Source organism: Brachyhypopomus gauderio, unplaced genomic scaffold (assembly GCF_052324685.1).
Source record: "Brachyhypopomus gauderio isolate BG-103 unplaced genomic scaffold, BGAUD_0.2 sc66, whole genome shotgun sequence".
NCBI classification, from domain to species: domain Eukaryota; kingdom Metazoa; phylum Chordata; class Actinopteri; order Gymnotiformes; family Hypopomidae; genus Brachyhypopomus; species Brachyhypopomus gauderio.
Genome location: NW_027506887.1, coordinates 1,741,853 through 1,803,466, shown reverse-complemented (window position 1 = coordinate 1,803,466; position 61,614 = coordinate 1,741,853). Strand labels below are relative to the sequence as shown.

The following is a 61,614-nucleotide window of genomic DNA, read 5'->3' as shown; positions in this document are numbered from 1 at the left end:
AATGGTCTGACATGACTCTTGGGTGCCTCTCACCTCTCTTAAATGTGCCGGAAGTTGTGTTGCATTCATCATCCGGTTCGATAGAACAATGAAGTGTGGGATGTGGCCTAAGGGCATCCACTTCTATGCCTTTCTATGTTGCAACCTGCTGATGACACTCTAAGCTAAGTGGCCACTTTCGTCAGAGAACATCCTGTTTGAAGCCTCGCAATTGTGAGGTTTTGTTGATCAATTGTTAGGTGTTGTCTTGGTCTTATGATGCCAAAATGTGAACAGCATGATGATGATGACAAACCAGGACAGGAAATGTATTAGTCAGTTCATGGATCAAACACCTGTTGTGCATTCAGAAGTTTAGAGAAGGTCAAGTTAAGTTCACCTGTAAAGGTTAGAGTACATTTTGGGTTCATCCTGAAATTTCAACTGAAAGCCAATTATGCACATTTTGTGAGTAGTGTGTGTTTGGAAAAGTGTCGGTTTTTCAGTTTCAGTTTAACCAGATGTGTTTCTGTGTGACCAAAGATGTATTTGTGTGTGTGTGTGTGTGTGTGTGTGTGTGTGTGTGTGTGTGGAAACTAAAAAGAGAGAGAAGAGATAGTGAATGGGAGGAAACCCTATGGAATTCATTCTGAATTACGTGAAAATTATTAATTACACTGACAACAACGTCCGTCTTTCTTAACTGCTAAAAGACTGCAACACTCCTACATGTTGATTGTATGTTGTGAAATCTCTTACATTTAAGGAAAATAGGGTGATGACGGCTGCATGACATCACTGTGTTTTCCGTCCAGGTAAATAGATCTGAATTCTACAGTGAAATACCAGTCATTACTACGGAAGCTTTATTGTGTATCATTAATAACATCCACACAACACTTGGGTAAAGGGGCTTCCTCTGCGTGTTTCGGTGTGGTAGATTTTTAATGTACACAGTATACCGAGTAGGCTACCGAGCATGATTATATTTCATTACACAATTTGTTTCAATCGCCCATTTGAACATGATTTCATTAGCTGATTATCAGATTTCGTTTATACTGTTTCGGAAATACTGTTGTAGCCTACTGTTATTACCGTCAAATAGCACATATGTTCCTTAGTGCAAGTTTAAGTCAAATTAGCCTGTTCCTTAGTGCAAGTTTAAGTCAGCATCGCTCATCTGGTACAGCACACGGAGGACGCTTATGGTGATATTTCCATTCGCCGGTCTGTGCATTGGTTTTTTTATTTATTTATAACTGTCGGTGCAGCTTAATCTAATGCTATTACTTAAATTACTTAAATAACTTCATTTAAAATGCCAATCATTACTGTTCGCTATATTTGCAATAAGGAACAACAACATGACGCAAGAGGAATACCGGTAATTTCCGAGGTTTTTATTTAGAAGTGTAAACAAGAAGGAAGTAAGGGCCGACGACGTGGTGCTACGTCACATGTTGAGGTTAAAACACACACACACACACACACACACACACACACACACACACACACTACGTGCCTGAAATTTTTTTTACACCTCCACCAGATGGCAATGGTAAGTAGGAAGTATAAATATGTCTAGAGACGCAAATATTATATTGAAGTATAAATATTATAGTTTTTATATCACATCAATAACTACATTTATAAATGCTACATTTAATTGATTTATTATGTTTATTTCCCCCTGACATTACATTTCCTCTCTTCCCCCCACATTTTTGAAAGTCTATTAGTTAAAGATCAGGTGAGCCTTTACAGACAGCACTGTGATTAACAACGCAATTTATTTATACAGAAAAGATGCATACCAAGTGCAGGCAGTATTTTATGTTGCCTTACAGACACAGGAAGATTTCGGACATTTTAACTACATGGTAGTCACGTTATCCCCTCTTGTAGTTTTTCGGATTGTCTCCACCTTGTTTTATTAGTTGTAATGTTGTTAGTCTTTACCCTTATACCCAGCTGTTCCAGTACATTCATGTTTAAATGTTATCCTTTCTATATTCATAACTACACTGTAGATAGCAATGCGTCAGTTAATGAACCTTCAATTCATATATATATTTTTAATAGTAGTTAATATTGATGCGTCACAAGACAAAAGTGATATCTTTAAAGCAGAAATATCCATGCTTGTTGCAATTTTTTCATATTTAATGTTTAATAAATATGCGATTTATAGCTAAAAAAAAAACATTTCTGAAAGTATTAAAAAAACCCTTTGTGTTACCATTTCTTTGTGGTTCCCATAGTACTGTTTGATTCAATCAGTACTGTCAAGTGGACAGGAGCACTGTGCATACATTACGCATTAATGTGTTCAAGAACATTTAATTCCCAAAGATTTCAAACTTCTTCTATATCACAATAGAGTGGAGGTGCCTGAAGCACATGATGACATCCAGTGGGATAGGGGGACTCAAGTGATTTCCATCCAGCCTCAAGTACCTCAGGTTGGGGACATTGTTGGAGTCATGCATGTCCTCGGCCACGCTAAAGGGACAGATCTCTGTTCCATTTATGGCTAGAGAGATAAGACAATGGTTAACAGAGTTTAGCAAAAGTATTTGTATAAATATATAGTGACAGAGGGATTGGGAAATTGGATGAGAGAATGAAATGGTCAGATAGAGAGGGTGAGAGGAAGGTCCCTATAACTTACTCTCGATGTTGTTGTGGTTGAGGTGGAGGTGCTCCAGGTGGCCATTGAACAGTGGAACGGACGCGAGTTTGTTGTGAGCCAAGTGCAAATCCAACAGTGTGCTCACATTGAACACCATCTTCGGGAGGCCCTTATCAGTCAGCTGGTTATAGTTGAGTCTAATGAAGGCGAGGTTTGAGAAGTCCTTGAAATAGCCTTGAGGAATGTCCTCAATGTTATTCCTGTCCAAGAACAGCTGGAAGATACTGCTGGGTACATTTGGAGGCATCTTCCTGAGGATGTTGTGGGCCAAGTTGAGCTGCACGAGGTTTGTAAGGTCTTTGAAGACTTTTTTGCCTAGACTGCTGTCACTGATCTGATTATGATGCAAGTCCAGCAGAACCAGGTGTTGCATCTTGCCAAAAGCGCTTGGAGCGATCTTGGAGATCTGGTTACGGCTTAGTCTTAGCTGCTCCAGGCCACGTGGAAGATCATTGGGCACTTCCTTCAGATGGTTCCTTTCCATATAGAGATACAACAGATTTGGCAGCTTCTCAAACACCTTTTTGTCTATGGTGCGAATACGGTTGTTCCCTAGGTTTATCCACTTGAGATCCGTGGCATTGTTGAAAGATTCGGCAGTCACTTGGTCGATGAAATTGTTCTGTAGGTAGAGATAATGGGTACGGGGTGGGATGACTGGGACCTTTCGGAGGTTGCGGTTTTCGCAGTACAGGGCATTTGGGTAGGATGGGGGGCAGAAGCATTCCCGTGGGCAGTCCGGGAAGGATGAAGGTGGGCCAAGGATAGGTGGAGGAAAATCGGTGGGCTCCTGGGGTTCAAGCTCAGTTTTGGGAGGTGCAGGAGAAGGTTTTCTCTGGCCTGATGGCATGGGTTTCTTGGTGGTGGGGGGCTTCCGTCGTGTCCTTGACTTCTGCCCCAAAACATCTGTGACCAGAAGAAGCACCAGCAAAGAGCAGAATCCTATCCCAGCCTTCATTGTCCTGAATCAAATGAAAGATAATTGCATCCTATGAGCATCACCATTTTCATGCTGTCATGCTATTTTAATTCGTTATTTTCAAACGATAAATGAAGAAGATCCCACCTGCAAAGAATTTGCTAAAACAAGGTTTTATTACAAATATGGGTTTCACCACAGAAGGTCAGATTTAAAGTCTTGCATACAATATCAATCAACATAAGTATCTCACACCCTTGGGAATAATTTGAGCTTTCGACATTCATGTGCATTTCTATACCATGGTTTTTAAACTGATATTAGACATTACTTGCTGGTCATAGAAAAAAAAACAAAACTCATAGTGTCATGCAGACAGTATTTGAAAGAGACATGTGCAAGTGGTCCCAAGTGGTCTCACAGTGAAAATGTGCAGCCCACATATCACGACCTCTTGAGTTGTGCTTGTACAGATTTCACAGAATGTTAAATAAACCACCAAGCACTAAATTTTCCAGGTTCTCTTCCAGCCTCAAGGCACAGAGCCCCAGATAAAGGCCCCTTTGTGCAAAGAACCTATGAGACGGAGAGTCCTAGCGGCTCAGTAGAGCTCAGAGGAAACCGGTGACCAGTGGTCACTGGATTGCTATGCTTTCTGCTTCTCCACTCACCACACATCTGATACACAGTTGGCCAGAGGGAGCCCAGCTTCAAAGGCCCAAAGCTTCCTTAAACAACATATGGGACTGAATTACTTTAATTACAATGCGATATCAGCTGTCACTAGACTATCTTTTAAAATAAAAAATGGAGTGGCTTATCTGTCAACAGTTTCACGGGAAACTATTAACTCATGGCATATGACTTAATGTGATTTATTTGATCACTTATTGAAACTGTTAAGAACATGACAAAGGCGTGTGTCTGTTTTACAGCCCACTGAGAGAGAGAGACACACACAGGAGTTATTGCCAGATCTGTAAGATATTTTGAACATCTTTCACTAGTGAGGGATGTCAACTTTGGAACATAAATGATACATTGAATGAGACATAAATGTCATGAATCATGGCAATATGTGATTGAAGCAATGATTCAGCCCCAATAACACCGTTAGTCCACTGGCCACTGATGTCCATAGGCATAGATACTGATGCTAAACATGAGGAAACAATAGTTGATTATATCTATCAAACTTCTCAGAGTATAAGCTAAGAGTTTGTCTTTCACAGATTTATGAGCATGGTTTTTTGGACACGCGAGAACTAACCCATAATATCGGCACTCTGAGATGCTTGTGGAATACTGTATGACTCCTGGCAGTCCACTGCAAATGATCACAATCAGATGTTTGGCTCAAGTCCTCTGGATGAGTGACAGCAGCTTCATCATGGCATGCAGGCCATGGGGCGGAGCCTGGGGAACATGGAAGCCTGGGAAAATGTGGATCTGTTTATTAATTCAGCTGAATGCATGCAGTGGGTAGGGCTGAGTGGAGCTTAGCTGACACCAGAAAATTAGTCATTTGGTAAAACCATGTTTAAGTTTCAAGGTCTGAGAAAGAGCATAGCTTTGGCTTATGGTAACACATTAGGGCCTGGCATCATAAAGTAACAGAGCCAAATATGCACTGATTGGCTCGATGGCATTTTAAGTATTTATAATGTGACTGCCAAATGATTTGGAAAAATCAAACATAATGATGAAATGGTTGAAAAATATGAGAATTATGTAATTTTAGCTTAACTTGAGTAAATATATTTCTGAACAACAAAAGGGTTTTCTGTTAATCAGGGCTTGATATACAAAGATTACAAGTAAACATTTAGTTGCACTCAAATAAGGACAAATGACGTTTGCTTAGCCAGAATAAATAAACCTGCACTTGTGTTCCCAGCAAGCTTTTCCTTTCCAGTTATGAGTGTTCCTTCTTACCCCATTACCCTGAACAAAATGTGTTCAGTAACATTGTTGTCTGAAATGAGGGACTTACAAAGAGGGTTTATCTCTACAGATTTGATTGCTTAGATGTTAGTGTGGAATTTTGGGTCAAAATCATCTGTTTCATATTAATTAGTAATTTTATTTCTGTTCAAATATGTTACATTATAAGGAAATACAATCCGTGACAGCTTGATTCAAAGTAACAAAGCTTGATTCAAAGTTTTTTTTCACAAATTAATAAATAGTTCCTCTGGTATGTAACAATGGAGTGAATGTTGTCAAACATGTATAGAAACTTACAGATAATCTGTCTTTATCAATCTCGAGAATCTATTTAATGAGAAGTATTCCCATCAAACATGTGAACACCAGAAATTATTATGCAGTGGGCACTTTTGGATATGCTGATGCTTTTTAGCAGAATCCCATTTGAAAACCAAAAACCAACAAAATGCACTTTAAACAGAAGGGAATCTTGTAGGAAACCAGTGAAGCAATAATATATAATGCAAATGCTGGCTGGACCTCAGAAATCAGGAAATAAAAACCTAAGACCAGAGTAATGCAAGCTGCTGATTTCAACGAGAGGAATAACTGGGTGTGTGAACCAGTGTCTCTGTCAAGCTAACCATTACCATTGTTTTCATAAGCCTCCACCACAACATGCAAGTCGTGGTTACATCAACATCAGAAACATGAGAATCTGTTTACTTGCCTTTATTTTGATACATGGTACTGGTACAGCAGTGGTGTCCAGAAAGGTCCAACTGAATACTCATTCAACAAAATGCTAAGTGCTGGGAGGAGAGTACCAGTCTGAGGGTACAGGGTTTCTATAGAAACAGAGAGACACTGTGCACCCTCCAGTGCCTGCCAAGATCTACACGTACCCTAGGCTACATATTAATCTGTAGTTTTATGGTCTGCAAAACTAGGTGTCTCTCTGGGCTAGCCCACCTTCTGGAAAGGACACAGCAACAAAATGTTTCTTACCTGTTTTGGGTATCTGCCCTCTTTAAGGTTCTTCTGAAGGTTTCTCCTAAACACTTAGTTTCTCTCTCTCCTCTCTTTCTCCCTCTCCTCTTTCTCTCTCTCTCCTCTCAGCTGTCCCTTCTTTCCTCTGCTGAGCAGGCTGCCTATTGGATCGCTGTTTTACTGCTTTTCACTTGGAAGGTCAACAATGATGACTCTCTCTCCCCCTCCCTCAAGAAAAAGGCCAGAGATAAAGTCTAAATGCCTCACAAGAATATATGCTCTCCTCACCTTCTCACTCCCATTCTCTTTCTCTCTCCATCATTCTGTTTGTGGGTGAGGAGAGAGCTTTCACGATTGGATGCTTTTCAGCAACCCATCAACACTTCACTTTGTCCAATCACAAAGAGACTCGGCCAGCTGCTCAACAAGTTACATATGCCTTTTATTCAATGATACTACAGAGTCCTGGGAGTGTCTTTCATTCTGGGTTTGACGTGCTGTAGACTACAAGCTTGCATGATTTCACCTCATCTTAATGCATAAACAAATAAATGCACTGCAAAAGCCTCTTTTTGTGTGGGCAGCTTCTTTCTTTCCCGCCCTGCAGCTGAAGGCTTTGTGTGTACAGTGCGTAGCAGAACACTCATGTACAGCATTGACTGCGGGCTTCCAAAACCTGATGAAAAAAACACACGTACCCCCGCAGAGAGCAGAAATCAAGCACCCCCCCTATCACAGGTGAATGTGTGTTAGCATAGTGGTGAAGGGGAGGTCGTTTCAACAGACTTTGCTCTCACAAAACGCCACCAATGACCTAGAAGGGCAGAGCTTATAAAACCCTCTTTATTAAACCACCCCCACACAACAATGTCAAGGGTCTCATCATTCTTGGAGGAGAACACTAAACCCTCAAATATAGAGAGATATAAAGCCACAGTGAGGGGGCCAACACTGCTGTTCTCTCCCAGTCCAGCAGCCACATACATCCTCAGGGTTTTATGGCCACACACAGCACATACCACAGCTGAGGTTTGAATCCCAGCAGTCTGATGTATCTCATTGCCCTTACTGGGTGCTCCCTCAGGTGAATTATAAATGTATTATATTATGTATTTATAAATCTCTTCTCCAAGGAAATGTATAATATGTCATTTTTGTGGATGTCCTTTATTGTGGTTTTCATAGTAATTGTTGTAGTCAAGATTTCAGTTTGGCTTAAGACTCCAAAACTTTCTGAATCAGTTTCAAACATCTCTAAGCTGATGTTACCACTAATTACTTCAAATCTTTGAAGATATGTATTTGGTGCTCATTTACCCATTTATTACAGCTGTTTAGGACCAGACAGCAGTTGCTACATGTAACTGAACTGGTCAAGATAAAGGAGATGCTTTCTCATGTGGTGAAGATCTCAGTCAACCGCCATGATCAACATTCATCAGGGACCTAACTGACCACTGCAGAGAAATAGTTCAGCCTCTTAAAGGAACAGACACTTCAGTCTCTTGTTAGAATTTTGCCACTGCCCAGGATCTCTCTCTCTCTCTCTCTCTCTCTCTCTCTCTCGTTATGTGTGCATATACAGATGTAGGGTGTACAGATATACAGATATACAGATTAGGGTGTGTTTATTTGTCCATGTGGTAAAATTTCCAGGGAGTGCTGTTTATAACTCACAATCAATTAAATTGAAATATGTTAATGAATAAATACAAATAAAGTAGGGGTGGGACGCGATTAAAAAAATTGAATTAATTAGAAGCTTTGTAATTAATTAATCGAAATTAATCGCATTTCAGTATTTAACATGAGAAATATTAATTTAAGTTTGAATGATGAATGAATCAATGAACATAATCATAAACTTCAACATGTGACGGGCAGGTGTGAGCAACAAAAAGGAAGCGATCACGCCAAGTCTCAGGGAAAAAGGGTGGTTTAATATAAAGTGTGCAAACCTAAAACCCGTGCAATAGATCCAAATTAAGGATATAATGACCAGCGGTCAACTGGTACAAAGACAAGACATATATAGACAGACAAACGACCATCAGGTGGGAACGGATCACGGGCTCCGCCCACCTGAGGGGCGTACACGACGTCACAAAACAACAACAACACAGCCGCTGTGGACAGAGGCGGCCGGTAGGGGGCCGCCTCACCGTGACAGACCCCCCCACCAAGCCGCACTCCCCTCCACTGGGTGTGTGGCACACAGCGGCTGCACAACAACACGAAGGGGCAGGAAGGCAAGGACAGGCAGGGACACACCTCCTGCAGTCCACGAGCTGAAACACAAAACACAACATTAGTCAGCTCACCTCCCTGGGCGGGACCCTGGACCGACTGGGCCGTCAACAAGACAAAACCACGCCCCGATCGGTCACAGGGCCCTCACGCCCTAACCGGCCTTAAGCCGCATAGCCCCACAGGTGCGAGGACGGCGGGCCCTCGGCTCCTTGTCCGTCCGGGGTGTATGTGTGTGCAGGTTACCTCCCTGGGGCGTGGCTACGTCACCTCCAGGACCCCGTGGAAGGGTCTCCGTCCTGTGCAGGAGCTCTTCAGACCGGAGCCCCATGGTCCCCAAACATCCGGGGGCCCCAGCCCTCTAGGGAGGGGCTCTTTCCGACCGGGCTCCGGTCACCCCACAACATAAGGGGGCTCCTGCCAGCTGGAGACCCCCACAAGGTCCAGGAATGCCACGATTCAACGCCAGGGAGAAGCACCTGCACATAAAACACAAATGCACACACACCCACACACACCAACACAGAACACAAACGCGCACTACCCTGATCCCCCCTCCAGGGGGGAGGGGTCTCCATCCTAACTCAGGAGAACCCCCCACTTACCTGGTCAGGGCCTCCCTCGGGAGCGACGCCCTCCGTGCCACACCCCATGGCACGGGACCACAGCCGGTCCCCCCCCAAACACACATTCAGGGGGAGGAGCATGCGTGGAATTACACGCAAACATTAGACAACACGTTAGGACACAACACACACGCAAAGACTAGACAAGCAAACAAAAAACGGCGTACACACAAACAGACGGGACCCACAAACGCGCGCTCTACATAAACAGACACAGTGACGCGCCGCTCACGTTCGCAGTCGCTCCCCACATGAAACACAAAACAACACGGGGAGCGAGGCGACGGTGAGGAGCGGCACCAGCGTCACACACAGAACATGCAACATAACACAACGAGCGCGCATACCGATCGACACGTCCGTTCACGCATACACACATTCACAACAACACGAAGAGTTATCGCCAGGAAGACATTCCTGGTCTTCGCCGTGCCACGGACACAACTCGAAAACACGGCGGAACTCTTCACACACACTGACAACAGACCCGAAGAGCTTTCTCAGGGCAGACTGCCCTGGTCCTCGCCATGCTACACACACACACAAAACACAAAAGCACGGCGGAGCTCTTCAAACAAAACACTACGCAGACAAACACTTACCACAAGACATGACCACGAACAAAGGAGAAAGTAAAAGAGACTCGGCGGCTTCCGAAGGGTGGCTGGTCATTCTGTGACGGGCAGGTGTGAGCAACAAAAAGGAAGCGATCACGCCAAGTCTTAGGGAAAAAGGGTGGTTTAATATAAAGTGTGCAAACCTAAAACCCGTGCAATAGATCCAAATTAAGGATATAATGACCAGCGGTCAACTGGTACAAAGACAAGACATATATAGACAGACAAACGACCATCAGGTGGGAACGGATCACGGGCTCCGCCCACCTGAGGGGCGTACACGACGTCACAAAACAACAACAACACAGCCGCTGTGGACAGAGGCGGCCGGTAGGGGGCCGCCTCACCGTGACACAACATCTTGTTTATTTTTCCACCAGTCTACTACACAGACCAATAGATGATTGCAGAAAACAGAGCAAACACTGGAAATTCTGACAAAAATGTTGTTTAATTTTGGAAGTTTTGTTCAGGATATTGGAAGAATAAGAAGAACTGAAGTAAATCAGAAGATGTTTTTTAATACCATTATAGATGGTATACTTTTTCTTTAATTTCCCAGGCCTCTGCCACAGGCATCTCCATAGTGCCTAGAAGTGGTCTTCTGCATGCTCAAAGCAAATGACTGGATCTTCCATTCATCATCTATAATATGAGCTGTCACACCAAGATCATTCTTGTTGCTAACAGAGGTCCAGTGATCCCCAGTCAGAGCCACATGCAGAGTTGCCAGATTCGCGGTTTTCACGCCAAATTGGGCTTGTTTGAAAATACTGCCGCGGGTAAAAATTCTGGGGTGCGGCTTTTTGGGCTACTTTTGAGTTGGGCTACCGCGGGAGTTACAAGTCAACACTAAGAATCGATCGCGATATAATACTTAATTTGTCTCCATTTTACATTGCTCCATTTTACATTTGTTCACCCTATCGTACTAGGAATACATTTAGCAGCTCCGGTTCACACTACACGATTTTAGGCTGGTTTTTCAGTCGCCGACTGATCGGCGACAGAAACTGTGGTCGGAGGCAAATCGGCGATCACTCGTCGCTCGCTCAGTCGTGTAGTGTGAACTGCTGAAAGACGCTCGCTGAGCAGTCGCCGACTGGTCGCCGACTCATCGCAGACGACCGGCAGATATCTAGCATGTTTAATATCTAGCCCAGGCGACTGAGAGTCGGCAGCAGCGTCTAGCTACAGCCAATGGGAACGCGGAGCGAGAACCGCGGCACCGCTGAAGATATCTCTGAAGAATGTAAGAAACTTTCAAGAATACTTTCAAAACAGTAACCCAGCAAACACACAAAATCCTCACCTTTCATACAACTTTACTACAACACTGGAGAAATAGTGCGATTGATTATTTTTATGTTCACTTGGGACTATGGAGTGTTTAAACGGTAAAAAAAATAATAATAACGAAAATGTGGAGTACATGTACATTGTTTTTTTTCTTCTACGTGGTGTTGCTGGTTCTCACGAGAGTTTCGTTTCGTGTTCTCGCGTTTTTGGACGGCAGCCAGATGAGTCGGCGATTCCCCAGTCGTGTATATTCGTGAGCCCGCGTCGCCGATCAGTCATGTAGTGTGAAAGCCACAACAACTGAAAGACTCGCGATTACAGCACAATCAGTCGTGTAGTGCGAACGGCACAAAAACCTGACGACTGAAAAGTCGTGTAGTGTGAACCAGGCTTAAGTTATCATTACTGACCTGCGAGTTAGCACCAACATGTTTTGCGTTGAGGTGGTAAGGAAGGGTGGAAGTGCTCCTGTGATAAGTGAACTCCTTCCTGCATAAAGTGCAAATAAAACTATTTGTGTTTGTACTTCCATCTGGAAGTTTCTTATATTTAAATTTCCCATCCACCAGCGTAGCCTCTTCAGTCATCTCCATCATGCCCATCTTATTGTGCGTCCATATAATCTATATGTCTGGAACTCGTGCACTGAGTAACATTCCATGGTGCAAAAGTGTCTCATGCGTTAAAATGCGCTAATGTTTTTAGTTAGTTAATTTTCCTGTAATTAATTAATCTAAATTAACACGTTAAAGTCCCACCACTAGAATAAAGTCAACCAAAACTACCAACATGGAAAGTATACTTGGCCAAGTGCTGAGTTAGTGCTTCAAAGGTTCTCTGAAAATGGCTCTAGCAACTGTAAATTCAGGGAACGAATAAAAGGTTTATCACCAGAGCACTTTGGAGCACTTTCTTGGGAGTAGTGGCGGAAACATTTTGTCTGTGTGTTGCAGCTCAAGACACTCTAGAAGACATTTGATAATAGCACCCAAATTGTAAATCTGGCCTGACAGTCCTGAAAACAGTAGGCTATTGCTCAGTGAAAGTTGTTAAACAATAGTGGCAATTTTATGGCATATTAAACTTGACTATTGTCTGTTCTCATACACTAATGTAGTGCTGTTCTCAAAAGAGCTATGTCTAACCAGACATACATCAGGCTATGGATTCTAATACTGTACCTGCTTGACAGTGGTTAAACCCACTTTTCCTTTCCTAATTTTACTGGATTTAAATAGATTCCGAATGTGTTTGACATGGCAGTAATTTTTCACAGGCTTTCAATACACACACACACACACACACACACACACACACACACACACACACACACACACACACACACACATTATTGTGCAATATTCTGGATTGGGAGAGGCTTGCCTAAGCAAAATCTACTTCAAACTACACAGCATGTTTTAAAGGACACGTGCACGTCTGGGCAGACACTCAGACACACAGGTATGCACCGTAAGCATGTAACTCCACACACATGTACATCCTCACGTGCTGCTACTGTCTGCCCTACAGATGTTTGCTGATGTGGACGTCTTCCAGACGCAGGAAACGTATGGGGCGTTAACCGAAATTTTGCTTGTAAATGGATTTCATCAAGCACCAGCAGCTGAGACAGCTTTCTCCCAAGCCCTGTGTACCACTGCTGCTCAAGACACACTGAAGTTTACTGGATTCCAGTGATGTTTCTCTCTGAAACAATCAAAAATTTCTGGCTTACCTCAGTCAAAATGTCTGTCCTTTAATAATAATTATATTACTTAATAATCTGAACCTCTAGCAAACCCATGTACATGTTCCATGCTTGTTGTCACATGGCAAGCTTTTTTATTAAGTGTTTATTCTAAGGAGTGAGGGAAACCACTTGCAACATCTATGGAATAAGTGAGTGTAGATGCACAGTGAGGGCTCATAACACTGACAACACTACATTTGTCAGCATTTTTTGCATGATGTGTTATTTACCTTTGTCCTCTGGGAGAACTGTTATTTCAAAGTGCCCTCTTCCTCACAACATTTAAGCCTTTGCACACTGTCATTTACCAGTGCAGTTGCTCTTCAAAGGCCTTTCAACTCGCACATTCATGCTTAACCAGACACCTAATCTCATCTAATCTCACCCCCAATGGAGGAGCATCATTAATTGTTCTTTTAGCTTGCTTCACGAGAGCTGATGTCAGCGCTGCTCAGTGACGTGCCTGTAAACCTGTGTTTAACGCTCTGCATTGGCATTCACTAGACAGGCTCTGTAACGTAACTGCGTTTAAGCACCTTGTTTATGGCTATTGAAGTCTGCTGCATGTGTTCAAGTGGAGATTCATTGCATTCTGGTAACCCCAGCTTGTTGGCCTACAAGACATGATGCGATTAACCTTAGAAACTTTACGATCTCCGCAGAGTTCTTATGTGTCTAAATCAGAAACAAAGAAAAACCAAAAACAAAGAAGCAAGCACAATTTTTTTGGCTTTTAAAAAATATATATTTTTTGGCTTTTTTGGGGGAGGGGGGATGGAAGTCAGCCTGATCTCTTTAGCAGACTTGGGCAGCAGTATAGTCATATCTACATGATCTCATGTTGTGCTTTTGCGAGATCAGAATCAGACTGTTGCCTTTAAATAGTGATGAAATTCCAGGAATATGAGGTGTGAAGTGAGAGTGTTGGCTCATTACAGGATGACAGACAGATCTGTTGTATCTGTGTTTTATTGTATACAGTGTAATGGCCCCTTTGGAGAATACTGTGGTCTCCTGTCAGAAACTCTTTCCAAGGTCTGATTACATTTGGGATGGCCTTTTCCTTGTGAGACGATATGAATCTGTCTCATGCTTTACTAATGAGTCTACCACCACAGGGCTATATATCATTAGATTTCCCATGATTCTCTGGTCTGAAGCAAGCTGACTATCTTCAGGCCAGCTGACTCTCCCTGGTCTAGTCTGAAAAATCTTTTTCTGCAAAAATTAAAAATGGCCTCAAATAACTTGAAATGTATTATCTTCGGGGGAGAAAAACTGAAAGTTTAAATTATATTTTAAATAGTTCATGCATTGCTGAGAGGTTTCAGAAGCATCTCAGTAATAGTTAACAGATAGCAGTGGTCAGTTTAGAGTGTGGTGGGCTGTGAAGACACTTCATGCATCCAAATCGTAATCACAGATATTTCTAAACAGCTGGACATGGTTTCTGTGCCTTTGATCTCCCAGGACACATGAGTATTTGATAGGCTACGGCTCGGAGGCGCTCCCTGTTGTCATGACTTCAGTGATGTAGAAGGCTGGGACCAAGCCAAGATTAGGTCCATGAGGAGCATGAGCTACACATCTGCAAAAACCTCCCTAAGAGCTCCAACAGGAAATGACCAAACTCCTACAAATGCACCATGAAGCATAGGATCTTCGAGATATGGGGCGTTTTTTCTGGAGAAGCTTCCTATGCAAACATGGAGTGACTGACACTCAATTTTAAGATGTTATATGGCTTAGTTAGCACACTGTCAAGACAGCAATCTCAACAGGACAAACACAGCTTCTGGACTGAGGCTTCATAACTCTGGCTGAAGGATGGCAAGTGTTTCCACAGCCATGCCCTTGCTTGGTTTACCGTCACCAATTCTGGTCTGCAGTGCCTAATGCCAGGTTCACACTACACGACTTTTCAGTCGTCAGGTTTTTGTGCCGTTCGCACTACACGACTGGTTGTGCTGTAATCGCGAGTCTTTCAGTTGTTGTGGCTTTCACACTACATGACTGATCGGCGACGCGGGCTCACGAATTAAGCCTGGTTCACACTACACGATTTTAGGCTGGTTTTTCAGTCGCCGACTGATCGCCGACAAAAACTGTGGTCGGAGACAAATCGGCAATCACTCGTCGCTCGCTCAGTCGTGTAGTGTGAACTGCTGAAAGACGCTCGCCGAGCCGTCGCCGACTGGTCGCCGACTGGTCGCAGACGACTGGCAGATATCTAGCATGTTTAATATCTAGCAGTCGGCGACTGAGAGTCGGCAGCAGCGTCTAGCTACAGCCAATGGGAACGCGGAGAGAAAACTTTCAAGAATGCTTTCAAAACAGTAACCACACAAAATCCTCACCTTTCTTACAACTTTACTACAACACTGTATAAGTTATTGTAACAGCACTGGAGAAATAGTGCGATTGATTATATCTATCACTGCAACGGAGACTATGGAGTGTTTAAACGGTAAAAAATAATAATAACGAAAATGTGGAGTACATGTACATTGTTTTTTTCTTCTACGTGGTGTTGCTGGTTCTCGCGAGAGTTTCATTTTTGTGTTCTCGTGTTTTTGGACGGCAGCCAGATGAGTCGGCGATTCCCCAGTCGTGTAATTCGTGAGCCCGCGTCGCCGATCAGTCATGTAGTGTGAAATCCACAACAACTGAAAGACTCGCGATTACAGCACGACCAGTCATGTAGTGCGGACGGCACAAAAACCTGACGACTGAAAAGTCGTGACTGGGGAATCGACTCATCTGGCTGCCGTCCAAAAACACGAGAACACGAAAACGAAACTCTCGCGAGAACCAGCAACACCACGTAGAAGAAAAAAAAAACAATGTACATGTACTCCACATTTTCGTTATTATTATTTTTTTTACCGTTTAAACACTCCATAGTCCCAAGTGAACATAAATATAATCAATCGCACTATTTCTCCAGTGCTGTCACAATAACTTAAACACAGTGTTGTAGTAAAGTTGTAAGAAAGGTGAGGATTTTGTGTGTTTGCTGGGTTACTGTTTTGAAAGTATTCTTGAAAGTTTTTTACATTCTTCAGAGATATCTTCAGCGGTGCCGCGGTTCTCTCTCCGCGTTCCCATTGACTGTAGCTAGACGCTGTTCCCATTGGCTGTAGCTAGACGCTGTTCCCATTGGCTGTAGCTAGACGCTGTTCCCATTGGCTGTAGCTAGACGCTGCTGCCGACTCTCAGTCGCCGACTGGGCTAGATATTAAACATGCTAGATATCGTCTGCGACGAGTCGGCGACCAGTCGGCGACTGCTCAGCGAGCGTCTTTCAGCAGTTCACACTACACGACTGAGCGAGCGACGAGTGATCGCCGATTTGCCTCCGACCACAGTTTCTGTCGCCGATCAGTCGGCGACTGAAAAACCAGCCTAAAATCGTGTAGTGTGAACCGGGCATAAGACACGGGCCGGAAAGAATGAGTTTCCTTCTAGAAGTTTTTGAGCTTGTTCATCTCGCCAGATGACTCTGTGCTCTCTGACCTGCTGGGTGCTCTTGGATTCAGTTTGGGTGAGGTTGGGGGAGTCAAAATAATTCTGTACTCAGAAATTAAATTCAAACCATCCATGGACTTCTTTCTGCTCCGGGCATTTATAAACTGGCAGGAAGAGGAAGTCAGTGATCTCAGGAAAATGTGTGATCCTTTCCGTTTCTCACATGCAAGAGGCACCTACTGTGTTGTCATGTCTGCACTGCTGTGGCCTGGGGACAGATTATCCCTTACTGTCAGGGTAATTCTAGTAGCAGGTTTCATAGATCCAAAAGAATTTCATGATCATTTTACTCTACAACATAAGGAACACCGTGAGCTAATAAAATCTATTCAAATTCAACAGAAGACTGCAACTTTAAATAAAACCTAATTAAACAGAGCTGGTAGTCCATAGGTATCAGTCTGCCTCAAATCACCTACCAACGATAACTTTTCATGTTCGTTCACTGTTGGGGGCTGGTGGAGAGAGCAATGATTCCTGCTGCTTTTGGGATTTTTTTGTGGTGGTGAATTTAAATCGAAGGACCTGCACTTTCTCTTGTGGTTCTGGAAATGTAATTCAGAGATGACAACAGTGTTTCCATGGTGTTAACCAAGAGCCAATCAGTTAAAAGGTTTGTGTCATTGCGATGGAATGTTATAGCATGTATAATCTATCAGAGGTTTTCTTAGGGGATGAGGAGAAGATTACTTTTTACTAATAAAGACATTGGACTGGAATGGCAACCAGTTCCCTAAGTTCCTTCATACTTATACATCCAGGCCTGTTGCTTATTACATTTTTAATCCTCCAGCCATACCATTTTAGAACTTTTTTGTGGTTTTTTATGTTGTTTTTGGGTTTTATTTATGCATTTATTTCTAAACAGCCCACCCTAAGAAAGAAACTGTAAAGTAATTTCTTTTTTTTGAGAGCTGGATTTGTGAGTGTAATTTCAGATCTATTTTAGAAATTATTCGTCAGATCTTTCTCAGAGGAACAAACTGTGGTATCACTCCTCCTTTTATAAGCAAAACATTTTACATTTACATTTATGGCATTTAGCAGACGCTCTTATCCAGAGCAACTTACAAAAGTGCCTTTGTTTACATGCCTTTTTTTGCATGAGATTTATTCTGCTTAAATACATAGGACCGTCTTTCTTTCTACTGAGTAAACATTCTAAAACTTAATGATTAAGAACTCTAACATAGTTGTGTGTGGAATCTGACTACATTTACAGATTTAAAGCTGCTACAGAGAAACGGTCACAGAAAGCACAATGCCTACCATCGTATTTCACTCGATAAGTAAAAGCAAAACAATATAGCTTACAAACCATATTCAATAGCTTCCCCCACTTAATCATTTAAAGCACCTTTGAATGATATCTTTCAAGCATTTTTGAATATGTGACCTGAGGATTCTGTCCATATTCCCGGCAGGTTCAGCCAGGCCATCTCTCTGCCCCGCAGGTAACACTGGTCTGCTCTCTCACCATCCTCATTTCACACTGATTAAAGTATCCAGTACATGTTGTGCATCTGGAATTTTAGGGACCTTTAAGTAGCTGAAGAACGTTGTATTGCTGCTGATAAAATTGTCGCTGTTAGCTGCATTTATTTCAAAATTTCTGTCATCATGTTCAAGGCTCTTAACAATATCTCTCCCTCTAATCTCTCTGCCCCCCCCCCCCCCCCACCATCAAGATTAAACCAATCCCTTCCTGCATGTAAAACAACCTCATAACTCATAATTTTGCTCTTTTTCATACAACCAGCTCCCTGCCTAATCTGTTCCCTTCTCTTTAGTTCATCTACTCTAGTTACTCTAGTTGCTCTGTCTCTGTTCTTTCCTCATTGTCTGTAAGCGTGTTTGGGTTACTGAAGAGGCTAAATGAATTTAACATGAGGTAAAGGTGGGGCTTGTTGGAGAAGGTCAGATGTAAAGATTGTGAATAACCCTGAGGCAGTACACCCAATCAGGAGGCAGCTGATGATATTCCATCTTATTTCCCTCCAGGCGTAGTATCTTCATACGAGAATATGTCAATGGACCAATCGTCCTGCAGAGGCTGCTCACGTTAAATTCTGCAAGAAACAATAACAATGATAAAACAAATGATAAAACAAACCTCGACACAATGTGGAACCTTTTCTATCATGTCTGCTGCAGCGTCTCACTGAAAATCCTGGCGTCATGTGCTTTAACAGTGTACATATGGTACCAACCGAATCAGCTCGTGAAAATAACAGAAAATGCACGGTGATTTGTTTCATGTGTAGCATGCATGGCTATGCATTGCACTGGGTCTCCAATACTGGAATTCAAAGTTATATGATATGTATGAAAATGGTTTGTGCTGTTATTGTGACATTAACAGTGTTATTAACCACGGCTCAGGCACCAGGCATTTTCTTAGATGCATTTAGAACTGGGCAGAAGTTGGTTCTCCATACAGGAAGTCTGAGTGAAATCGCTTGCATGTGTACAGGCCGTACCGCTCATGCTGTTATGCCACTGGGAGAGGAAAGAGCCATGTTCCAGCCAAGCTGGACTCTCTGTGCTCTGTGTCAGCCTGGAACTGTTGAGCCCGAGCGGTTTTGGACTCTGCAAGAGGACGCGTGCTAACTGAGAGTCAGACGCAGAATGGGTGTGTGTGACGGCCCTGTCTGTCCATGTTTGGACTTACTGTTGACGCACGTATTTGGTGTCATGTCTGTTGCAGAGCTCAGAAAATAGGAAAATAGGCACACATTCTTTCCTCCTGCCAGCAGAGATATGTGGATCAAAACATTCTTCCTTTTGAAGTGGCAGGCCAGAATGTTCTCTATTCATGTCTCCTTCTTTCGTCTGTCTGATTTTAGGAGGCCAGCCTCTGAGCTTCTACCAAACAGCGTCTTACAAAAAAATGCTGTTCATTCCAACCTGAGGTAAATGTTGGCTCATGATGGCTTTTTTTCATAACAAGTCTGTTTTGTCAGAAATACTGATGATTTGAGTAAACCTGTAAACCGCAATTAAAACAGAAAGGATCTGTTTGACCATTCAAGACTGGAGGAATTAGAATCGCCGTCGGCCGAGGAATTCTCCTGCAGAAGGTCTGTGCTGCTCATGAGTGCGGGCAGAATGCTCCCATGAAGAACGGGAGGGGGGCGGGAACAGAGAGTGCTTTTGGACTGCTGGAATCCTCCTGGAGTGTTCACAGATGTTTCCAGATGCACTCCCCCCTCCCCCTCTCCCCCTCTCCCCCTCTCCAATCCCTCCCACTTCATCAGCTAATGCACTTTCCCTCCCTGTCCGCCTCATGTCTCTCTCAGGATTGCTTGTCTCTTGTAGTCGCGACAAACACTTTTCTTTTCCGTCCAATCGTGTCACATTTTCCATGATTTTTCTCATTGACCATTCGTGTCCGAGTGTTTATGCTCCTGAGCCAAGGATGAGTTCATGGGTCTGACGGCATGGTTTTCCTCTCGAATGCAGCCGTCCAACAGGCAAACATCATGATAGATCTCAGTCGTCAGACAGCACAAAGCCTCTAGGATGCATGAATTTCGGCTAGTTTACAGCTATGACCTCAGAGGTGATTCTGCAGAAGAATGATGGCCTTGTAAAGTGTACGTTTAAATTAATCCTTAAGCAGCTAATTTGCTGTTGGACTGCCACACCAACTTCATAGACCTCTAGACTGTGTCACTGCAGAATCCTTTCAAACCACTGTGCTAAGAGATTGTTTTTCCACTTTATTTCTGGTCATTTCAGAAATTTGCACAAGAGGGGGCAGTTGAGCCAGTAAGATGAACCCAGATGTGGTATCTGCCGCTCATAGCAGGTGGTCACTGATTGGTTGTGGCCAACTCCCTGATCCTCACAAGTCCTCTACGCTCTGCTACTGTGTGTGCCAGATTTGAGTGTCTATACCCCATTTATTCCATGAATCATCTGGAAGCTTTACAAGTGCTCTAAATGTATTATGAAACTGTGCTGCCATGCACCGGCTTAGAGCTGCCAACACACAACGTGATGTCAGTCCAAGACGACACAGGCAACCTCTGTTATGAAATAAGCCCTAATATTTTAGATATAGACAGTATTTTACTCTCTCACCTCTGATGTTGTTGACCTCCAGGTAAAGGTACTGCAGAGTAATGGGAACAACTGGAATTTGAGTGAGCTGGTTGTAGGAGAGGTCCACCTCCACTAAAGAGCTGACGTTGAAGGTGCCGGGGCTCAGATCCTCGCTCTTCAGACGATTGCGGCTGAGACGTAAATAACGGAGCCCGGTGAAGCCCTGCAGGCTGTCCGATGACATGCCTGTCAGGACGTTGCTGGAGAGGTACAGCTGCTGGACAGATGGAGGAAGATGCTTTGGGAAAGTGTCCAGGCGGTTGTGGCTGAGGTCCATCAGGTTAAGCATGGAAAGGCCTGGTGATAAACACAAGAGACAGATGCATCAGAAAAATGCTTCTGTCTTTACAATTATAAGTGCTGTGGTTGTGGTCACTATTTCACTCTTTTCTCATGTTTTTTGTGTTGGAGGAAATGTCTGAAGTCCACATGGATTTTGAAAAAGAATAATGTTTTTTTACAGCAAAAAATTCAATTATTTAAAGAGATGTATTTAATCTGTTACAGAGGAAGTTTTTTGTTTTTGTTTGACCTCAGTCATAAGAAGGAAGAAGTAAGTACATCAACACTGTTTGTGCAGAAACACCACTGTGATAAATGTCACATACCTTTGAAATCATCCTGTCCAAGAGTCTTCAGCTGATTGCCTTGCAACAGAAGCAATTCCAGATTCGTTAGATTCTGCAATGTTCCATGGGAAATTTCCTCGATGTGATTGTATGCCAGTCTCAGCTGCCTGAGCGTACCAGGCAGTCCCGCCGGCACCTTCGTCAGGTTGTTGTGGTTAATGAAAAGGTTCACTAATCGTGTCAAACCAGACAGCGGGGCCCCTTCGAGCTTCTCACTGAGAAGCTGGTTGTGGTCCAGGAACAGCCAGCGTAAGCTGGTAGCATTGCTGAAGGCTCCAGAACTGAAGCCACTGACCATGTTACCTTGGAGGAAGAGGTACTCAGTCCTGGGTGGAAGGTGTTCAGGAAGCCTGCCCAGACCCCTGTGGTCACAGTACAATGCAGTGGGCCACTGGATCGGACAATCACACTCTAGAGGGCAGCTCTGAGGGTTCACCGCCCTGAACCAACCTGTGTCCATGCGCCCTCTCAGAGTGAACACACTGGGCTCCCCCAGGAAGCGGTCGATCCACAGTGGCACGCCTCCATAATCCAAGTCTGAGGTTGTGGTCCACGTCGGCCCACACACACACAGTATTAGAAGTAACGTCCTCGTGTCCATTGGTTAGCTCGTCTACATTAAACAGAAACAGGCAGAAATTACATGCTGTGCTTCTCATGCAATTTAATATTAGAGGACGTGCAGGATGAATCACAGGAACATATAAATCACAGGAACTTTAGTTGTGATAAATGACAGCTTCCAAACGTGTCATCTGACCGCCAGTAGTGAGGTCGTCACGTGGATCTCTCAGAAGATTGGCATTTGTTCAGGTATGATAGAAATCATTTTCCTTTGTTCTTACTTGACCAAGAATTATTAAACAATGCTATTTATTCTATTTATTCTTTCTTTTCAATATGTCAATTTATACTTCATAGGTAGATTCTTCTATGCTGTCCCTAAACATCTGGAAAAGGAAAACCGTCTCCGATTTTCTGCTAACATTGTTTCATCTTTTCCACCTCCTATCAGAAACAGCCTGATCACAAAATGCAGATGACAATTTCATTCACACGTATCGAGCGCATACCTCTCTTTTCTCGGCTGGCCGGCGCTGTGTGTTTTGCAGAGGGCCTCCCAACGCAGTAGGTCTGCCTGAATGCTTATTTCCACAGCGAGCTGATGCACGCCGTATGTGCGGGCAACCTGCGGATGTACACCAGCCAATGCAGCATTCCGCACTCTTTCATGGCCGAGGCCCCGTGGTCCCGCATGACTCTCGTCCCGCAACTTTTCTGTCTTTTTCCTTTTTTCCACCTCCCGGCCTGTCTGGGCAGTCTGTGTAATGCGACGGCTCAGTGGCGGAACAATCTGACTGAAACATCTGAAATGAACATTATGTGGATCTTAGACCAAAGCATCAGAACAAAATGAAAGTCTGTTGTGTAGAGTGAGCATACAGTGATACATAGAGCACAGCATGGAGATGCTATTGAAAGATTTATACAGTGTGTGTGATGTTTATCTTTGAACTACACTTAGTTCGTACGACTATAAAGTATGACTTCCTCAGTACAACCACTCGCGTACCCTCACCACTCGCGCACCCTCACGTGGCAGGCTTGCTCAGGACCATGCTGTGCTGCAGTGCAACAGCTGGTGGGGTCCTGGGGAGCCAAAGAGACCCTGCACACGTGTGCGTGCGGGAGTGCGGGCGTGCACTTCAGCTGTGCAAACCCTCTTTGAAAGGCGTGAGGATGACGACGTGTTTCAGGGCTGTGAAAGTGCAGAGCAGTCATAGCGCCCCCTACTAGACAAGTGAAACAAAACAATAACAGAGTTGGTTTATTTGTCTGGATCTCCTGATATAAATAGATTCACATTTGAATGCAGATCTATGCACAAGATTTGGATTTATCCAGAACTGCAGAAAGTTTAAGTGGCCAGTTCAGTTAGATTAAATGGGACTAAAGCTTACATAAACCTTTTCAGTGTTAGGTCATCATTGTAGAGTAAGATATGTACATTTCTTAGACTACATGCTTATATCAAATGTACAAATATTATGTTCAAAGTATAAAAATATTTGACAGAGCTGCTTCACCTGCTAAATGGCACTGCTTTCTTAAACCGAAAATATTGTGCCAAATTCCTGACTGAGTACTAAATGCAGGATACGGTTTCAAAGTCCACAGCTTCAATTCAGACCCCTTCTCTTATTTTGACATTGTTTAAGTAAGAACACAGAACTCTTGAGTGAGACTGCTAAACAGGTTGTCTAATGCCACAGATGAATAATAAATCATTATAAATCATCCAGAAATCAATAGCCTTGAAATCATTATGCAGTATAAAAATAGGAACTTATCAACATGGTGTTTTGGTCCATAAGTGTGAGAATGAGGACTCGGTCATCTATTGCTCAGCTAAATAATGTACTGCACTGTTTCCTGCAACCACATCTGTCTAATACATAGTGTACTTTGCTTGGACTGAATACTTTGCTTGGACTGAACGTCTTAATAACACATTCTAATGCATTACAAGATAAAGGTGACACTGATTTTAACCAGATCACAATATTGAACCTTAATATCGATTCATGATAATTATATTATAATAAAGCAGGCTGGGTGTTTCACCTCTACACCCAGGTGCATTTTATGAAATTAGAACCCTTTAACCAGAATTTCTAGAAAATATTGACTTAAATCTGAAAATGTGTTTTTCTCCAAAGCAGCTTGGTGTAAAGGTAACACATACCACTGCCGCCATAAACACAGTAGTCTTTCACTGGGAGCCTGATTTCTTTTCCATGAAAGCTGAAGGAAATGAGGGAACCATGCAGTGCTTTAAACCCAGATGCCTACAGAGTACACCTAGAATACAGAGTACACCTATAGTACACCTAGAGTACAGAGTACACCTAGAGTACAGAGTATAGAGTACACCTAGAGTACAGAGTACACCTAGAGTACAGAGTATAGAATACACCTAGAGTACAGAGTACACCTAGAGTATAGAGTACACCTAGATTACAGAGTACACCTAGAGTACAGAGTATAGAGTACACCTAGAGTACAGAGTACACCTAGAGTACAGAGTATAGAATACACCTAGAGTACAGAGTACACCTAGAGTACAGAGTATAGATTACACCTAGAGTACAGAGTATAGAGTACACCTAGAGTACAGAGTACACCTAGAGTACAGAGTATAGAATACACCTAGAGTACAGAGTACACCTAGAGTACAGAGTATAGAGTACACCTAGAGTACAGAGTATAGAGTACACTTAGAGTACAGAGTACACCTAGAGTACAGAGTATAGAATACACCTAGAGTACAGAGTATAGAGTACACCTAGAGTACAGAGTACACCTAGGAGGCAAAACCTCATCCATGAAAACATAGTCTTTTGTCATACATGTATGTTTAACCATCAGTATTCATATCTATTTAAAATAATAAATGATCATTATCTCTGTGTGTGTTTGTGTGTGGAAATTTTGAATTTCCAGTGAGGTCCAAGAAAAAAAACAAAACATTTTCCTCTTTTAAAATTTAAATGTGCTAAATTTTTGTGAATTGTGATTTTTCACTGCAATTGAAATTTGTCCTCTGCTTTTTACCCATCAATGCAGTTAGAACACACACACTAGTGATTACTAGGGGGCTGTGGTGCACACATGCCCAGAGCTGTGGGCAGCCCTAGCCCGGCGCCCGGGGAGCAGTTGAGGTTAGGTGCCTTGCTCAAGGGCACCTCAGTCATGGCCTCAGGTCTGGGAATCGAACCCACGACCCTCCGGTCACAAGACCAGTTCCCTACCACAGGACCATGACATTTATTTTTTGGTTCCTTGCATTCCTGTATCTTAAGGGGAAAGTCTGTACATAACATGAGCAATAAGATTATCTTTGACAGCTGCTCCTGAACGGTGCAGCCTGGCAGACACATTCCTCTCCCTGTTGCCGTGTTGCTGACTCTCTCTGCTCCTCCCCCAACGCCCCATTACTTCACCTCTGTAGCAGTGGAATCTCCTGCATGTAACCATTACCATTGCCGTGTGAATTTTTTTAATGTACACACATATGCAAGCAACAAACATCCACTGCACTGTGTGTGTGTGCGCACGTGCGTGCGTGCGTGCGCACGTGGTTTGCATCATGCATAAGTGCAGCAATGCAGGTTTTCCTGTTTGTTGGGTGCCTACTAGCTGGTTGGGTGTTTCGTTTTCCTCTTGTCTGGCCTGTGACAGAGATCCGTGGAAGGCTGGGGAGGGGGTTGCGGTCGCACCTCTGCTGTGGGTGAGCATGGCAAAGCCGCAGTGGCAGAGCAGACAGGTGCGGTAGGTGTTACCCGGCGCTCTGTAGACGTGGGAGCTGAGTCATCTCTTGCTCTCTTTCTCTAGTTCACCTACTCAACACAGCACTGATAAGTCATACAAGGACAAATGTGGCAACAGTTACTAACAAGTAGGATGGATTGTGAATATGTGGTGGACGTTTTGACAGAAAAACACTCATTAAGATCTCACATCTACAATAAATGTCAGTTTGAAACTGCACTCAAACCGCAAAACATTATGTTTTAAAGCTTTATTACCTCTATGTATCTCCATAAGTGAAGAAAGGCACGGGGCCTTCATGGGGGCTTGTCACTTATTTTTTTTAGTTCAGTTGACCCTTCCAGTGCAGTGCAGACAGTTCATAGAGAAACAATGAGTCAGGGGCTGGTTGCAGATTTGATCAATTCTGTGTCATCACTAGAGGGCGCCACAGGGTTCACACTTCTTATTAAAGTTTATGTATTTTGTGCATATATTTGATCATCAACTGTATTACAAAGGAGTTTCCCCATTTTGTGACTCATGTGCTTGTAATCTTTTATTTGCTTTTCTTTATGTTTTGGGGAAAGGAGGCGATGCCTTTGAAGAGACTATAATTGTTCCCATCCATGTAGGAAATGTATACCCAGCCTGGGAGTAACTGCATATGTTTGATTGCATAGTCAAGGGGAACTTGGCTTTGGTTAAATACAGCTCTGAGGAGCTTCAAATCTCTAGCCTACCCAAGCCCTTTCCATCACTTCATAAGTCATACACAACTTCTGAAGATGTGTAAGAAGAATGAACAATGGAGTGTCAACATTTGGTTAAGCATAATAAGCATAATAATTACTATGTACAGTTTTTAGCCAATCAAACTCTTAATTAAAGTGGGAGAGATGTTTTTCTTTTTGCTGTTTATGATCTTTCTAGGGCATTTTGTGATGACACATTGCTATTCTCTCTCTCTCTCTCTCTCTCTCTCTCTCTCTCTCTCTCTCTCTCTCTCTCTCTCTCTCTCTGTGTATGTGTGTGTGTGTATACTGTCTGTTTACTTGATCCCTTTGTGGAATCAAATCCAAATGTCTCTACAATGTAACAAAAACAGCGAAAAATATTAGAGCTTTGGGACATGCTTTGTAATAATAAAAAAATAATTAGAAAAACACAGCAGGAACTTTTAAGCATTACAACAGCAGATAGCAGATGTCCAAAAGTGGGTCAGAAATATTAAGAACTAGGCAGGCACTGGTCTGACATGATCCATACCTGCTGGCTAAAGAAACTAATAGCTGACTAACATGACTGACTAACTGAACAAATTAGACAGCTGCTAAATATAAACTCCAATCTGGACAAACAAGGCAGGACAATACTGGCCACTGAAGGACCAACAAGGGACAAACCCCATCCAACCACAGACCAATAACCTGCCTGTTCACAACATGGAAACTCCTGTCAGGAAGTCTAGCCACCAGTCAGAATAAGCATGTGTGCAGATACTTGACAACTGCTCAGAAAGGGACTGATAACGACATATACACTAACAATACGCCGTATGAGAGAAGAACTGGAAACTTCTCATTGCACATTGGGCACTTCATCCAAGACCCAACAACCAAAGGTTGCCAGGAGGAGGTGAACAGAGCCTGGAATATAATAACATCCACTATACACTGTGAGACACGAAATATCAATGAATACAAAGATCGCCCCCAGTGGCCCCCAGATGAACTGGCTGGCACATGAAAATCCTCCCAATGTCAAGGGCAAAGGCAGGAGTGAAGACAGAGTAACACTAACCATGTCAGCACAAGATGAAGCACTAGGTGCTAGGTCAGATGGTTGTGTCACGCCAAAGAAGATCCAAGACACAGGCTTTAGAAAGGAGCCAGTGATGCAAGATGCTGGTAGGGAAAGTAAATATCAAGACCCAAATAGCAGTGATCAGGAATATGTTCAGAGAGCATATACACGAATATGTGCAGAAAGGTGAAGAATAACATTAAGATCCTTTTGGGAGCTGCAGGTCCACACAAGTCCAGACATTGCAATAGTGGACATGACGCAGGACACAGCAGTCATAACAGACACGGTAGTCCCGAGAGATGTTAACATCCGAAGGGAGGAATTTGAGAAGTTGAAAAAATACCAGGGACTAAGAAAATGTAGAAAGTTAACACGAAGGTCTTCCCAGTGGTGACGGGGCTGTGAGCCCTAAGCTGGAGGAGTGGCTAAAGATCATAGTCATGATGTCATCCATCTCAGTCTAGAAGATCCTTGGAACAGAAAAACTCCCAGATTTCTGGAAGAAGGAAATGACCTATGCCCAACCATTAGAGTCTACACGTAGATCCCAGCCCACTCATTAATACTAGGGTCAGTGTTCATATCTCCCCTCAGACCTGGGTTCAAGCCCCAGGTATGGTGACAGCCTTCATCACAGTGTGTTTAAGCTTCCTACCAACCTCACAAAGCACAAATACCACCAACAACAGACAACAACAGCCTCGGCTTCCCTCAGTCCCCTGTGAATTTATGACAATTAAACGACTATATTGTCAAACAAGGAAACTATTCGTTCCAAATGAGACACTCCTGTCTGACGTTAGCATGGGAAAACGTGAGATAGGCACAGAAACATCCCACGTGTCACAAAGGAAGAAAAAGCAGTGTGTCTCTTATGACTTGTGATGAACGTGTCAACAAAGCATGTTTCCGAAGATTTGGGTCAGTGCTTTTGAGTGATGAGTGATGCATCACTCTCGCCGGGCCGGTCGGAGCAGTGGCAGACGCGTACAGCTTTGCGCAAGATCATTGGTCAGCCTGAAAATTTCCAGTTAATTACACTGGCACGTTCACGTTTTGCTTTCCATTTTAGTAGGACAAAAGCGATATTATTTCCACCCTTGCGGCACTGCTGGGATTTTCAGTTACGTAAATTGTGTAAATTGCATTTTCTCATTTCCTTCATAGTTTATCCCTGTCTGAGTCTATTGTTAATGCAACAAAATTACTACTTCTGATAATTTTATGGGAAACCAGACTTTTGCAAATGATAAAGCAGAAAATTGTTGAAAAAATGCATACTAACCAAAGAATTTGCCCTGGCCAATAGCATACAATAGTATACAAACCCTAACCTTAACTCTAACCCTAGAGTCATAATCATAATATATTTCAGTATGTTAAACCTATTGTTTGTTTGTTTGTCTTGGTGACCTTATTCAAAAGGGTTGTTGTGTATACTGAATGAGCTCCTTGAATTAAACTACAAACGTAAGTTTGCCAGTCTAAAGTCATGTGCTGCGATTTTAACCTTCTTGTCTGAAAGCAGCCTCGAGCAATCAGTGAACATACTGCACACATTTTAGCTGGCTTGTAGTTACGTGTTCAGCACGTGTTCAGTCATAGAACTAGCTTGAGTGTATATGAGTGAATGACGACTTTAAATGTGCAGATGACAGTGTTGACTTATTTATTGCTTGCTTTCAACATTTTTATGCAATAGTGCTACACATGCCACATCCCCAACCTAGTTCCCGTTCAAAGGGTTCCAGCTCATTAACACATGAGGGCAGGGACACCAGGAATGTGAATCGCTTCCTGATGTTGGTCTTAGCTCACACCATATGGGACAGGACTGAGTTCACTGTCTGCCCCACCACAAGGGAGTTAGGTGACGTGTAGTCGGTATAGGACTTATCAGGAAACAAAAACACTGCTGTGATACAGTAATATCGCCTTCAGTGTCACTTCTACCTTGGTGACCTCAGCAGCAGACCAAGGACTGAGCTAGAGTGTGGCTAATGCTTTTTATACACCTATAATTTTATACACCTGTAAATTTGGTGTACCAAATAAAATGATCCATGAAGATAAGCCCAAGGTTGTGTCTCTAATAAGGGGAGTTGTAATTGTAGCCTGCCAAACCAGTGAAAACAGGGTTCACTGGATAATGTGTTTTAGAGTACAAAGAGATTGAGGGTACGCACTCCTGCTACACTCCTGGAGAAAGCTCCAGAAACCCAGCGCCACCAGAGCCCGGGCCCCAGGCCTCTGTCTGGAAGTAATCTATAGCCCAGGTCCCTTGTCTCCAGTGCTAACTCCAAGCGTTTGCTTATCTAAAAACATCTGTCTGCTCCGGGCAGGCATTAGTGAGGCCTCTCTGGGAAGGGAGGGTCCAGGCATTCCATGAGGAGACAGGACATGCACATCAAGGAGCCCCAGGCTCGGAGTCTCATGGAAAGACTGTGGAATGAACAGCTTCAGTGATGTTTTCATGCTCACTTGAACACTCTACCGATGGTGGGTTGAAGGAGAACACGAGAGTGTTTCACCGTACGCAGTGACCCCCGCCCTCTAGTCAAACACGGCGGCTGCTGCATCCTGGTTCCATTCATGGAGTGGAAAGTCAATTTACAGCAGACGCTGTTCTGTGGAATTGCACTTAAGCTCTGCCCTCAGGGCTGGTCAGTCTCCTTGGCTTTGGACTTTAACTGGGACATGAAGGTTTTTGCACGATATTATGGAAGGTTTTGCAGCTGTCCTTTAACTGTCCTTCTGTAGCCGTTGCTCTACAGAAGTGATGTTTTTTCTGCATATCGCATTGAGGCAGTAAGGTAGCATATTTACCATATACAACATTCATTAAAGTTCAGCTGAACTCCAAAGAACCTCAATAAACACTATAAGCAGCACTAGAAATTCTGGGATTTTAAAGTTCATGGGCGCTTCTTTTCAAGTCCAGGCCAGCTGTTGGGTTCCCCCTGTTTTCAATAGTCCAAAGCCCTCACCCCAGAGGAGACAAAAAAGAGGCCGACACAGGGAAACGACCTTTGATGGGTAGTTAACGAGAGCAGGTCAGTCACACGGCGAGGTCAAATCTTGCCGTAACAAGAACAACGTGAAGCGTAAAGGAGCAGATGTGTTGAACGCGGTTCCTCGGCGGTGAACAAGTATCCACAGCTACAGCCCTAGTGAAGAGGGCAGTGAGGATGGAGAGAGAGAAAAGAGCAGTTATTGGATGGGGTTGGGGGGGGTGGGGTGGAGCGGAGGGGGTGGGTGGTTTGGAGGGGGGGGGGGGTGACTTAGAAAGTGTTTGGCAAAGTCAATCTTCACAGTGCTAGCGAGGCTCACAGTGAAACAGGACAAAAAGGAGGGAGTGCCTCTTAACCTAATCAGGTAGGTGTGTTGCTTCAATCTGCACTCTTTCTTTTTTCTGCTTTAATCCTCTTTTTTCTGCATCAGTATATACATACTGAACATTTCCTTCCACAAACATAGTGCTTTTCAGGAGTGTATTCACTCTGCTCAACGTAGTATGCAGTGTACATGTTTTTCCCATATAGCTCAACTTGAATTTAAAGTGGTAAGTTAGATATTTTGCAGTGATGGCCATGTTCCTTTAATCAAGAGAATATTTTTTCATCTGGATTTTTATGAAAATAACAGCAGGGTTGATAGTACTGTCTTTTTTTATTAGTATGCATGTCAACAAACAAGCTGAATTTAACAGTACTGAATTTTACTATCAATACATATACTGCATTATGTATTAACTTTACAAAATGTAAATATTCCAATACGCATTTCATTCACATTTTTCTACATTTGCCTCCTTTTTTCACATTTTGTCTGTACAATTTTTGTTTGTTTGTTTGCCTGCATTCTTATGGCACAAGTCGAGTTGATGAGCATGAATGCGATTTTTCTACTGCAGCTCCAGAACCTCCTGCTCTGACGACCATGCGCCTCACGGCTGTCCTGCTGACCGCGGGCCTTGTGCACCTCACGCTGGCCCAGGACCGAGACCCTTTCTTCTGGATCTACACCCTGCATCCCATGGCAGCCTTGCGTGCTGACACCGCCGGCGGAGACTGTCCAGCAGAATGTGACTGCCCGCCCACCTTCCCTATTGCCATGTACTGCGACAACCGGGGCATGAAGCAGATGCCATATGTCCCGTCTCGCATGAAGTACGTCTACCTGCAGCACAACCAGATCACCACGGTGCCAGACGATGCCTTCGGCAATGCCACCAACATCGTTTGGGTCATGCTGCAGGAGAATAACATCAGCACAGTGGGCAAGAAGGCCTTCGGCAGCCTGGCACACCTGGACCGCCTCTACCTGAGTGGGAACAACCTGAGGAGCGTGCCTGCCAGCCTGCCCCGCAGCCTGCGGGACCTCCGCCTCAACCGCAATAACATCAGCACGGTGGCGGCCAATGCCTTCGAGGGCATGGAGAACCTGACCGTCCTGCTGCTCAATAACAACGACATCCAGGATCTAGGCGGTGCATTTAAGGGCCTCAGGTCCCTCACGCTGCTCGATGTCAGCAACAACCGACTGAAGAAGGTCCCGGACAGCCTGCCTGATATGCTGCACCAGCTGTACCTGGGCTTCAATGCAATCGATGCCGTGCCGGGAACCTTCCTCCACCACTTCACCAACCTGCAGTACGTGCGTTTGTCCCACAACGAGCTCACGAATAAGGGCATCCCACCCAGCACCTTCAACGTGAGTGGACTGGTAGAGCTGGATCTCTCGTTCAACAAGCTGGAACGAATCCCGCAGGTCGGCTCCAGTCTGGAGCACCTCTACCTACAGGCCAATCAAATCAAAGGTACAGCTGCAGTCAACTTGCTTCTATAGAGTAAGCGTAGGCTTTTTTTATGAAGAGCAGCTGGGTTCTTCAGATCAGCCCTCTAATTCTCTTGAGCATAGTTAGTGTTAAAAGATTCTGTTGTCTCGGGGCCCTTGCACTGTTTCATAAATAAATGCCTGTGCAGGATATTTGGGAGCAAAGATCTCCACTGAGCTCTGGACTGCCCTACTTTTCCAGACTCCACTGGAAGAGCTCTGTAACATTGACAAGCTCCGCCATTGTTTTTATTTTCGTGTCCCAGATGTATTTGGTCAGAAAGAAGAATGCTTGCACTGCCCTCTCTGTTGTTTTACACTGAAGCTCATTTCAGTTAAGGGAGTTCAAGTCTTTTTTTGCCAGCTTGCTTTAACATTCTGTAATTATAATAATCAAAATTATATTCTTGTGTATAAATTATATATTCCACTCTGGAATGGAATATATAATATATTCCACTCTGGAATGGAATATATAATTCCAGATCTTGAATGATCTTGCCTGTGGGCTAAGTACCACCATTCCTGCTGGTGAATTATAACATATGTAATTATTTTAGTAAAGTAATATGAATTGGTCTGGTGACATGACAGGTTTCTTTGATTTGTTACAGAGTTTACCCTGGGCAGTTTTTGCAGTGTGGTGGATGTGATGAACTTCTCCAGGCTGAAGGTTTTGCGTTTGGAAGGCAACGAGATCACTCATAGGGACATACCTTCTGATTCTTCTCTCTGCCTGCGCCTTGCCTCAAGCATCGACCTGTAATGTCTTAAATCGGCCAGCAGAGGGCAGCCCTGTCCAGTACTCTTCTGTTTGTCTATGCAGTCCTTTCTGATTTGTTGTTTATGAGTAATATTTTTTGAATATGAAACTGCTTGACTTGATGTATAGTTCTATTCTAAGGGGTGTAATTTGTGTTTTGTTCATGTGTTTCATGTGTGCAAGTGATTGGAAAAGAGAAACAATAGAGAGAAGTGAAAGGTCAGGAACACTAGACTGAAAGAAATAACACTAGACTAGTGGGAACTGAACGTGTTAGACCAAGGTATATTTATCTGTTTCTTCTCTTAAATACTTAATTGTACATTTTGTTTATTATTGCAAGTGTGTGTGTGTGTGTGTGTGTGTGTGTGTGTGTGTGTGTGTGTGTGTGTGTGCGACTACGTCCCCTTGTCTTTATATGTTTTTGTCCAACTGAACTCCACCTAATGCTGTTTTCAACACTGTGGTTAGTTGGTCACAGTTAATGTTTGATTGTCAGTTGATCTTGGCTTCCTATAAGTGTACTTTGCCTGAACGTGCGTGAGTTCAGGAATAGTGGTTGAACAAAAATGCTGTGAGTATTTATTGTGCTTGTGGGCCAGGGACAATCTAACCTACAGTCACACCTGGGAAAAATGTACTCTATGGCATTTCATAAACTATGAACATACTGTTTCTTGTCTATGAGTAACTTGAAAGATTCATTGAGTTTTCTAAGAGGAAATGTATTGCATGCAATATATTAAGGAAGACTACGGTCCTGATGTTTGACCTGTTTGGAGACCTTTAACCTTTAACCTGATTTAATAAATGTAATACATAGTAACCAAAAATGTCTTGTTTAGTCACTTCTTCTCTGAAACGACTCTTTGGAAGGTCAAAGGCCGTGAGCAAACACATGGCATCTTTGCAGTGGAAGATAACGAACAAAAATGATGAAATATTTAATCAGTTTGACTACCACCTGTTAGCACCTACACACCGTAGATATTTATGGCCTCTGTAAAAGGAGAAGCAAGCAAGCACAAGCAAAGTGATGGACAGACCTAAAAACACAGGTACGAAAGCCCTATCTGTGTTTTCTCAAGTTTTACATAAGCTTTACCAAAAGTAGACTATATTGACATGATTACAGATATAAAAAAAAACTAATCAAAGCTAATCAAGGCAAGGATAAGTTATTTTGGCTTGAAGTCCATGAATGTTTTCACCATTGACAAGCCTAAGCTTTTGAATCTATGGTTTCATTTTTGTCTTGATAGAAAACATAACCTGCCATTGCTGTGAATTCAGAATTATTTTCAAAATTCTCATTGGTAGGTTTGTGCATAGATTGCTATATGATTCTGTAAGATAGCAACACTTTAATCAAGCTCTACTACACTACCTCCAAAAAATCAAACTGTAACTAGATGGGATGGAAGCCACTCTGACATAACAGGGAAGTGAGCTACAGGAATATAAAGATAAGTACATATTCACTGATTGTATGCAGAATGTGAAATTGGGAAATGTCTTATCAGCTGTGGGAGAGAACCGTGAACTTGGAGACTGAGCCGTTGTTCACTTTTGCCCTGAGTGTTTTCCTACACTTGCGTTACTCCTAGAGATGGAGCTAAATATCTGCGGTCAGCCGTGGTCATCTGTTATTTCTGACTTCATGTTGGCATTTGTGGTTTGAGGCCATAAGTCGCATTCAGAAGGAGCTGTTTAATTACACATCGTCATGTGCATAATTTGACATGCATCATCCCACAATGTTATAGAGGCTTAAAATTCTTTTGCCAGCCACAATAACTAAATGTGTTTTGTAAGAGGTTCGATGCATTGACTCTTTTTATATTTTTTCGACAGGGTCCTGGTGCATAATGGATTCACTGCTATTAACCTGGGCATAATAGTAAGATCAGTCAGGTAGATCAACAACACAGGTAGCAGGCAGGGGCGCAGATGGCACTGGGGACGGGGGGGACATGTCCCCTCCAGATTTATATTGACCCCATCCGAAAACTAGCATCTACAAGCATATATATATATATATATATATATATATATATATATATGGAATATCGATATTCATAGTCCAAATGAATGACATTGGTCAGAGGGGTGTTCCTGTTGGTAGATCTTAAAGCTCTTGAGCAAACATACCTAATTATCCCTAATTATCTCACACTGAGGGTGTGAGAGTGTCAGAATTCTCACGGCAGCATTTTGAGGAGAAAGGAGAGCAGTAGTGTGGATGAGTGGGCACAAAACTTGACACGTGGTGTTAATAAATGGGGTGTTTAAAGAGAGGTGAATATATAAATGTGATTGTAATGAACAGCAGTCAAACTCGGAGAAGCTAAACCCAGATTGTAGTCTCTTTTGCTAAAGTCTCCCTAACATCTATTCCCAGTCCATGGACTCAGCGTGGCACACAAGATCACGGAGTCTTGCAGAAGAGAATATTATTTTTCTCTGAACCACTTGTCACCCTCAAATTGTTTTAATCATAACTTTACTAACCCAGTATCACGTCACATATGACTCATGACTAATTATGTCAGTCTCACATTATCTGGTCACCAGGCAGTTTGTGTTCATGTGTGTACACTATGAGTAGGGTAACAACATCAAATTTCAATGGTCACACCCATAACTATTATATATTTTTTTCAATACAGGTATTAATAATTGAAGTAATTAAATAACGGAAACATTGTAGATTGTGAATGGTGTATTTGAGAAGTATGGTGAATATCATATGATAAGTAATAAGAAACCATACTGATTTGTCTCTCTTTATGTACTAAAAAACAAAAATTTAGAGGAGAAAACTGGAGTGTCCAAAAAATTCCCTTTAAATTAGGGCAGCCATGATAAGATGAAAATTTGAACTCTGGATATTTACTATATTTGCACTGTAAAGTGCAAACAGTATAATAAAAAATCCCCTGTTTATTTTAGCTTAAAAGTTGTTCTAATATCTTTATCTTCAAAACAGCTGCATCTTCCTGTTAGATTGCTGTGAATAGTTTTGTCGATACAGGATGACTCTCTGAGGTGGGTGGGTGGGGGGGGGGGGGGGGGGTATTATAAAATAGCACAGGTTTCTCTCACATTCGTGTGCCCAAGGACACAAAGCACAAGTCATGAGGCACCTTGGGCTGAACGACATCACAGATTTAGTGCTCAGAAACCCCAGTGCAGCTGATGAGGTAAGAGTTGTTTTGTGTAAGAGCTGCTTTGTGTTCTTCATTGTTCATTTGCAAATTAAAGCTTTTTAAATCCAGTCAACTTTTCTTAGTGTTCAGGTGCTTTTTATGTGTTTATATATTGAATAATATTTAACTGCTTTAGGAAAATAGTGCTGGTAAGAACTCCGACTCCCACCCTGGGGGTGGAGATGAGAATGCAGACCGGGGGAACTGGAGTAATAAGAGAGAGTACCTGCTGTCTATGATTGGATACGCGGTTGGCCTAGGAAATGTCTGGAGATTTCCTTATTTAACATACCAGCATGGTGGAGGTGAATAATTACTCTTTCACTGTGGCATTCATTACTCAGTGTGTCCATATATGTATTATATTCTATATCATACGGATTGTCATCTGAAAGTTGTAAAATAATCATCAAGCTCTACTGCACTTTCTAACTGTAACTGTCTGGTCTAAGGAGCCTTCCTGATTCCCTACGTGATCATGCTGGCGGTGGCGGGTCTCCCGCTATTCTTCCTGGAGAGCTCCTTCGGCCAGTTCTGCAGCCAAGGACCCATTAACGTGTGGAAGGCCGTGCCAGTACTGCAAGGTTTGAATCTGCAGACCTCAGAATCTGCAGACAATCAGTATGTTTCTGGACAGAGCTACAAGTTCTACAAGTGCTACAGAGCTACAAGTGACACGAAAACACTTCTGAGGATTAATCTAGGACTAATTGCGTTGAACCTTAAAAATTGCATGAAGTATTTTAATGATTTTGATATACATATTGGCGGCATGGTGGTGTGGTGGTTAGCACTGTTGCCGCACAGCGAGGGGGTCTGGGTTCAATTCTCGGTCTGGGCTGCTCTGTGTGGAGTTTGCATGTTCTGCCTGTGTGGGTTTCCTCCGGGTACTCCAGTTTCCTCCCACGGTCCAAAGACATGTGTGTTAGGTCGATTGGTCGCTCTAAGTTGCCCGTAGGTGTGAGTGTGTGTTGGCCATGCGGTGGACTGGCGTTCTGCCCTTGGTGTACCCTGCCTTCGCCTGGAGTTGCTGGGATTGGCTCCAGCCCCTCCGTGACCCTGGCTAGCGGGATTCAGCGGTTCGGATAATGGATGGATATACATATTACATAATTAAGATAGCCCTCGCTATTTTAAGTAATACAAAGGTAGGTTTGTATAATCCAGTGCAGGTTAAAGTGCATCCCAACATTAACAGGTCTGGTTGCTTTTTCGGTTGTTATGGGTATCTGTTGCAGGTGTGGGCATTACCATGATGCTGGTTAGTACTTTCGTGTCCGTCTACTACAACGTCATCATCGCGTACAGCATCTACTACCTGTTTGCATCCTTCCAGTTCCCGTTGCCATGGACTGAATACACCAGCACAGACTGCAACACCACTGCCAGAGGTTGGAGATCTTCTTCTTACTGAAATTCCATATAAAACAAGTTTACAAAACTATCTGAGATGCCAGATCTATAAACAATGAGCATTGTAGCCTGTCCTCGGTCATAGCAATGCCAATATGCATTTAATATTTCGGTTTTGAGGTTTGACGAGTTCGTCTTCAGCCGATGACTAAAATGCTATACACATCAGACTATCCGAGGCGTCTGACATTTTTAATCTGTTTTGTGTGCACACCTAAATTTAATTTGTGCCCTTTTTAATCTAGCATGAGCAAATCTAGAATGTAGAGAAATTCTGAAAACATGTTTGGAATCAGCACGCAAAAATATATAATGAACAGAAGCAGAAACATGATGATCAGAGTCATTTGTGACATTTCTAATCTAATTTGAGCAAACTACATTCCTGGAGAAATTCCTGGAATATTCTGATTGATAAGAACACCTGGAAAAACATGACCATCTACATAATGGATTATCAAGTTCTATTGTTTCATTGGACAAATATAAAATGATACGGTCTGTTTAATACATTATGAATTGTTTGTCTCGGCAGAAAACTGCAACACGACCAATTACAATGAATGTTTTACAGCTGTGAACAGAAGTGTCATGGCTGGTGTAAATCAGATCTGTTCAGAAGAGTTCCTAAATTCACCATTAAAGAGCCCCAGTGAGCTGTACTGGGAGTAAGTTCTGGACATGTGTATGTGTGTGTGTGTGTGTGTGTGTGTGTGTGTGTGTGTGTGTGTTTACTAAATAGATATCTGGGCAAAAGAATTCTCAGTTAACCACTATTTAATAGAGTTTTGAGTTAGCCACTACCACATCCTTACTATCCTTCCTTTATGTTTTAAGAGCTTTAAAACAAATATCATGATGTTGTCCCCTGTTTCCCTGTTTTGTTTGTTTTGTTGTGCCCATTAAAGTGACTATGAGTGCTTTGTGCTTTAGCCAAGAGGCCCTTCAGCGCTCCAGCAGTATAGGAGAGACGGGGCCCGTGGTGTGGCACCTGGCCCTCTCCCTGTTTCTCGGGTGGATCCTGATCGCTGCAGCTCTCTTCAGAGGCATTAAGTCCTCTGGTAAAGTGAGTGTTTCCCCATCAAAGAGTCTTCAGCAGTCAAGTTCGAGCTTGTTCCTCGGCCTTCACAGCTGGATGTGAAGACAGTGAGAGTTCAAACTCTTAAAACAAATCACTGTTACTGTGCAAAGATTTTAATGGAATAGTTGGAAGGTGATCATTACCAAGCATCTACACGTGTGCGTACATCTGTGTGTGTGTGTGTGTGTGTGTGTGTGTGTGTGTGTGTGTGTGTGTGTGTGTGTGCGCGCGTTCAGGTGGTGTATTTCACGGCCACGTTTCCATACGCTGTCCTGATAATCCTGCTGATTCGTGGAGTGACACTAGAGGGCGCCAGAGATGGCATCGATTACTACATTGGCTCACAGTCGAACCTTACCAAACTTGCTGAGGCTGAGGTGAGACTCGGAGCTCAGACTTCAGCTCTACATTACTGTGCAGCTTCACCACAGGCCACTTTTACCCTGATTTGCTTTGACTCATTTGACTCTTCATTTCTTTGCGTAGGTTTGGAAGGACGCAGCCACTCAGATATTCTTCTCACTGTCGATTTCATGGGGAGGTTTAACAGCACTGGCTTCCTATAACAAATTTCACAACAACTGCTATAAAGACTCCATCATAGTGTGCATCACAAACTGCAGTACCAGCATCTTTGCTGGCTTTGCAATATTCTCCATCCTTGGACACATGGCACACGTTTATGGGAGACCAGTTTCAGAGGTTGCCCAGGCTGGTAAGATCTTTCCCTATAGTATGTATTTCTAGTGGAACAGTCACAATGATCTATGGGGAAAAGGGGTCACTTACACCAATTTGTGGATGTCTATCTTCTCATATAAAGCACAAACAGGGGAAATGAGATATGTAATGCATATTGACAAATCGACAAAATCAGTGAAACAAAAGGTGATCATGATCCAGTCTAATTACATCTATTATTTAAGATTTGTATGTTGGATACATCTGAGAGTGCTGAATTTTTCTTTTAATCCAGGTGTGAAGTTCAGGTCCAGGTAATACAAATCCTCCCAAGGATTTAGTACCAAATGCCTAATTCTGCTCATTAGCTCCACCCTGCAGGCAAAATTAGTTTTTTAACCAGCTGGAGGCACAAATTCTACTTTTGGGACCTGAACATTACAGCAATTGCTATTTATTGGAAAAAGTCACTGAACATTTCAATGTTTAAAGAATCCATCATTTGAATGGACTGCACATAAAACCATAAAATAATCATTTGTTTATGAAAACCTGCAATGGAAAACCAATCACTGTTGTGAAGATCATTCTAGAGTATTTTTAAAGGTTCATAGAGAGTGATGATGTGCTGACTCTGTTCCTCTGTCTTTAAGGCTTTGGTCTGGCTTTCATTGCTTACCCTGATGCCGTCTCAAAGCTCCCCATCTCACCCTTTTGGTCCATCCTGTTCTTCTTCATGCTCATAACTCTTGGCCTGGACTCCCAGTTTGCAGGAATAGGTGAGCTCAACTGAATATCTGTACAATAAACATTTCCTTCATGAGAAATCATTAATGCAAAAGAGTATGATGACTATACTGCATATGTGCATGATTGTGCTAGAGTCACAGCATATACCTCATGCAGTTGTCAACATTCCACATATTTCAGTGCATTAATGCATCTAATAAATACAGAGATTTGGGAAGCACGTGTAGACTATTACAAGCCTATTATGTCCTGTCTAGATCAACCTGCAGCTTTGTATCCCCAAAGGAAAGCGCTTTCTTCAGAATATCAGTAGTGTCTTTTCAAATCTTTCACTTGTGCGTTGTCTGTCTGGCAGAGGTTATCACGACATGTCTCCAGGATGCCTATCCAATAATCCTAAAGACCAGACGGGGCCAGATCACTGTGGTCATCTGCATACTGCTCTTCCTGCTCGGCTTGCCTTGTGTCACCGGGGTACGCCCTCGGTCGTTTGACCCACTGCCTGTAGAATAAGCCCATCAACATTTACTCTGTTGGTTTTAAAGTAATCTGAAGAAAAATTGTGTTGGGTGTGTTCTCCGTTGCAATAGATACAAGCGGAATTTAAGCAAACTGGGTAAAATCATTCATTCATTAGTAAACGTTCTCTTTAAAGGCAGGTATATATTGGGTGAATCTTATAGACACCTTCTGTGCTGGATGGATTCTGCTGGTGGCTGGTCTACTGGAGGTTTTCGGCCTCTCCTGGATTTATGGTACGAGTTCTTTAGCTTCTCTACTGTATATGATCAGAATGAGTGTGGTTTGATTATTTCATTGATCTTTTCATTCTAGCCTGAAAAATTTCTGAACTTAATTTTTACTTTACAGGTGGGAACCAGTTTATCAAGGACATTGAGATGATGATTGGTACCAAGAGTGCCCCCTTCTGGTTGTGGTGGAGGGCTTGTTGGTTTTTCATTACCCCCGTTGTTCTCCTAGTGCGTGCACCATAATCTCAATACGTCAAATGAAATATGGAAATAATTACCCATATGTCCAGTGCATGTCCAGGAGCAGAGTGTTGTGTCTGCAGGTCATTCTCGGATGGTCACTGTACACTTTCACCGCTCCGACGTATGGCTCTGTGGAATACCCACAGTGGGCCGTCGCCCTGGGCTGGTGCATGACGGCCTTCTGCCTGTTATGGATCCCAGTGGTGGCCGTCCTGAAGCTGGCGCAAGCCAGCGGGAGCCTATGGCAGGTGGGTGGTGGGGGCAACTTGCTGAATAGGAAATAGGGTACATATTCAAACATCTAATATTTGTTAGAATGTCTTGGGTACCTCTGCTCTGATGTTGTGCCTTTCTCCCTGCAGCGCCTCAGGTCTGTATGCACACCCGCTGAAGACTGGGGCCCTTACCTGGAGTCCCACAGGGGCGATCGTTATGGCCAGAGTGGAACAAATAAAATCGATGTCTATGTTATTTCAAACAAAACCGATAACAGACTGTAAGATATTGTTATTAGTTAATGGAGATGTTTTAAAGATGTAAATTGCATCACTGTAAACTGCACAGTCCTGCAGTTATGAACATTTGCTGGAAACAAAATGTAATAATTAGCATACCATACATTATTTGAATCTGGAATCTGGAATTTCTACAGTTTAAAGCAAAGGTTAAGTGTCAGGAACTGCTCAGTACTCTGTTAAGCTTCTAGTAAGAGGTTCTGTACTGTGTTAATGAGAGCCAACAGTAAGGTATTTGTTTTTGTAGTGCTCAGGGTAGTGTCCTCATGGCTGTTTTCTTTTTGTCCTCTTATATAATTGTCAGTAGTCATTTGCTGAGAAACAATCTAAATTTTTTCTTTCAGTTTTTGATTTGTTTGTAAATTTCTTAAATGCCATTTTTGGTAAATGTGAGTTTTGAATAATCAGCACAAAGGTGCATAGATTATTAGATCATTGGTGTTTTTAGTTTTGCTATGCTTAGTTTAAATGAAGTTTAGTTTATAACACCATAGACAACACCACATCAGAGGTACTTTCCTGATTTTTTTTATTCTGGAACAGAGATTAACATGATTGAAGAGCTTCTGGACCAATCAAATCCTAGAGCAACGAGCAAGCATTGGGTAGGAGATTAAGACCAGTTACAGCACGAGCAGCTGCTGTCAAACACCAGGCCGGCGGGACAGTGCTCTGTGTAGGTCTTGCCCTGGTCACAGTTGTAGAACTGGTTCTTGTTGGTGGGGTCGGGATACAGTCCGTTAGCCTTTCCAGCACAGAAACTGCTGCCTGCACTCGGGCTGCTGCCACCACTGCTGTTACTGCCACCACTGGGTGGTGGGGGAGGGGGTGGAGACTTGGTGAGTGTGACCGGTGCAATGGGTTGGCTCTGGGATGTGCAGCCTGCAAACAGAAGGGTAGGAGAGATCCCACTTTGGGTTTGTTGGGTGGGGTATTACATTTATGGCTAGATGGTGTGTACATGTGTCTGTGTGACTCACTCTGGCTAATTCCCAGACCCCTCTTCAGGGTGTTGATCAGAGGGTATTTGCCCTGCTTGCAGAAGGTACCAGAGAAGTCGTCCAGGTCTAGAGACCACACCATGGCACCACCAAATTTGTTTTTCTTCAGCCAGTCAATCTGCAGAAAAATACAGGAACTACCTTGATGTCTAGTCACTCTACATGCCTACCTGTGCAATTAGAAAATATCTGTGGACCAAAACATATTTCACCTAATCTTCAAGAATATCATAGTTATAGTTAAAAATATTCTTGAAAGCCACTTCAGTGGAAATAATTTGTATGTAACAGTCAAAAATTATAACAGACTTCCAAAATCTACCTGTAAGTAATTAGATTAATATTACTAGCACATCAATCCTTAAAGAGAGTCATTACCTTGATCTGGAAGCTTTTGATGTTGTCGTAGCCCACCCAGATGTTCTGGCTGTTGTAGGCATAAGGTACCTGCTGAGGGGCATCCCATGCCTGAGTAGCTCCCTGAGCCAGGAAAGTACAGATCTAGGAAGAGAAGCGTGCATTAAGCAGCAATCTGAACCTGCGTCTTCATCTTCCTTTATACCATGCAGGGCAGATATTTAGTGCTTTAGGGCTTGATCAGACACACAGGGATTATCTTTGTGAGAGCCTCACCTCGTAGTAGGCCCAGAATCCAGACTGTCTGGAGTAAGGACCAGCGGGACCAGGTCCATTCGCAGGAGCTCCGACGCCAGTGTTGGAAGCGCTGGCCAGCCTGAAGGTGTGTCCATAGGTTGGGAAGCCGACGAGCAGTTTCTCAGCGGGAGCGCCGTTGCTCTTCCAGTAGTTCATGGCATAGTCCTGAATTATCCAAGACAGGCATTAAAAACAGCAGAGATTGTTGTTGCCTGGGCTTGGAGGTAAACATACCATGTTGAAGTAGATGTATGCTCCCTGGTCAGCTGTTCCTTTGTACAGAGGGCTGTTCGCCCCTGTATGCTGTTCCCAAGAGCCATGGAAGTCATAGGTCATGACATGGAGGTAGTCAAGAACCCTGTATGGAGAGTAAAGTGACTTTGTGAGGAATGTGTAGTGGAAGGTATTGCTTGTGTGTCAGAATCACTGAACTGTATACGAACGCTCCAATCTTTGCGATCTGGTATCCAGAGTCGATGGTACTTTTGCCAGCAGAGACGGCAGCAGTCAGCATGAGACGAGGGCGGTTGGTCTTTTTGCCCTCAGCCACAAAAGCAGCCATCGTTTCCTATGATAAAAAAGACCCATTCGGCAGTGTCAGAAGAAGTGTGTCTGTGTGAACATCATCAGTATCTCACCATAACATCCAACAAATCAGAACGCCAAGGTCATTAAACAGGGCTTCAGATGTATGAGTGAGTTCAGTTAAAGCTCTAAGCCTTATTTTGTACACTGTATCATCACTGCAGTGTCTACCTGCACTAGCGTGGTGAAAAGCTGCTTGTCTTGAGGAGGGCTGCCACGGGAACCAGGGTACTCCCAATCAATGTCCAGACCGTCAAACTTGTACTGCCTCAAGAACTTGATCACAGAGTTGATGAAGATCTGGCGGGTAGCTGAGCTGGATACCATAGCAGAGAATCTGTGAGATACAAAGAGACAGTCAGTGAAGTAATGAGGGATGAGCTGCTTTATACATTAGGTGTATCAGATCATAATAAAGGTTTAACATACTTGGCAGTTCCAAAATTCCAGCCACCAATGGCCAGAAGGGTCTTCAAGTTTTTGTTCCTATTAAAAATACAAAAGGTGTTTAATCACTTGATGGTGAACACAAAAATAAGGTTGGAATTTTCTTTTAAATGACCTTTAGATTTGGTCAGAGAAACAATTTCATCTTAAATGTTGGATATGAAATATGAGAAACGTCAAAATGTCAAAACACTAGGTAATGACATTGACTCCTGTAGTTTAGTAGTAGTCTGACTCAAGGGTATGTTGAATTCTGACCTATCCATACAATTACCTAGGATGAATTCTGTGATCAGATGCAAAGCACTTTGCAAGTCACTCTGAATAAGAGTGTCTGCTAAATGCTGTAAATGTAAATGTAAATGAAATTGAGATGTAAATGTGAGTACTGAATCTTCAGGGCCTGGAACTGTCCGTAAAGCTTCTCATCATCCCACTCGTAAGTTGCAATCTGGTTGTTGTTCATTCCAGCAAAGGCATAGATTAAATGGTCACACAGGCAAGGGTCAACATTGGCGGGGAAGTATTTTCCCACTCCAGGTCTGTACTGCCCCCAGTTGGTGAAGTAGCATGACATCAGGTAGGAGGATCCTAGTGCAGCATAAGGAAAACTGGGAATTCATGTAAACTCACAGCAGGAATGAACTATAACAGGAACAGAAGTACAACTGAACAATCTTATAGTGGTTTCAATGAAATATCAGCTTACACACCAAGGACCAGGCAGGGAATCAATACCATGCAATCTATGGTCAATACTCTCATTCCTAACTCCTACAGTATCTTTCATATTAGCTTAAAAAATAATTGAATAGATAATTACAGATATACCTGATAATCTACTGAATAGTATGCTGTAGGATTTATGATGCTAAGTTGCAACAAAGGCAGCAAGAAGAGATGAGTGATATTTGACGGGTATTTTTAAGAGCGATCTTACCTAGCTGTGCATGCAGCAGGAGAGCTAGTCCTGCAGATAAACAGATAATTTACAACACAATCATCATTACATCATAATCACAATTTACATTTACAGCATCAGTTATATTTACGTTTACAACATCATCTTCGGAGCCACACCATGCTAAAAATGGATGCAGAAATGAACTCTAGCTCATATAACTAAAATATGCTGTATCATATATTAACATTTTGTATTGCATACAGCCAGTGTTGGGACCACCACGAAAAACACTGTATGTTTTCCAAGTTCCTTGCTAAATCCCAAACTAGCTACTATACAAAGACATGCGCTTGTCTGAATTAGAAAACACATAATTAAATATATTTCTTTAAAGCAAAGTTAAGGTAAGATTTCACTTAAGCATCAACATGAAGGAGCTTCTTATTATATTATACATTATACCAGTTTTTTCTTTCTTTCAGCATTTGGCCCAAAAAGGACCATGTCTATTTTGTTCTACCAAGCAACATATCCATATCCTATTGTAGCTTACATTCCAAGAAACAGGTTACAGAAAAGCACTGCAGGAACTCCAGCTTACCAACACAGATCAGTAGCTCGCCCATGTTGCCTATGTGCAAAGAAGCGTGGTGCACTTCTCCTTTATATACGCTTGCCCCAATCGCTTGTCTTATTTCACTCTCCTTCAAATGTATTTACCCAATCACAAATCCGATATTCATCAGCACCTTTAGAAAAACAAAGATGTTTGAACACAGATAGGATTGCAGAAATGTCTCATGGTTAAAAAGATTAACTTATTTTGCCATTGTGTGAAGGGAGCAAGCCATATGTGACATTTCAACAAACATATTAAATACTAGCACTAGTTAACTATCATTAAAATAAAAATATATATAAAACACTACTTAAACATTTTCTAATTTTGCAATCAGAAGTGAATTCAAAAGTCAGTTTCAGAGATGTTATATACAAACAGCTAAACCTTTTGATGATCACATGAAAGATTCATCTAAAACTATAAAAGTGAAATAAAATGTAAAAAAATAAATGTTAAAATAAAATATTTTTAATGAGCATTTGTGAAAGTTTGTTACATAACTTTTTATGGTCGATTAAAGATGCTTAGCAAAAAGAAACAATTCGGAGACTGAAAATCAGTATGATATACTGTTCGATAACTATGGTACTGTAGGGGGTTAAATTAGTTTATGTGTATAATGTATAATTACATGTGACAGTGACATTTAAAGTTAAATTACATTTAAAGTAATTTACTCATGCATTAAGAAAGTAAAGAGTAATTTAAAAGCAAATATTTAGTTACGGATAAGTAAATAACACAAGAGAACTCACGGGAAAGCATTGAGACGTTATATTTTTACTCCTGACAGCAATCGTTTTCTATTCCAAATCCATTATGCTTTAATGAATAAAGGCAAAAAACTGCAATGTGTTGGAATGCACTGAGGCTGACCACACAGAACTTTTGTGAGTATCTGCTGCAGGCCGAGGACCGAGACGACATGCTGGAGTAGATCAGAGAGATCTGGGAGAGGGCCAAGATGGATAGTGAGCTGTGTGCGTGTATAGGTGTGTGCATAGTGTGCATCATTATTATAGTTCATAGATCATAAATTAAACATGGATCAACCTGTAATGGAGCACTGAATTATAATTAACATTATACCACAACATCGGCAGGATTATGTGTGTCCTTGTGTATGTCAGTACAGATGGTAAGAAACACCGCGGTAAAATTGGCTCAGTGTTCTATATTCGCCAGACATTCACGAAAGAATGGGCTTGTTATTAAAAAAACAACATGTAGTGTATGCGATAAATACCTATTATGTAATTCCTACATATTGTGAATTTATCCCCACACAATGGCTTTCAATAAAAATACATTTATAAGATGTGAAAAGATTACATCTAGGAATTAAAGAAGAGTTCATGTTAGTCGGTAAGCGCTTCAGTGCCAAAACAACTTTTCAAAATAAAAGTCATGGGTTAATGTGTGCGCATGCGCGAGTAGTGCATGCAGCCTGTTGCCGCTGCTCCCGATAGTTTTTTGTTTTTAGTTATATTTTATATTCTATTCTTTTATATATTTATGTAAATTTTTATGAGCAACTTAGAAAGCAGTGCCCTCTCTAAACATGCTAATAGAGAGAGTTTTGGTTTGGTTTTTCGCCGTGAAAGTACTTCTTTCACTCACCTGCTCCGCTGCGGCGCAACAGCATGGCTCGGTCTACACCCGGGACCAGCTGATCGCGCTGAAGCCGGCCGGCATGGCTACCAGACCAGACAACATCCCTGCTGAGATTCGGAGACGAACACTCAGGGGATGCAGAGGAGGAATGAACCAGCGCACGGGAAAATCGAGGGCGAAACGGAGAAGGCTTATGGAGAAAAAAGGATATAAGCCGCGTCTCCCATCCATCATCATGGGCAACGTGTGGTCGCTGGCGAATAAAATGGATGAACTGACAGCACTAACCAGGAATCAGAGGGAGTACCAAGAGTGTAGTTTAATGTGTTTTTCAGAGACATGGCTACATAGGGATATTCCCGATGACAACGGGCCGACCGGGACTACACCGGGAGCGGTAAGCGGAAAGGAGGAGGGCTTGCTGTGTTAGTGAATAACCGCTGGTGTAACCCTGGTCACATCACCATCAAAGAACAAGTTTGTTACCCGGACATTGAGCTGCTAGCCGTTGGACTCAGACCATATTATTTACCACGGGAGTTCTCCCATGTTATTATTGTGGCTGTGTACGTTCCTCCCTCGGCTAACCCGAAGACAGCATGTGACGTCATTCACTCAACAATAGCGCATCTCCAGACTCAACACCCGAGTGCATTCATTACTATATCGGGTGATTTCAACCATATCACCATGGCTAAAGTGCTACCGAACTTCACACAGTATGTGGACTGTCCTACCAGAGAAGAAAGAACATTGGACCTGTTATATGCGAACGTTAGGGATGCATACAGCTGTTCCCCTCTACCCCCCCTGGGTAGGTCAGATCATAACTTGGTGAATCTCAGCCCCTTGTATGTGCCCCTGGTAAAGAGCCGGCCTGTAACAACACGGACAGTGAGGAGATGGTCTGAGGATACATTTGTGGAACTGCAGGACTGTTTTGAGACTACAGTTTGGCCAAATCTCTATGAGCCACATGGAGAGGACATTGATGGGCTCACTGAGTGTATCACGGACTACATTAAATTCTGTGTGGACTCCACTGTCCCAACCAAAACTCTTAAATGTTACCCAAACAACAAGCCGTGGGTAACAAAGGACATTAAAGCTCTCTTAAATGACAAAAAGAGGGCTTTCAGAGCTGGAGACAAGGAGGAGGTGAGAACGACCCAGAGGAAATTGAAGACAACCATCAGGGAGGCTAAAAATAGGTACAGGAGAAAGCTGGAGTTGAAACTTCAAAAAAACAACCTAAGAGAGGTCTGGAGTGGAATGAGGACCATCACAAGAACAGAGGAGTGGAAGGCAACATGGACAGGGCTAATGAGTTAAATCTGTTTTTTAACAGATTCGACATTACAGGTTCTGTCCACCCCTGCCTGGATCCCTCAGATGGCCCTCAGAAGCCCACTGCACCATCCACCCCTCCTCCTTCTCCTTCCACTGATGGTCTGCCTCCCTCCCCTGATGGACTACCTCACACCTCCACCACCCCTTCACACATCACCTCTACACTGTCTATCACCACTGACCAGGTGAGAAGACAACTTAAAAGACTCCAGAACAACAAGGCTGCAGGACCTGATGGCATCCCCCCCAGGGTGCTTAAAGCCTGTGCCGACCAGCTTGGGGGAGTTCTTAAATATGTCTTCGACTTGAGCCTGAGTCTACAGAGGGTTCCAGTGCTGTGGAAGACGTCGTGCATTGTTCCTGTCCCGAAGACGCCTAGACCGAGTGGCATCAAGGACTACAGGCCTGTAGCATTGACGTCTCACATTATGAAGACCATGGAAAGGCTCATCCTGGATCAGATACGGCCTATGGTTCAGCCACTTCTGGATCCAATCCAGTTCGCCTATCAGCCACGTCTGGGAGTTGATGATGCCATCATCTACCTCCTGAACCGAGTCTACGCTCATCTAGACAGGCCAGCCAGCACAGTGAGGATCATGTTTTTCGATTTCTCCAGTGCTTTTAACACCATTCGGCCTGATCTTCTGAGTGAGAAACTGAAAAGGATGAAGGTGGATACCCCAATTGTGACCTGGATTACTGACTACCTTACCGGCAGACCACAGTATGTACGTTTGCAGCAGTGTGTGTCGGACAGGGTGGTTAGCAACGTTGGTGCTCCACAGGGGACTGTCCTCTCTCCCTTCCTTTTCACTCTCTACACCACGGACTTCAACTACTGCACAGAGACTTGCCACCTTCAGAAGTTTTCTGATGACTCAGCAATAGTTGGATGTATCAGCAAGGGTGATGAGGATGAGTATCGGACGACGGTGAATGACTTTGTTGAATGGTGCGAGATGAACCATCTGCAGCTTAATTTAACAAAGACTAAAGAACTGGTTGTGGACCTGAGGAGGGACAAGGCACCGGTGACCCCTATGTCCATCAGGGGGGTCAGTGTTGACATGGTTGAACACTACAAATATCTAGGTGTTCACATTGACCATAAACTGGACTGGGGTATGAACACTGATGTCCTCTACAGGAAGGGCCAAAGTCGCCTCTATTTTTTGAGGCGTCTGAGGTCTTTCAACATCTGCCGGACCATGCTGAAGATCTTCTATGAGTCTGTTGTGGCGAGTGCTATCCTGTATGCTGTGGCATGTTGGGGGAGTAAGCTGAAGGTGGCAGATGCCAACAGACTTAATAAACTGATTCGTAAGGCCGGTGATGTCGTGGGTGTGGAGCTGGACTCGCTGACGGCAGTGTCAGAAAGGAGGACTCTGTCTAAGTTGAGGGGTATTATGAACAATGTATCCCACCCACTCTACAACACTGTAATGAGACACAGGAGTACTTTCAGTGAGAGACTCATAAATCCAAAATGCACTACAGAGCGCCACAGAAGATCATTTTTACCTGTGGCCATTAAACTGTACAACTCCTCTTTAAAAGCATAATGCTCAATATTCATCTGTGTAATGTTTAATGTTTACTACTAGTATTACCTTCAAATGTGCAATACTATTATTATTACAAGATTATACAATATTATTATTACATTTCAAATGTGCAATACCCTCTCAATAACAACAACAATTGCATCTGACACTTCACACTTTATTTTTATTTTTATTTCTACTGACACTTTATTTTTATTTCTATTGACACGTTATTTTATTTATTTCTATTTCTTCTTCTAAACTTTGTTTGACTTGTCATTTTATTTAATTATGTAAATATTTTTGGTATTTTTTATATAGTGTATTTTTATTAATAGGAGCAGCCGCAACAATTGCAATTTCCCCCAGGGGATTAAAGTATTTCTGATTCTGATTCTGATTAATTCAACTTTTTAACATGTGCAACTGAACATGTGAACCTACAAACACAAAGGTATCAAGTACATACAACGAGCAATGCATTTTATGTACATCTGGACTTGTGAAACACTTCTCACATTTGTGAAAACAAATCAAAGCTCAGATTTCCTGTATTTTGCATTGGTGGACCAGAATACATGTGCCTCACTATTAAATAACATGACCTAGACCCCCCATTTCAGGCCTATGATCAAGTACACATAAGGAGCAATGTATTTCATGTGCATCTGGACTTGTGAAACACACGCTGGCTCAGCCTGCCTGGCTATGACGGCGAAGCGCTGACGCCACTCAAAGCGGCACTGAGGAGCAGGTTCGGGCGGCAACCGGACGAGTCGACGGCGAAGCAGCTCTTGGCAGGACGTCGCCGTGCTCGGGGAGAAGGCCTGAGAGTGTTGGTGTCGGAGCTGGCGTTGTTGGTTCGCCTGGCCTACCCCCTGTTCCCACGCGAGGCCCAACGGCAGTTAGCGCTAGATTTTTTTCTGGGCGCGGTGGAGCCGGCTGAGCTGAGGAGACACGTCCACCTGTACAACCCGACCACTCTCAACGCTGCCGTGGACGATGCCGTCAGGGCAGAACAAATCTTCACCGGTGACTGCCTTAACAGGATGCCCCGTCAGACCCGCCCACACGACCGCCAAGCAAGCCACCGACTGGTCTGCTGGAATTGCGGGGCTCACGGCCACAAAGCCAGCCAGTGCAACAGCTCAGGAAACGAGCAAGGAGCCGCCCGGTGAGGGGCGCGGCGATTCCGGTTCTCCCTGGCCACCCCTCTTTCGTTGTTTCAAGAATCGCCGGACAACGTGACTGGCATATTTCATGTAAGTTTGGCGATGTCTCTGTTACCGCTTTGATTGACACGGGGTCTTCGATCTCCTTAATTAGGTCTGAACTGATTAATGATTGCTCAGGGGGGCCTGATGCTGTGGAGTGGGTCTGGGGGAATTTAATCTCAGTAACCGGCGAGCGGTTTGAGCTGCTAGGGCGCACCAATGTCTCCTTTGACTTTGGGCAGGGACCCGTGGCGCATGAGTTTTGGGTCGGGGATGTGTTTGATCGCTGCATCCTCGGGAATGACTTCTTGGGGAAGAATGGGGCTGTTATCGATTATAGACAGGGGGAGTTGTCACTAAATGGGCAAAGAGTTGATGTATGCCGTGGAGATGATGCAGCCTCATGTTCGTGCGTTACGTCAGCTGAGCCAGTAAGTCGAGAAATGCCGTCTCCGTCACCGGGTCCACCGGGACCCGGTCCATGAGTTGTGGCTTAGATGTAGCGTGGGCCTGTCCACGTTGCAGGGTGAGCTACTCCGCAAGCTGCTGAATCGCTATAGGGGACGGTTCACTGTGAGCGAGTGTGATTGTTCGAGGACGGAGCTGGCGAGCCACGCGATTGACATGGGCGACGCTAAACCTGTCCGCCTGAGACCGCATCGCCTTCCTTTAACCAAGCGTGTGGCAGCCGAATGCCAAATCCACGGAATGGCGGCGGCCGGCATAATTGAGCCTTCAAATAGTTCATGGTCTGCCCCCGTGGTCCTAGCCAAGAAGAAGGACAGTTTGTGGCGGTTTTGCATCGACTACCGACGTTTAAATGCTGTCACTAAACTTGACTCTTACCCGATGCCGCGAGTAGACGACATACTCGAGCAGTTAGCTGGCTCAGACTCAGACTAGTTCAGCTCCCTGGACCTGTGTAGCGGGTACTGGCAGGTCTCGTTGGACAAGTCAGCGAAGGAGAACACTGCGTTTTTGATCGGTGCAGGTCTCTGGCACTTCAAGGTCCTCCCCTTCGGGCTCTGTAATGCGCCGGCCACTTTTGAGCGTTTAATGGAGCGAGTGTTGTCTGGGGTTCCGAGCAGTAAATGTGTGGTGTATCTGGATGACGTGCTGGTCTATGCTACGGGCTTCGAGTCTGCACTGGCCAACCTAGAGTTGGTCCTGAGCTTAGTGAAGGAGGCAAATCTGTCCCTCAACCCGGCTAAATGTAACCTCCTTCAGCGTCGCATTAATTTTCTCGGGCATGTGGTCAGCGGAGAGGGCATAGCCACTGATCCCGGCAAGATGGCCGCTGTCCGTGAATGGCCCACCCTGCGTACGGTGCGACAAGTTCGCAGTTTCCTCGGGCTCACCTCATACTACCACCGTTTTGTAAAGGGCTTCGCGGACATTGCTGCCCCCCTTCACCGCCTGACAAGGGGTGGCGGAACGAGATTTAGCTGGCCTGACGACGCCGAGTGTGCTTTCCGTACACTGAAGCAGAGACTGTGCGTTGCACCTGTTCTAGCCTATCCTTCCCCCACTGAACGATTTATTGTCGACACTGATGCAAGCGACCACGGGTTGGGTGCTGAACTGTCACAGGTCCAAGAGGGCTCAGAGCGCGCAATAGCATACTTCAGCCGCCGCCTGGACAAAGCTGAGAAAAATTATTGTGTGACATGGCGCGAGCTGTTAGCAGTGGGCTTTGGCATTTCCGACCTTACGTGTATGGCGTACCTTTTCTGCTGAGGACAGACCATGCATCACTGCAATGGCTGTTGAACTTCCGGGAGCCTGAGGGCCAGCTAGCGAGATGTTTAGCCAGGCTACAAGAGTTTAACTTTGTGGTAGAGCACAGACCGGGCAGAATCCATGGGAATGCTGACGCACTGTCTTGCTGGCCATGTGCGTCCCATGATTGCAAGCACTGCCAGCGCGCTGAGGACAAGGCAGAAACTGTTGGTGTGTGTGCGGTGGTGGGCCGGACTGCTGCTGCCCCTCCTGTGTCACCCTGCATCTCAACTGTGGAACTGGCTGCGGCTCAGAGGGCCGACCCGGAACTGGTGTGGGCACTGGACGCTTTGGTGGCGGCCGCCGTGCCGGACTGAGATGATGTGGTACAACGGGGACCCGTAGCTAAGGTATTGCAGTCCAATTGGGACAGCCTGAGAATCGCTGGGGGCGTCCTGCACAGAACTTGGGAGGACCCGAGCACTGGGAGCCGCTTAACTCAAGCTGTGGTACCGCAGGGCCTGGGTGACACTGTTCTGCAGGCTGTCCACGGTCTGCCAGGCTCAGGCCACTTTGGCATCACAAAAACTCTTCACAGACTGAGACAGAGATTCTGGAGGCCGGGCTGCACAGCTGGAGTTGAACTGTTTGTCCATTGTTGTGACACATGCGCTGCCAAGAAGGGACCGGCGAGAGTCTCACGTGCGCCCCTCCACCCCATGCAATCCGGCTGCCCCATGGAGAGGGTGGGAGTGGATGTACTGGGGCTGTTTCCAGTGACGGAGGCGGGCAACCGCTACGTGCTCGTGACCATGGACTACTTCACGAAATGGCCCGAGGCGTATGCGGTGCCCGACCAAAGCGCCATTACTACAGCAGAGACCCTGCTCCATGAGTTTTTCTGTCGCTTCGGCGTCCCAGAGGTCCTATATAGCAATCAAGGCCAAAACTTTGAGTTGGACGTCATGGCCGAGGTTTGCCGCCTGCTGGGGGTGCACTGGACTCGAATGACTCCTCTTCATCCACAGGGTGATGGCCTGGTCGAGCGGTTCAATCGAACCCTGGCTACTCAACTGGCCATGGCTACCCAGGAGAACCAGCGTGACTGGGACAAACAACTGCCTCTCGACTACTCGACATCCACATGCGAGCCAGGGGTAGCCAGACGGGGGCCTGACTGCGTCAGAAACGCGGCATGTGCTGACATGTGCAGCTACGGCGGTCCCCTGCCCGTGCACTCTGAGGTTTGGCTGTACAACCCCCGTCGAAAGAAGGGGCTGTGCCCCAAGCTGCAGTCTGCATGGGTGGGGCCTTGCACTGTGCTGGCGCGTGTCAGTGAGGTGGTCTACCGAATCCGCTGGGGCCGGCGGCGCCTCGTGGTGCACCGCAACCGCCTTGCCCCGTACCGGCCTAAGGTGCAGGATGCTGGACGCTGCCCGGACTCTTCATCGCCTGTTTTCCCGGTTATTGGTCCTGCTACTTCCCCCGTGGCCCATCCGGCCAGGCCACAGCCCACGCGGAGGCTACCGCGGCGCCTGCAGGACTGTGTGACATAGATTGTTCTGTGAACTGCCTTGTTAACATTGTCATGCCGAGTTATGGACTATATATATATATTTAATTGTGTCTGTAACTATTGATTGCCTTACTTACTGTTCTCTCTCTGTATGTTATGCCAAGTCTGTTATGTGGTGTTTATTGTGCATTGTGGTGATGCCTGACCTTTTTGATGCCACCGTGACAATGTTACCGTGCTGCTGTGCTCATGTTCAACGCCGGGAGTCGTTATGTACACGACATGCGTATGTCTTGAGTTGTACTGCCCTTGCTGTTTTTTTTCTTTCCTCCAGGATTTGCGCTTTACATGTGCGTTAAGTAGGATCTGCCTCATCCGGCTGTAATTCTGTGTTGCCTGTGCCTGTAACGACGTTCATGCCACCTTGTGGTGTTTTGGTTGCCCCTATGATGTGTTTGATGCTCATTGTGTGTTTGATGCCATGTTTCTGCCCTTCTACGCTACTGGACTGTCCTGTGCGTGGTTGTCGGGATGAATGACCCCTTGGGGGGGGGGGGGGGGGGGCTGTGTAGCGTTGGGCCAATGGGGGGTGCCAGAGGGTGACGCTATTACCCATGAGCCCTTGCGGCTCCGGCCCTGTTATGTTTAATTATGTGATGTTTATGTTTGTATAGTGTTTTTAATGATTATTTATTGTGTGTTATTAGTTAAGTCACCCGGTCCATCTTTTGTGTACATGTGCATTATCGTAGTTTCCCCTCCATGTATGTGTAACGTTGCCGTCGTCATGACCTCCCCCTGTGTTTCATGTGCAAGGTGTACCTAATTTAGGCCTCGAGTCATACAGATTGTGCCTGTGAGTGCCAGTTTTATTGCAAAGAAGAATAAAACCTCTGTTCTGTTTGAGAATGGACTTGTCTGCAGCTTCTTTCTCCCACACCACGCCACAATATTGTCTTCATCTTCACATCTTCATTCTGCATGCAACACTTGTGTCTGTGTTTGCATGTGTGTGTCTGTGTCTATGTGCTTGTGAGCATGTGTGTGTGCTTGTGAGCAGATGGAACCTCATCATGGCACTGGTGTTTGGTCCCAAGGTCGTGCGAACATCAGAAGACAACATGACAGACATGGTCACCCACATGCCCGACCGGTACAAGATTGTTAACACTCTCATCCAGCACGTAAGCCCTGCCCACACTTCATCCAGCAGCCAATCATGCAGTGCCACATCACATTACATTTACATTTTCTGCGTTTAGCTAATGCTCTTACCCAAAGCAATTCACAGTTAGGACATTATTCAAATCTCCTGCACGTATCTTAGGTCTTTGTATTTAGTTCCCTGTACTGGGTTCTTCTTTCTCTTCCTCTTTCTTGTCCGTTGTGTCCAGTACACCTGGTTTTTCAGCAAGGGGCACTTAGGAGATTTATTGGAAGAAAACTGTAAAAAGAACAGTTTTGAATTGCATTTTTCTTATATAAAGATATTTTTTGTTCAACACATGGTTTCACTCGTCCGTTACTTATCAGAGTGCTTCTTAAATCCTGAATGACACAGATACTGGATCTGCTGCCATAACAAAGTGCATGAATTCTGTCTGTCCTGGTGAACGTGTAGTGAATTCTGTCTGTCCTGATGATTGTATATAGTGAAGGTGTTTCAACTTCTGCTCTTCTGGACACGGAGGACATTTAGCCCACCCCCAACATAGGGGTGTAGCCCACCTCCTCTCAAACATTGGTCAAGCAGACTCTCATGGGAGGGCTCAGGTTCGCCCTGGTTCCCAGCCTAACCAATCCTAGTCTCATAACAGTCTGTGCTGCATTAAAGAGCATGTCTGAGTGAATCCAATTGGTAGATCTGATGTGCATTAGAGAGTAGGGCTGTGTTCGAAATAGTCTACTACATACTACTGGCATACTGATCGAGCCCCAAATCAGTATGCCGTATGCAGTATGTGACCAAAATGAAAATTTCCAGTACGCGAAACATACCCGGATGACCTACTACTTCCACAAAATATTCCAGTACGCAAACAGAGCTATCTTCGTGGTGTACTGCATCCCATCATGCAACGCTACGTTCACGTGACCCCGTAGTGTGCTTTGCTTTTGTCGCATACTGGAAACTGTACTGCATACTACTATGAGGACCAGTATACAGTATCCAGTATATACTGAGTCCAGTATGCAGTATCCAGTATGTAGTAGTCTATTTCGAACATAGCCTAGGTCTGAGTGAGTGACCATAGCGCTCCGCCCACCTCGCGCGACTCTGCGCGAACGGTGGAAGCGTTTATACTTTCCGCGTGCATAAAAAAAATACATAAAACTCAATACAGTATTATAAATGAGGAGAATATAATAAACTAATCACGCCCTTCTGCTAAATATAAAAATATAATTTTCACTCACGCATTAACTCTGTTGGCAATTTTTTGACATGCTGACTGCCTTTCTCTAGCAGCTACCATAGTATTACATTTACATTTAATAATATCTAAATATTCTGCATACGCAGTCATTAATACTTCAAGCTACAATGGTGTGAAATACGATGCTCGGCTGATTTTCGCATTTAAGTCCATGATTAATCTTATTTATCTGTGTTCCATTAAGAATGCCTTTAATAGTTACGCGTGAACGCACTTCTGTCTGGGTCAACCTACTCGGAGTTGAGCGACCCTGATTACTTAATCTCCGATCAGCCGTTTTGGAACCGAAAACTCTGAGTATGTCAGATCGGAGTAAGACAACTCAGAGTTCAGGGTTAAGTTTAGAGTTTGTTAAACCCTCTTTCTGGAATACCCCCCTGGTCATTTGTTCAACATATTACCATAACATAACATGTATAGCGGGAGTCATCCCTTACTGTTGTTTTTTTGGGTTAAAAAAATGTTGTCATACCCCTGACATTCGTGAATGAGACATATCTTCATTCTTCTTAGCTGCAGCCTTTGCTCTTGAGACCCGAACCATTTTGTGGATGGATGGCTCAATCAGCCACCAAAATGCCATTAAGTGGTCATAGCTTGGGAATCTGTTGGCAAAATGATGTCGATGATGATTACTGTTATTATTATTGTATGTATATAATATATACATACATTTATGATATACATATATTTATGATATATATGATATATTTTTTGATATATTTTTCTAATTTTAACAGCACACTGATTGTCAAAGTGGCAGTGAATTACATCTAAAGCTTTACTGCACGTTACCTGGTGTAAAATCGAATGTCCTCGTCGGAGAATTGTTGTAACCCAAAGGTTAGCTGGGCACGCAACTCATGAAGCTGATTTCTCAGCTCCTCCACTTCATGGGACAGATCTTCATTTTCAGCGCAGGACATGTCTAGCGATGATGGCTCAGGAGCAGAAAAATAATCATGATCCACTGTAAGATCAGTTGATGGATCTTCCAGGGAGGTAGGCTCAGCCGGTCTTTCTCTCCTCTCCCACACACTTAGCTGTGGAGCCTGAATGCTGTATCCGTTCCATTAAAAGAGAAGTGGTACTGCATCCTTTGTCAGTCTTCTCTGACCTTCTGGGGTTTTTGGTTCAATCAAGTGGTCTGGTATGAAATGTCTGCTACAGACTTTTGTATGAGGCGAGATAGTAAATTGGTCCCAATGGTCCCGATGTATGTTTATTAGCCACTGGCTCCTGAGGTCACTATACGCGCTGGAAAGCTATGAAAACTTTAACTGCCATTAAACTTCCCAGACGCCGAGCAAAGAGGAACACAACAGTGCTCTGAATATTTCTTACATTGTTTTTGGAAATGATCCGACTTAAAAACTTTGCACCGAACACTCATTTTGATATTACTCTAGCTAGTTTTGCATATGCCGCTGTTTGTAAACAATACAACCGGAAACGTTGGGGCCGCACTATTTGAAAACCTGAAATGCTTCAATGCGTCACAGCCATTTTAACCAGTGACCATTGAGATATATATATATATATATATATATATATATATATATATATATATATATATATATATATATATATATATATATACACACACACACACACACACACACACACAAAAACTCTGATTTTAACTCACTGAAATGTCTTATTTCATCTGTGTAATATCAGTATGCTAGTACTTGGTCTCCCTCTACTGGCCAAATACTGGAAATGACTGAAAAGTTTCGCTTCCATGAAAGACCACACAAAAACACACATGCACGCAAAGTTAATGTCAGCATGTGATTTAGTTCTATGATCTGAATAATTTTGCCAATACAATTTTTTTTGGTCATTTCAAAATTCTAATAAAATGTGTACCTTTTTATATTTAAAAATATATATAACTTTCATTGTAACAAATGTTTTTTTCAAAGAATTCATCAGAAACGTTAAAATGTGAAATAACAATAAGAATTTTAAATTTTATATCAAGGACTTCTATAGTTATATTTGCTTAACCCTTAAAATGCATGACATACTATGAACAGCATGGTTATAGGGTTTCCTAATGAAGTTACTGCTGTCTTGTCAGCTATTTATTTTGTTGTCATGGTTACCATGTTTTCATGGCCACTGAATGTCAGTAAAACGTCATAATGAAAAAAATGACATCACTTGGTTCCAGAACACTGCAACTTAGAGCTCTACAGTCATTGAAATGCGGCTGTGTACATGATACAAAGTGACATTTTGTGTTTTTTGCAAATAATTGTAGATTGCTGAAACAGGTGGCAACATGCTGAGTGGAAACTACAGTCAACAGAGGTGAGTATTTAATTCTTCCAGACTCTATTATCAGAATAGGATCAATTCTGTATGAGGGTATAGAGCAGACATACCGTATGTCTGCTCTATACCCTCATACAGAATTGATCCTATTCACATACGTCTACTAGCCTCTCCGTACTTTTAGTAGGGATGCACGGGTTTCGATATTAATATCTGTATCGGACCCGATATTGGAAAAAATCCTAGATCGGGTATCGGTGACTGTGACCGATCCATAAAAACAGGGGTGGGTTTCCCGAAACGTTCGTAGCGCTAAGTACTTCGTAACCTCGTATGAAACATATGAGGTTAAGAAGTACTTCGCGCTAAGAACGTTTCGGGAAACTCACCCCAGATCTATTCAGTCTAATTCTATGCTTGTAACGCTTTTCGGAGTTAGTTCAACTTTAAATATCCACTCTGTCCCGGATAGAAGTGAACTTGGACAGTTAACAGGCGAGTGAAACACGAAGCACACAGAGGAGAGGTGAATCACTGACTCGTACTCGCGCTGGTGCTATTCCACTTAGTCCGTTTATTTGCTGGTTGACCAAAATAAACCTGGGCTCCAGCACTACTTGACAGTTCATACTTGAACTGGTGAGTTGTCCAAAGCTCATTGAATGCGGTACTTACAGAAATAAAATAAAGATGAAATAAAGAGCAGTGGTCTGAGTCGGTCTACGGCAGACAGCTAAAAAAACAACAATATTCCATACGTGCACTCAACTCGCTCCCTTAAAGGCACAGTACACATATTTCTGGCCGTTACATGCTTTGTGCTTACGTGATGTGTGCGCTATAGCAAACTAGCCGCATAGGTATTGCTGTTTCTCTTATTTCATCTCCTTATTCATTTTAAATTATATTTAGAATTCTTGAACCATTTCAAAGGTTTCTTGGTCATGTTTGACCAAAGTTGTGAACCTATTGTTTTTGTCAGTTTCAGGTTCTTTGGTATTATTTATTTTACATTCAATGTTATATTCATAATTGCACTGACTGAACAAATGCAATTTGTGTTGTTTTTATATGTTTTATGTGTGTTTAAGTGTGCTATACTGGTGCAGAGTTTTCAATAAACTTGTAATTCAGTATGTCTGTGTTAAAAAAAATGTTTTAAGTCGATTCAGCACTGTTTTACTCAATCGGATCGGTATCTGCCGATACTAAGCCTCAGATATCTGAATCGGTATCGGAAGTGAAAAACGTGAATCGGTGCATCCCTAACTTTTAGCATATAAAAACATGACTGTGGTATGAAGCCAAAACACTGAAGTTAGTTTTCACAGTGGTTATGGTTAATCAGTGCTTGAAAATCACTCAGATGAAATGTACTTTAGGTTATCCACTCTGGAAAAAAATAAGACATCTAAGAGCAGACGGACAGAGGACATGGACGATGACTACAAAGAGAAACTACAGGTACTGATTCAGCCTAGGCTTTGCTTGCCTATATGGAACTTATTAATTGTAATTATAATTAATTATATTACACTACTTATTCAGAAAATGCAACAATTTAATTTGTGGTTTGCTGGATATGCACAGATTGCACCCAGGGTCATGATCAAAGTCAGAGACCCATTACCATCTTCCAGCCCGACTCAGTCTTATGGGTGCTGGGCATTCTTGAAGAAAATATGGTGCAGAAAGTTGAAGAATCGGGAAAAGATCCAGAAACAGAGACAGCTAGAAAAAGAGAGACAGTTGGAAAAAGAGAGACAGCTGCAGAAGGAGAGACAGCAGGAAAAAAAGAGACAGCTGCAGAAGGACAGACAGTTGCAAATGGAGAGACAGCTGCAGATGGAGCGACAGCTGCAAAACTATAGGAGACAGCTGCAAAAAGATAGAAAACTGCAGACAGAGAGACAGCTGCAGAAGGAGAGACAGCAGGAAAAAGAGAGACAGTTGCAGAAGGAGAGAGAGCTGCAGGCAGAGAGGCAGCTGCAGATGGAGAGAGAGCTGCAGGCAGAGAGGCAGCTGCAGGAGGAGAGAAAGCT

The 61,614-nt window shown here is 43.6% G+C and overlaps 5 protein-coding genes across 8 annotated transcripts; 2 read left to right on the top strand and 3 right to left on the bottom strand.

Annotated features, from left to right (window-relative positions):
- Positions 1 to 1,367: 1,367 nt before the first annotated feature.
- Positions 1,368 to 6,829, bottom strand: prelp (proline/arginine-rich end leucine-rich repeat protein). 3 transcript variants are annotated; one of them, XM_076989206.1, is made up of 4 exons: positions 6,531 to 6,829; positions 4,864 to 5,026; positions 2,654 to 3,636; positions 1,368 to 2,515 (listed from the first exon to the last, which is right to left on the bottom strand). In XM_076989206.1, exons 3-4 carry the CDS (start codon positions 3,630 to 3,632, stop codon positions 2,349 to 2,351), a joined length of 1,146 nt encoding a protein of 381 aa, XP_076845321.1. In that variant the 5' UTR covers positions 3,633 to 3,636; positions 4,864 to 5,026; positions 6,531 to 6,829; the 3' UTR covers positions 1,368 to 2,348. The 3 variants fall into 3 exon arrangements, with proteins under 3 accessions (XP_076845321.1, XP_076845320.1, XP_076845322.1); XM_076989205.1 differs by lacking the exon at positions 4,864 to 5,026 and having other exon boundaries at positions 6,531 to 6,828; XM_076989207.1 differs by lacking the exons at positions 4,864 to 5,026; positions 6,531 to 6,829 and adding an exon at positions 6,253 to 6,477.
- A 10,732-nt stretch (positions 6,830 to 17,561) lies between these two features.
- LOC143490758 (lumican) lies at positions 17,562 to 23,021 on the bottom strand. The gene is made up of 5 exons (XM_076989213.1): positions 22,889 to 23,021; positions 22,389 to 22,682; positions 21,295 to 21,928; positions 20,666 to 20,983; positions 17,562 to 18,648 (listed from the first exon to the last, which is right to left on the bottom strand). Exons 3-5 carry the CDS (start codon positions 21,914 to 21,916, stop codon positions 18,497 to 18,499), a joined length of 1,092 nt encoding a protein of 363 aa, XP_076845328.1. The 5' UTR covers positions 21,917 to 21,928; positions 22,389 to 22,682; positions 22,889 to 23,021; the 3' UTR covers positions 17,562 to 18,496.
- Positions 23,022 to 30,729: 7,708 nt separating this feature from the next.
- On the top strand, positions 30,730 to 33,856 carry fmoda (fibromodulin a). Its single transcript, XM_076989191.1, has 3 exons — positions 30,730 to 30,810; positions 31,349 to 32,254; positions 32,886 to 33,856. Exons 2-3 carry the CDS (start codon positions 31,375 to 31,377, stop codon positions 33,035 to 33,037), a joined length of 1,032 nt encoding a protein of 343 aa, XP_076845306.1. The 5' UTR covers positions 30,730 to 30,810; positions 31,349 to 31,374; the 3' UTR covers positions 33,038 to 33,856.
- A 2,251-nt stretch (positions 33,857 to 36,107) lies between these two features.
- On the top strand, positions 36,108 to 44,808 carry slc6a14 (solute carrier family 6 member 14). Of its 2 annotated transcripts, none has more exons than XM_076989190.1 (14): positions 36,108 to 36,237; positions 36,380 to 36,548; positions 36,696 to 36,827; positions 37,482 to 37,634; positions 38,231 to 38,324; positions 38,590 to 38,722; positions 38,974 to 39,114; positions 39,224 to 39,452; positions 40,072 to 40,197; positions 40,524 to 40,642; positions 40,824 to 40,923; positions 41,039 to 41,148; positions 41,244 to 41,411; positions 41,526 to 44,808. In XM_076989190.1, exons 1-14 carry the CDS (start codon positions 36,172 to 36,174, stop codon positions 41,661 to 41,663), a joined length of 1,878 nt encoding a protein of 625 aa, XP_076845305.1. In that variant the 5' UTR covers positions 36,108 to 36,171; the 3' UTR covers positions 41,664 to 44,808. The 2 variants fall into 2 exon arrangements, with proteins under 2 accessions (XP_076845305.1, XP_076845304.1); XM_076989189.1 differs by having other exon boundaries at positions 38,192 to 38,324.
- LOC143490746 (acidic mammalian chitinase-like) lies at positions 42,087 to 45,895 on the bottom strand. The gene is made up of 10 exons (XM_076989188.1): positions 45,871 to 45,895; positions 45,306 to 45,335; positions 44,711 to 44,956; positions 44,449 to 44,510; positions 44,090 to 44,299; positions 43,777 to 43,901; positions 43,568 to 43,691; positions 43,313 to 43,498; positions 43,058 to 43,180; positions 42,087 to 42,845 (listed from the first exon to the last, which is right to left on the bottom strand). The coding sequence occupies exons 1-10, from the start codon at positions 45,893 to 45,895 to the stop codon at positions 42,261 to 42,263; spliced, it is 1,716 nt and encodes a 571-aa protein (XP_076845303.1). The 3' UTR covers positions 42,087 to 42,260.
- Positions 45,896 to 61,614: the final 15,719 nt, after the last annotated feature.

Excerpts from the sequence above, each read along its gene's own strand:
- prelp (XM_076989206.1), bottom strand. The coding sequence starts at position 3,632 with ATGAAGGCTGGGATAGGATTCTGCTCTTTGCTGGTGCTTCTTCTGGTC. Across the intron at positions 2,516-2,653 it reads CAACCACAACAACATCGAGA|CCATAAATGGAACAGAGATC; the intron begins GTAAGTTATAGG and ends TTATCTCTCTAG.
- LOC143490758 (XM_076989213.1), bottom strand. The coding sequence starts at position 21,916 with ATGGACACGAGGACGTTACTTCTAATACTGTGTGTGTGTGGGCCGACG. Across the intron at positions 20,984-21,294 it reads TGGACAGGATGATTTCAAAG|GCCTTTCCATGCTTAACCTG; the intron begins GTATGTGACATT and ends GTTTATCACCAG. Across the intron at positions 18,649-20,665 it reads GGAGGTCAACAACATCAGAG|AATTTAACGTGAGCAGCCTC; the intron begins GTGAGAGAGTAA and ends TGTTTCTTGCAG.
- fmoda (XM_076989191.1), top strand. The coding sequence starts at position 31,375 with ATGCGCCTCACGGCTGTCCTGCTGACCGCGGGCCTTGTGCACCTCACG. Across the intron at positions 32,255-32,885 it reads ACAGGCCAATCAAATCAAAG|AGTTTACCCTGGGCAGTTTT; the intron begins GTACAGCTGCAG and ends GATTTGTTACAG.
- slc6a14 (XM_076989189.1), top strand. The coding sequence starts at position 36,172 with ATGAGGCACCTTGGGCTGAACGACATCACAGATTTAGTGCTCAGAAAC. Across the intron at positions 36,549-36,695 it reads AACATACCAGCATGGTGGAG|GAGCCTTCCTGATTCCCTAC; the intron begins GTGAATAATTAC and ends GTCTGGTCTAAG. Across the intron at positions 38,325-38,589 it reads CCCAGTGAGCTGTACTGGGA|CCAAGAGGCCCTTCAGCGCT; the intron begins GTAAGTTCTGGA and ends TTTGTGCTTTAG.
- LOC143490746 (XM_076989188.1), bottom strand. The coding sequence starts at position 45,895 with ATGGGCGAGCTACTGATCTGTGTTG. Across the intron at positions 44,957-45,305 it reads CCTGCTGCATGCACAGCTAG|GATCCTCCTACCTGATGTCA; the intron begins GTAAGATCGCTC and ends ATGCTGCACTAG. Across the intron at positions 43,499-43,567 it reads CATACATCTACTTCAACATG|GACTATGCCATGAACTACTG; the intron begins GTATGTTTACCT and ends TGGATAATTCAG.